The sequence below is a fragment of the Benincasa hispida genome, chromosome 6, assembly GCF_009727055.1.
Source record: "Benincasa hispida cultivar B227 chromosome 6, ASM972705v1, whole genome shotgun sequence".
Lineage (NCBI taxonomy): Eukaryota > Viridiplantae > Streptophyta > Magnoliopsida > Cucurbitales > Cucurbitaceae > Benincasa > Benincasa hispida.
In genome coordinates, this window is record NC_052354.1 from 7131349 (window position 1) to 7203437 (window position 72089).

General features: G+C 36.7%; 2 protein-coding genes across 4 annotated transcripts; one reads left to right on the forward strand and one right to left on the reverse strand.

Annotated features, from left to right (window-relative positions):
- Positions 1 to 19323: 19323 nt before the first annotated feature.
- LOC120079878 (auxin transport protein BIG) lies at positions 19324 to 45814 on the forward strand. 2 transcript variants are annotated; one of them, XM_039034324.1, is made up of 14 exons: positions 19324 to 19715; positions 20158 to 20264; positions 22304 to 22472; positions 22564 to 28661; positions 33625 to 34242; positions 34325 to 34505; positions 36143 to 36377; positions 36461 to 41017; positions 41093 to 41315; positions 41566 to 41958; positions 42149 to 42292; positions 42655 to 43680; positions 44171 to 44671; positions 44792 to 45814. In XM_039034324.1, the coding sequence occupies exons 1-14, from the start codon at positions 19427 to 19429 to the stop codon at positions 45629 to 45631; spliced, it is 15381 nt and encodes a 5126-aa protein (XP_038890252.1). In that variant the 5' UTR covers positions 19324 to 19426; the 3' UTR covers positions 45632 to 45814. The 2 variants fall into 2 exon arrangements, with proteins under 2 accessions (XP_038890252.1, XP_038890253.1); XM_039034325.1 differs by lacking the exon at positions 20158 to 20264 and having other exon boundaries at positions 19584 to 19715.
- Positions 45815 to 46058: 244 nt separating this feature from the next.
- Positions 46059 to 51039, reverse strand: LOC120079879 (calcium/calmodulin-regulated receptor-like kinase 2). Of its 2 annotated transcripts, none has more exons than XM_039034327.1 (8): positions 50723 to 51039; positions 49740 to 50140; positions 49487 to 49640; positions 48577 to 48703; positions 48321 to 48406; positions 48171 to 48242; positions 46781 to 46841; positions 46059 to 46569 (listed from the first exon to the last, which is right to left on the reverse strand). In XM_039034327.1, the coding sequence occupies exons 2-8, from the start codon at positions 50063 to 50065 to the stop codon at positions 46271 to 46273; spliced, it is 1125 nt and encodes a 374-aa protein (XP_038890255.1). In that variant the 5' UTR covers positions 50066 to 50140; positions 50723 to 51039; the 3' UTR covers positions 46059 to 46270. The 2 variants fall into 2 exon arrangements, with proteins under 2 accessions (XP_038890255.1, XP_038890254.1); XM_039034326.1 differs by having other exon boundaries at positions 46066 to 46558; positions 46638 to 46841; positions 50723 to 51028.
- Between the last annotated feature and the right edge of the window lie 21050 nt (positions 51040 to 72089).

The window sequence follows — 72089 nt, forward strand, 5'->3', positions numbered from 1 at the left end:
ACTAGGGGAACAAAACTTGAATATACCAGAAGTTAGAACAGGACGAGGTCATTTGATCTCTAAAAAACAAGCTCGTATTTTATCTTTGTTACCTTTTCTTAATAATGAGAAACAATTTGAAAGAAGCGAGTTGACCGCTAGAACTATTGGTCTTAGAACTAGGAATAAATAGGCTTACTCTTTAATTGAATTAAAATTCTAATCCAAACTCAACCGCAGATTGATGCTTTGTTCGAAAAATCCGAAAATCTAGATTTGATTGTCGTGTCGTAAGAAAAAAAAAAAGAATAGTGGAAGAAGAATAAATCGTTTTTTTATTGAACATATTTGCTCATTTTGACAACTTTATCATATTATCATATTTTATCATATTAATTTCTACACTACCTTGTCGGAGTTCATTCTCTAGAGAACTCCATTTTAAGTCCACAACGGCAAAAAAGGGAAGGACTTTTCCCTCTGAGGGTAGGAAAATCATGATGAGGATAGCGGACCCAAAGCTATGGAACTTGGGAGTGTGTCTTTTGTCGAAATAGAATGGCCTTATCTTTTGATTTTTTCTTTTTCATTAATAGGTTGAAGGCGAGGGTTCTGTTATAAATTAAATATAGTATATCCAATCCAAATCAACATATCTTTTTGTTTTACGCCCCATAATTTCATGTCTTTTTGTTATACATGTATTTACTAAATAATAGATTGAATTATGGGATTCTTTGAGATTTCATTTAATAATAATAATAATAAAAAAGAAATCGAAGATTAGTCTTGTTCCTATACAATTCTAATGTATGTGAATACGAATCCATTTTCCTTTTCCTACGTAATCAATCTTCTCATATACGATTAACTTCTAATAGGGACCGTTTTGAGCGAATATATTTCTATGGATAAATAGAACATCTTGTCAAAATGCTTGCTAATTATTTTTCGGCTATCTTACAGGTCTTCAAGGATCATTTCATGCATTATGTTCGTAGTAGTGGGACATATATAGTAAAAGTTAAGTGTGAAATTTGAATGAGATAGAATATTTCAAATTAGTAATTGAATTTACTAATTGAGGTTACAAAAAATCGAAGCCAGAACGGATATATTTTGCTTTAAGACGAAAAATTAGATCAAAGTTGACTATGTAAAATTGATTTTGTATCATCCAAATTCCCTTTGTGTATATGCTTCCCAGAAACGTATAGTACTCTGTTTCATTAGAAAAATCGGGCGTAATCATCTAAACCCAGTACGGTATTCTTTTGAATCCTAACTATGATGCTACCAATACTTGTGGTAATTCACATATGGCACATATGTCTTTCTCCCATCAATTAGTACTTGTTGAAGAAATAAAAGTTCCCATATTCTTTTTGGTGAAAATGTGAAAAAAAAATAAGAGAGATTCCGTTTGGAATAAAATTAAGTTATATTATTTGTTCTCTCTTTCATAGGCTTGCGAAGTGAATACCAAAAAGAGGCACTTACAACTCTTGCAAGAGGATGGAAAGCCTGAAGAATATATTAAGCACGGATGTATATGTATATGCCTAATGCGATCCCTGCTCCCAAAGCATATAATATAAAAGCTCTAAGCTCCACAATATACTTAATAGGATGGTGGTGCCGCACGCTGTGTTAGGTTAAGAGCAGGTGCGTGACAGGCCTTAAAATGCATCCGTCAGACATTGTAGTTAGTTGGACTTGCTTTCCCTAAGCTATTTTTGGAATCGTTTTCTTATCGCTAACGATCGACATTCTTTTCTTCCTCATTCAGTTAGATTGATTATTCAGTAAGAGAGGGGTTTGAAAATGCTTGACTGGTTGGTTATATAATACACTCGACCATATTCTATATTCATGACTTGCTCAAACAAGAGAAAAAAACAAACATAAAATTCTTTAGAGATATTACAATATGTTCCCTATGGTAACTGGGTTCATGAATTGTGGTCAATAAATAGTACGAGCTGCAAGGTATATTGGTCAGGGTTTCATGATTACTTTATCCCATGCAACTCGTTTGCCTATAACTATTCAATATCCTTACGAAAAATTAATCGCATCGGAGCATTTCCACGGTCGAATCCATTTTGAATTTGATAAATGCATTGCTTGTGAAGTATGTGTTCGTGTATGTCCTATAGATCTCCCCGTTGTTGATTGGAAATTGGAAACAAATATTCAAAAGAAACAATTTCTTAATTACAATATTAATTTCGGGATCTGTATATTTTTTGGTAACTACGTTGAATATTGTCCAACAAATTGTTTATCAATGACCGAAGAATATAGATGTCCAGTCAACTGTTGCGCCTCAACACATTTCAGGGAGAACCAGCTAGCTCTGGGTTTGAGTGGCATTTCACCCCTAACCACAACTCATCCGTTGATTCTTCAACACCAGTCAGTTCGGACCTTCACTTAGTTTCACCTAAGCTTCATCCTGGTCATGGATAGATCACCCAGGTTCGGGTCCATAAGCAGTGACAATTGCCCCACGAAGACTCACTTTTGCTACGACTCCGGTGGGTTCCCTTAACAAAGCCACTGCCTATGAGTCGCCGGCTCATTCTCAACAGGCACGCAATCAGAGTCCTAGGAGCCAGATTATCCCTTTCTTGCAATAGATCCTGTGCGAAAAGTGTTACTAAATTTATACCGTCAACTAGTTCATATATGATTACAAGTCGAACAAAATCAAAATACTTTTTCTTAATAGGTATGATCCACTGGACATAAATCCAATTTTTCAATTTTTTTATTTCTTAGAATTTTTTTTTACTCTTCCTATGAATTAATAAATTAGGCAATATACTTTTGTACAAAATAACAAAGAATGAGTGAATCTTCATAAATTTTTCATTGTAAATGGGAAATACTTATACAAATAAAAATAAAAAAAAAATGGAGGGGAGGGGAGGGAGGGAGATAAAAAAGATGCAGGGTCATTTGTCTTCTTGGCTAGTCAAACATGGACTGGTTCATAGATTTTTGGGTTTCGATTACCAAGAAATAGAGACTTTACAAATAAAGCCCGAGGAATGGCATTCCATTGCAGTCATTTTATATGTATATGGTTACAATTATCTACGTTCCCAATGTATTTATGATGTAGCACCAAGCGGACTATTAGCTAGTGTTTATCATTTTACGAAACCATCACAAGGGTTTATGTACAAAGAAAGGGAAAATCCTTATGGGTTGTATCCGAAGACATGGAAAGGGATGTTTTTATGTCAACAACAAAAGCCCAAGCTCATGGAATTATTGATATTGTAGCGATTGAATAAAAAATAGCAGGGATTTCACGCAAAAATCCGAAATTTGAGATTTTATCTTTCTTTTTACTGGGGGTTAATATAATATTTTCTATCACTCTATCACCTAGATCTCGTCAGACTTAGGCTCGGCATTCTCCTCATCCTCACAAACTAGCAAACCCGGAGTGACGTCCCCATCATCATTGGAGTAGTAGCACTCCGCAAGGAACTCGGCCTCTAAGGTACGGATGATGGGCTGGTCTGGTGTGCTTTCTAGTCTCTGTGAGGCATCAGTTAACTGGGCAACATGGGTGATCAATCCTTGCAGTCGGGCTTGAAGATCCTGTTGAGACTAAAGAGTACTATTAGCAAGTTCATAAATTGAAAACTTCAATGTCATACCTGAGCACGAATCTCTAGAAAGTGGTTCCTGCTCCTCCACCGTGTCAACACGGAATACCTCATGCCTCTGGGCCTTTGGAAAATCAAAGGAATGGTCTGAAAACGACTTGTCCAGCCTTCTAAATGAAGTTGCAAACTGAGCAACAAGGTCACTTAGGCCTTTCAAGTCAGTTCTAACCTCTACCTCGGGGCGAAGACTCTTCTGCTGGATGTGCTTGAACCTTTGCTGCCTACGGAGTTTGTCCTACTCAATCTTGAAAGATCTATCATCAAGCTCCATAACCAAATCCTCTAAAGACATATCTGACCCTGAAGACTGTGCATGAGTCGACTGGTGTGGTGTTGTGAAATCTTGGTCGCCAAAGCTCTATTGCCATCTTGAGTATCCATGGTCAAAGGACTCCCTCCATCAAGAATGGTGAGGCTCGTAGTCCCAAGGACCATAATACCCCTCCTTTGCAAATCCACATGGTGTTGGCATCCATTGCAACCTCGGGCATGCTTGCGTGGGATGCCCCTCAAGTAGGCAACTCCCGCACATCTCTACTTGCTGCGATCTCTTTTTCACCAAGTGGCCAACCAAGAAAGTCAACTCGGTAAGCTCGCGGCAAAGGCCACTTACCTTATCATCAAAATTTGCATCTTGACCTGTGGACGTCGAAGATTGATTCGGAAATCCTATCATGCTTAACTATTATAAAAAGAAAACAAATCAAAGCAAAAGAAACTTTAACTAAAAACTAACTAAGAAAAACTAATTGGCTTCCTTGGCAACTGCGCCAATTTGGTGGGCGTCGAGTTTATCGTCGCTTGTAAACCCGCACTTACGCAAATAATATTTATAAATCACTGAACTAACTACTTATACTAACTGGTAGTACAAACGATAAGTCCGAGGTCGAACCTCAGGAAAGCATGGAAGATTAGTTCATCAAAGCTCGTTTTCAGTTAAAGAGATAAATTGGGGAGTTTGGTGTGGATTGATAATTGAGATTGCATGAAAATAAAATGCGAGAAAAGTAAAGATAGAAGCGCAATGAATCAGGATGTCTTAGCTTAGAGGAATGGACTCACCCAATGTAATTTAGATTATTGAACTAATTTATGATTTAAACTTCTTGTTTATGCTTAGCCCAATTGATTGGAATCCCAACTAACGGTTCTAATTATCTACTTAATCAAAATACACAGAAAAAGAATTTGCTCCATACAAATTAACAAATCGCACTAAGTTCTAGGGATTACGTTAAAATGAGTGTTTAACTTCCATGCTCTAATTAAACAATCAATATGGTTTTTCTCTAGGTTGCTAGGAGCTGTCCGTTTTACCTAACTGATCTATTGCTTCCAATGGGATTAACTTTTAAATGTGTGTCAAATAATACAAGGTAATCATAAAGCATTTTAAGCACACAACAAAATTATTGGGCGTCAATCAACAATTAAAACCATGCAATTCATAAATATAAATTCAGATTAAAACCTAGAGACAAGTTTGGATACAACAATAAATTGAAATCTCACAAAATCACATCGAGTTCCTCTGAATCCCTAAGCTAAGAAACCAAAATCCCTTAGGTCGAACCTCTGTGGAACTTCTTAGAAGATGAAGCAACATTTGTTTCACCCTTCTGTTCCTTACTTTTCATCAAGGATTGGAAGGTCTGTAACTCATTGAGTAGAGTAGTCAGGTTGTAGTCAATCTTATTCAAAATAGCATTACTACGGAAATGAAGGAAACTTCCGAGCAAAGATTCCAAGATGAAGCTAACCTAACTGGCTTCATCGATGCTTGAACCATTCATCTCCGCCACGTTGAAGTGGACCATCATGTTGAGAACATGTTCTCAAACAGATGCCCCTTCTTGCGTACGGGCATTGAAGATGTGTTTCAGAGTGTCATGCCTGAGTTGTGCGGATGGTTGTCTGAACATTCCCCTTGGGAACTCCATGATCTCACGGGCTGTGAGCATGGGCTCATGCTTTTTGGCCAAGACTTCGTTAAGACTTGCCAAGATAAACGCTCATACCTTAAGAAGCTTGGGAACTTAGCTATAGAAGATGAAATTCACTCCTTCCCCGAAGTAGGGAGATAAATTGCTCCCTTAAGGGTTGATTCTGGGTCTTGAACAATGTGGCGCCACACTATCTCTTGGCCCGAGAGGGGTTTAGCCATAGTGGGACTATGATTTATTGTTCATTAGAGGGATCAGTGGTATTTAAGGAGTTAGATGTAATTATAGGGGCAAAACGGTAATTTGGCCTAGCTATACATACAAGCAATTTGTAAAGAGTTATCGTACTGTTGATTGGTTATATCCAATGGACACGAAAATATATCTGTAGTGAATAGTGTAGTTGTCGGTTTTTAGTGGAGTGTCTGACAGTTAACAGATAATGGATAATGTGACTAAAGAGTTTAATCAGTTATTCACATACCGTTTGAGCTTTAAGCTACAGGTCCATAAGGTCCCCTTGGTAGCCCAATGGATTTAAGTTGAGAATCAGTTTTTTGGATTAATTTGAAATGTTCAAATTAATAAGAGGGAATTTGATTATATATGATAATTAATTCAATTGTATATGATATAATTGATATAATGTATTTGATACATTATTGTTTGATTGGAGGAACTGATGTTTGAATATGATTCAAATATATTTTCTATGAATAAGATTCATAGTTATTAAATTTAATATAAATATGATTTATATTAAATGCCACAAAATAAAAAAAAAATAACTGTAGTATATATATTGTATATGATGCAATACTAATACTATAGGTTATAAATATAATATGATAAGTTAGTTATCATATTTTTTTATACTTATTAATTATTTGATAATTAAAATTCTTTTTCTCAATAACCACTCTTAGTAGTTAGTTATACGGTTTTATGGCAAATTGGGATAAATATAATTGTTTTAATCATTCCATAGATGTGTGAACATAAACAACTAACATGATAAGAAATCGAGTAAGAGAGTCTTACTATACGATCATTTGAGAGCCTAAACGATCGAGTAGGAAGTCTATGCAATAGACTATTTTTTTTACACGATAGTGTTGTTGCCCATACGATCATCTTCCTCCTAAACTCTAATCCTTCCCTCTAACCAAAATAATCTAGAGCCCACCACTCCTGGATTCTCACACCGAGAATACCAAGGTAATCTAGTGGTAGTGTTCGGTTAGTTCAAGGATCGATTTACTACTTGTTCGAGAGAGATCGAGTTGTTCACTGTGTTCGTAAGCGAGTTTGATCGAGGGATATACTTGAAGAAAGGTTCTTCAAAGGTAATTTTTTATCCTTAGTTTTTTATTTTCAAAGCATGTTGTACTTTAAGTTTTGTGCATAATGTGTTATGCATGACTGTAAATGTATGAGTTCATTCACAATGGGATTTGGACGATCTGCTTATGTTCAATGGTCCTCTATAATTAGAGTTCCTTCAAGGGAGACACCCACGATGCCATGAGGCGATGCATGTAACTTTATTTAACCTAATGAGAGAGATTGAGGGATGTGTTATCACACGTCCCATTTCCACTTACTATAAATACTCTCTCCATTCACCTTATTATTGACATATCCAAATGTCACCCTTAGGGGGACACCCATGATGCCTCGAGACCGAGTGTATATCTCATGGTGTGAATTTACAGGGAGAAAGGAGTAGAGGATAAAATAAAGTATCATATACCACATTTTCCTCCCACTAAGTGTTTTACCTAGGGTTAATTAAATTAAGAAAAACTCGGCTACTGATTTTAACTAAGTGAACGTTTAATTTGCTCAAAAACAACTATTGTCTTTGATGATTAAACAATTTTGATTGAAGTCTCATTAAACTATTTAATAGACTTTAATCAAACTTGCATGCATGTAACAAATCTATCTAATTCACCTTTCCAGGTAGGTTCCCAAGTAGGGGTGCGACATTTCTGTCAACTTAAGTACCCCAGACTAGACAGAACTCGCCTTAGACAAAAGGTCCCTTATAGATACATTTACATATTTAATCTTTTATTAAGAATCAATTTAATCCTATTAAACCAATTAAAAGATTAAACTAAGATTTCTAATCTCATTAGAAATGTGATCTTAGGTCTATCTCAATCATATTTAAAAAAAAAAATCAAACAATTAAAATGATTTTAATTCTAATTTCATTTAGTTATAACGATTATACATAAATGAAACAATTAAAACATCCATTGCATATTTGACATACTTCGGTTAATCATAATAATTATAAATTAACCTAAGGTAGTGCCATACTTCATGCAATCTCTATTCATTACTGACATATATAACAATTATATAATAAAGTAATGAATCAAACTATAACATACATCCATACATTCATTCAACCATATATTATAACAATCATAATATAAATGATGCATGGATATGCTATAAATGCTTATACATATACTATATGATGCATGAGTATGCTATATAATTTAAATCATACATATACATATATTATTACAATAATAATATAAAATGATGCATGAATATAAATGCATTACCTATGGTGGGTTTTTAAACTATATGACATATAAGAAAAAACATACATCATATGTATACTTAAAAACTAATTGTTAATAGACCGGGATAGGACATCTAAAAGGAACTTAAAAGCTAATTATTACAAGAATAAAAGTCATCCGATTCGAAACAAGTGAACCAGACCTTGAACCGCTCGAATCGAACCGCCCATCATAGAACTCTCTGCAGTGATCGTGTAGCTAACATTATAGTAAAAGTTGAACTAATTCGCTACACGATCTTGTAGCAAAGGCTACACAATCTGATAGAGATGCTTTCTTCCTCACCGATGCAGTGCTTTGAAAAACCTCTTTGAAGCTTACCGAGAACAACACAAGCGACTCAAAACTTTAAATACATACTCTATTGCATAAATATGCCCAAAACAGAGGCCTTTACAAACCAAATTTGTAAAAGAATAAAACCTTAAAACTAAGTATCCTATTCCGAAACATCCATCAATAAAAGCACATTCATCACAAAACCATTCATCGTAGAATGCCAAATATTAAAACCCACCATTATTGTAAAAATTAATTCAATAAGAAAAATGGAATTTGGGATCAGTAAACCAACAACCTATATCTGGTACCAATTGAAGGATCTCATTAAAGAGAACCTTGAGCAGAAGCGAGATTGTTCCCATTTTCATTTTTCATAAAATGTAATTTTTACAAAAAAAGAAAGAACAAATGTATACATTTATTTAAATTACAGCATGCTTAATTTAAAAAAAAAAAAAAAATTAAAGGTTTCAGAAACCCTTACCTTTGAAAACCTTATTTAAGATTCCCTCGAACTGACAACGAGCACTACCACAATGGTGTCCTTGGTGTTCTCTATTCTCAGGTAGAGAACCCAAGAGTGGTGGGCTTTGACTATTTTGGAAGAGTGAGGGAATGATTTTAGAGAAGAGAGTAGCGAAAGGAATTTTTCATAAACTTACATGTTCTCTATTCAATAACGTATATCTTTCTCATTTCCTTTCAACCCATGATCTAGGAGACTCTCTCCTATAAAAAATCCATAAAACTTCAACTACCCACTTACTTAGGTGGAGAGAAAAAAAGGGAGGAGTTGTAACTCCCTCCTTAATTCAAATAAATTAATTTTAATATATAAATAATAAAATTAATTTATATAAAATAAATATTTAATATATATAAACATTATAACTAACTTATCATAATATATATATTAAACTACATGTTATATCAAATATAACTTATAAGCTATAGTTTAAATATTGTATTATATACAATATAACCTATAGTTTCGTTTATCTCTCATATGACATTTAATATAAATCACATTTATATTAAATTTAACAACCATGAATCCAATTCATATAATTAATATTTGAATCTCATTCGAATATTTATTTTCTCTTTCAAATGCTAAATGTATCAAATACAATATAATAATTATGTCATATATAATTAAAATAACTTAATTATACCATATATATAATTAAATCCCTCTAATAATTTGAACAGTTCAAATTAATCCCAAAACTGATTCTCATTTAATCCTACTGAGCTACCAAGTGGACCTCATGTACTTGTAGCTTGAAGCTCCAATGATACATGAATAATTAATCAAACTCTTTAATTAAATTATTCACTATTTGTTAATTGTCGAGCACTCCACTAAATACCGCCAACTGCAGTCTTCGCACCATAGATATATTTCTGTGTCCATTAGATATAACCAAACAACAGTACGATAACCCTTCACAAATTGCTCGTAAGTACAGCTGGGTCAAAATTACTGTTTTGCCCCTATAGTTACATCTAACTCCTTAAGTACCACTGATCCCTTTAATGAACAATAGATCATAGTCCAACTATGACTAAACCCCTCTCAGGCCAGGAGAGGGTGTAGCACCACATCGTTCAAGCCTTGGAATCAACCTTTAAAGGAGTAATTTATCTACTTACCTCGACCTCGGGGAAGGAGTGAATTCTTTTTCGTGTAGTTGTGTTCCCAGCTCCCCAATCAGACGAATCCCAAAATGGTAGACTTATTGAGTTGGCAATCTGACCACTCCCACCCATACAAATCAAATTATCGCCCTCATAGGCAGGAGTTTACAATTCACTCAGGATTAAGGTCATGTTACCTATGGTCATCCTGGTGAAATGTAATTCTCTATTATGAACGGCGTTATATAATGAGACTAAACATTTCGTGGTCCGGTCTTATACAAACTCCTTTATATAGAATATCTCCGCTCACATGTCTATACATGAATGATTAGGATCGGATCATTTGTAGCACTTTACAACAATTATAACACCTACAAAGCGGGTCATACTAGTAGTGTCACCAGGATAAGGTACCCAACCTTATCCATCTACTACAGACCATTTAGGTTATCAGTTAAACATGATCCACCTGTATGTCTCTACATATATGTTTAAACCACAAGATAACCATGGGTGTTAGTTTATTGGTTTGTGGTTAATGTAATTAAAATATGGAATAAAAAATCATATGTTTAATTAAATAAACAATGAGTTTATTCAAAACATTTACAAACTATAAGACCCTATGAGATTTAGGGCATCAACCCCAACAACTCTTATTTTACAACACTATTTACTATTTTAGATGAACTATTTTGGTTAGATGACCTAGGTAACTCAATTTTAATCCTCAGTTAACTATGAACTCACGTTTATTCGGGATTATCCTTAAATTTGCATAGGTAAGGGTTGACTCAATAGCGCCAACTTAATGAGCCTCCCATTTCAGGGGTAAGATGGCTAGATAGTTGGGGACATAAAATGCAAGATGAAATTCACGCCTACCTGATTAAGGGATAGGAGAAAGGTCGTTCTCTTAAGTGATGAATCCAGGTCTTGAACAAGGGGCCCACCCTCTCATTGGCCCGAGAGGGATCCGATCTAATGATTGGATCACAAACCAATTGTTCATTAGAGGATCAGTGGAACTTGAGGAGTAAGATATAATTTCGGGGCTAAAAATAGCATATTGACCTAACTGTTATTACGAACAACCTGTGAAGGGCTGACTTACTGATTATAGTTAAATCAAGTGGACACAAATATATCTACAGTGAGAAGAGTGCAATTATTGAGCTATAGTGGTGTGACTCGGTAGTTAACGAATATTGATTAATTCAGTCTAAAAAGTTTTAGCCAATTAATCTTAAATTATTGGAGCTCATGATTTATAGGTCCATAAGGTCCCTCTACTAGCTTGTAAAATAAACACCTTGAATTAATAAATTGAGTGAATTTGAAACGGTTATAATTTGAAGTGTTTGAATTAACTTTTAATTTGAAATGTTCAAATTAAATTAAGGTTTGAATTTGAATTATTCAATTTCAAATTAGGGTCTGTATAATTATATTCGATATAATTAACGTTTAGTTTATCGAAATTAAACGAAATTGGAGAGTTTATAATATTGAAATATTGATTTAAATATTAATTACATGAATAATATTCATGCTTTAAATAAATTAGAGTTTGTATAATTATGTTCGATATAATTAACGTTTAATTTATCGAAATTAAATGAAATTGGAGAGTTTATAATACTGAAATATTGATTTAAATATTAATTACATGAATAAAATCCATGTTTTAAATTAGGTGTTTTATTAATTTAATATTTGATATTAAATTATTATTTGATTAATTAATTTAATTTTCAATTTTTATTCAATAAGAAATTGAATTTTGAATTTTGGTTATTTCTTGAATTGATGAACACTTCATCATTTTCGAAAGAAACTTTATAATTTTGTTCTAGCAAACAAGAGATATATATTAGATTCCTTTTCATATAAGGAATATAATAAACCTTTTTAAAATAAATATATCTATCTCCTACTAATAACTTTATATCTCCCACTGCTTTAATTGAAACAACCTCCCCGGTTCCTACCTTAAAGATTGTTTCGCCTTGTCAGCTGTTTCTAGGAACTTGTTTCCTGAGAGAAAGTACAAACATGATTAGCAGCACCTGAATCAATTATTCCGGTTTTATCGTTTTCCACTAAACATGCTTTGATAACAAATAAATCATATTCATCTTGTTTTTCGAATTTTGCATTATCATATATATAGTTCAAAACTTTAGAAGAATTGGGAGATCGAGGACAATCATCTGTTAAAACCCTTTTAGAACCATTAACCGCTAGTAATTTATATGTTGATTTGATTTTACTGTTAACTAATTCGGAAGTGAGTATTAGATTTCGACATGCTGAAAATTTTAAACAAATTCTAATTAGCAAGTTGCAACTAAATCCAAAATCAAGTTTTAGCAAAACAAGTAATAATGTACCAATAGCCATTATTATTTGCAAGGATATTATAGTGAGTCAGAATATGTGCTACCGAGGGGCAGTCAGATACTCCTTCACCAAAGCAAACAATTTTGACCAAATACTATCTCAAGAATAACTCTTATTCCTACAGTCGTTTAGTTACCATTTTCAGTCAGAAATTACTAATACTTTAGTAATTCTGTAAGTGTAACCCTTCATTTTCAGACGTCAGAGGTCGACCCCAACTATGCTACTGAAATGAAGAGTCAAGGTTGGGAATGGACTTAAGAAATCCTATCCATTTATAGAGTTTGAGTTGTTCCGAATCCTATGTTACAACCCTCCAATGGGACAGCTGTCGTTAAATGATTACTAAAGCAAACCAGTAAGTGCAACATAGGAATCTCACGGTCCAAACTATCGAAAGAGACCGCATGATACGTTGACATATATCCTTCACCCATTTACTATGAACTGCTTCCCCTGTTCACCTTATTATTGTCTCATACAAATACTTTTTGAATGGAGGTCACTCCCAAGATGACACAAAGCGTCATATGAATCTCATGGTGCGAATTATGTGGAGACGTGGAAGTTAAAACCTATGTATCATATATTTGATTTATGTTTGAACGACTTCTCCTTATTCACCAGAATCTAGATTTATGCTAATACTTTCCGAATGGAGGTCACTCCCAGGGTGACACGAAATACCACTTAAATCTCGATTGTGAACTCTTAAGGACGTGAGAGCTAATAATAACGTATCATATATGTTATTAATTTCCCACTGAAGTGTTCTAATAACTTTATCATATATAAGTTATTAAACTCCCACTGAAGTGTTATATTATTTAGGTACAATTATACTTAGGTTCTTTTCGGCTAATTAAAACAATCCTAAGTCTATGTGGTTTATCCAAGTATAACGTTTATAATTGGATTTTAACCTACAATGTCTAAGTGATAAACTTTTTATTACCTCACACCACTCACGTACGCTTATAAAACTAGTTAACAACACTTAATTATTCGGCCATAATCCCCAAGTATGAAGTGTTACGTAAACCGTCAACTTAAGTACCCCCGGCTTTAGACAGGATTATATATCGGTTGAGTTTGTAACCGTGATTTATAAGATAATGACTTATTTTAACTATTAAAACAAGTGTTTAACCTACGTGAGCATGAAATTTATCTTTGTTATAGATTTTAATGTCTAATTCAATTTTATAAAAATTTATAAAATTTAGACATGCTTATACATCCACACCATGATCAAATGCATTCAATTTAATATAACAATTATATTAAACACAGAAACCCTAACCATGCATTCTATACATTATAATATTTTATAACATATACTCAATGCATGTAACATGATTCCTATAGTGGAATTTTATGACATACTATATGCACAAACATGTTTAAATTTAAATACAACATACATCACATGCATAATTATTTAACTAAACACTGATATGGTTCAACTTTGGCATCTTAAACAAGCATAATAACTAAATTATTACAAAAATAGGTAAAAAAACAGCTTCAATTTGGTGTAGAACCACTTGAACCAGACCCAAACCGATTTAATCGGACCTTCAAAGCATCAAAATGTGTTGAACCGATCCAAATAAGGTTGAATCAGATCGGAACCGAGCTGAACTGGTTGAACCATGAGTCTCTCGTGCGAACCAACTTGAACCGGGCGTTGCACAACTGGGATGAATAGTGTCGCAATGTTCATCCCAGCGTTGCAATGCTGCGGTCTTCACCAAGAACAACGTTGTAATGCTCGGACGCAGTGTTGCAACGCTGCCTGGGTAGAATGCAATCCTCTGGCTACTGCTTCATGACCTTGCTTGCTTCAATCTCCAAATTACACCCTAATTCGGACTCTAATGACTCCAAATAAATTACAAACTCTATAACACATATATAAGCTCATCAATCAAGAGCCAATTACAAATTTAACTTGGAAATCAAAGAGGAATCTAATGCCAAAGCTGAAAAAAAACATCCATATCAGTCCAAACATGTATCTTCAGAAATTCACCCATAAAAATGCAAATTAACACTAATTGAGTGCTTAAATTACGTTATGATACCAATTTATAGGATAAACAAGCATGCAACGGAAGTAAACAAAATCAATAAGCACTCTAATTATATTTAATTTGAGTTCTAAAGCATGTAAATACAAGTGGGTTTCATATTACATACTTTTCTTAATGAAATCTTCAATTCTAAGCTGCTCTTCACTCCAACTCGACTCTAAATCAATCGTGAACCACCAATAGATCTTCTCTACTATTCTCAGCCTTGAATTTGAGTGCATTTGGTAAGTGTTTTTTGTGGGATGAAGAAGATGAATGAAGCAGAAACTTTTTCCAGCTGATTAACCTCTTTCTTCTTCAATTTCAGAGTGTTTTATTACTTTCAAGCATGCAAACCATCTCAAGATACTCCAAAGCCAACAACTGCTTAACAATTGAAGGTGGAATTGTGTGTGTACTAGGGAGGGACACCTCCTACTAGCTTCAAAGATGGGATAAACCCACTTTGAAATTCAATTTTCAAATTTCTCTTTTATTTCAAAATTCTAATTTATTTTAATTAATTTTGAATTAATTTTGAATTAATTAAAAGTTGATTTAATGAAGTTATAATTTGATTAGATCAAAATCCAATTTCTCAAATTGAATTAAAATTGGAATTAATTCGAATTTATAATTAATTAATTGATTAATTAAATATAATTAATTAATTAATTATCAAATATCAAATTAATCACACACTAAATTTTCAACATGAATCTTATACATGTAATTGATACTTAAATCATCATTTAAATATTATACATTCTCCAATTTTGTTTAATTTCAACAAATTAAATATTAATTATATTAAATATAATTGTGCAAACCCTAATTTGAATTTGAACTAATTCAAATTCAAAACCCTATTTTCAATTTGAACATTTTCAAATTGAAATTCAATTTGAACAATTAAAATTAAGATTGTTATAAATTCACTCAATTTATTAATTCAAGGTGTTTATGTTTTACGAGCTAATAAAGAGACCTTATGGACCTACAGATCATGAGCTTCAACGATTAAGATTAATTGGCTGAACTCTTTGGATCGAGATAATCATTAACTATCGAGTCACACCATTATAGCTCGATAGTTGCACTCTCCTCACTTTAGATATATTTGTGTCCACATAATTTAACCATAACTAGTAAGTCGACCCTTCACAGGTTGTTCGTAACCATAACAAGTAAGTCGACCATTCACAAGTTGTTTGTAATACCGACTAGGTCAATGTGCTGTTTTATCTTCGATATTATGTCTTGTTCCTTAAGTTCCAACTGATCATTTAATAAACAATTGGTTTATGATTCAATCACTAAACTGGATCCCTCTCGAGAAAATGAGAGGATGGGGCCCCTTGTTCAAAACCTTAATTCAGTACTTAAGAGAACAACCTTTCTCCTATCCCTAAATCGGGTAGGAAAATTCCGTCTTGCACCCTATATTCCCAGCTATCTACCCGATCTTACCCCTGAAATGGGAGGCTTATTGAGTTGGCGCTGTTGAGCCAATCCTCACTTATGCATATCTAAGGATAATCCCGAATAAACAGGAGTTCATAGTTAGCTCAGGATTAAGATCGAGTTACCTAGGTCATCTAAGCAAAATAGTCAGTCTTAAACAATAAACAACTTTATAAAGTAAGAATGACTTATTTCTTGGTCCGATCTTATGTAAAATCGTCGCATAGGACACCTCCATTCCTCATGTCAATACATGAACGAATTTGGATCACTTCGTTTGTAGAAACTTTACAATAACTTGTAACAGCTACAGAGTAGGCCACATCCAATAGTGTTACAAGATTAAGGTACTTAATCTTAATCATGTACTATAGACCGTTTTGGCTTTTTACTCGAACTTGATCCATCTTTATGTCTCTACATAAAGTTCAAGTATTCATGTAATAGCCATGGATTTTAGTTTATTGGATTTAGACTTTATGAATGCAATTAATAGATTCAATACATTCATTGAAGAAACGTTGAATAACATATTTTATTGATAATAGAATATGTTTAATCTTACAAATTGCGAGTTTTAGGACATACAACCCAACAGAACTGACGGACCCAAAGCCATGAAGACGTACTTGAAGTACCTATCATCCTAAAGCTTCAATTTGTAAACAGTGTTGGGGTTTGTTATCTTCAAAGCTTCTCTATAAGCATGTAACTGGCCGAAAGACTCCTACTTCTCTTCTCTAGACTGCCAAGCTTTCGTATAACTAATATTGACACCATATCCCTTCCTGCATCTTGCTCGACCTATACATCCTACTAACATTCGTGAACTTGGACTTAATCAAATGACCAATTAACTTGCTTCTAGCTTGACGATGGTCGTGAGCCATTAATTGCCGTGAGCATGTATGGACGTCTTGATATCTTGTTATTTTGAACAACTCCGATCCTTAAGCTTTCAAGCCTAAATCCTCCAATGACATGAATTATGTCTACACTTACAACTAGTAGTGATTTCGTAGATTTGTTAACCCTATGTTCAAAATTTCGGTGTATAGCGAAGAGGGATTTGTTAACACTTACAACCAGTAGTGATTTCCTTTGAGAGATATATTTGCCCTACCTTAATATCAATGTCCTTGCTCTCAAACATCCGACCTGACACAATCATTTCCATTTCAGGACATGAACTCGGAAGTTTTGCATGAGTATTTCCCGCGTATAGGTTGGTATCTTCCCATTGACAGTTAATACACTCACCCTCTATTCAAACGTCCTTGTCATCCTCTTCAGTCAGATTATCAGACTTATAAGACTAATTAGACTTATCATCCAATTCCTCTGGTAATTCCCTAATTCTCATTTGTAGTCTGAATCGTCTTTAACCATGTTCTCCTCTTGGTTCACATTATCCTCTTACACACCATGCTAAAAAACCCCTTCAACACGTACTTCTTCATCTTCTATCTCATTCTCCTCACTTACATTATGCCCAAACCCCCCATCTACACAAACACTATCCTTCTTATTGTACATTGAGGATGATGGATCATTATCCTCGGGATTGTATGGATATACGGAGAAATTGTCATCAGATAGGTTATACGGGACCACATTAATATCTAAGGGGTTAGTGATGTAGCATAACTTGATGAATAATTTTATTCGACAGAAGGTTGTGTAGGATAATAAGGGGATGGATATTTTTGGGCTAAATTGTATGGAAAGCTTGGTTATTATGAGCAACTAGGGTTTTTTAAGTCATTGTCTCCATATATAGGTTTTGACTTTGTTGATAAATAGATAGATGGCCTACATGCGTCCTCACCATTTAAAAAGAACCTAAGTTTTTTTTATCATTTCATATCAAATACGTAGAAATCCTGGATCCAAAATTGTATAAACATTTTAGGGCGAGATCATGGTTGTTTGGTTCAATCCCACTTAGATTATACAACTCCAACAAGAATTCCTAAAAGCAAATATCACCTCTTACGTCCAAACCCCCTAGATTACCGCCAACGTATTCTCGTTCATCCTCATTCCAAATACCATCGTAGCAAACAAACACGTGAGACATTAATGAAGATAAAACTTACTGGCCGAAATAAAATGTATTAATAAATATAAAAAAAAAAACTAGGAGAAAGTTGACTTAAGTTGACCAAGTCAACTTTACGAGAAAGTTGACTTGGTCAACTTTGTGAGAAAGATCACTTAGTCAACTTAAAGTTGACTTGTTCAACTTTACGAGACAACTTGATTGGTTCAACTTCATGAGACAAAAGTCGAACAAAGGAGCTATCTCATAAAGTCGAACAAATTCAACTTTCGCGTAAAGTTGGACAAAGTCATCTTTCGAGAAAGACAACTTCACGAGACATTTGCTTTGAACTTCATGAGACAAATCACAGAACACCAACAATAAATTTCTCATGTTCAATCATGTTCCAGTACTTTTCATTTTTCAATTTTTTCCTCCTAAAACGTAAAATTTTTCCTTTATAATGTAAATAAGTGAAAAAGAAGTAAGAATTTCGTTGGTTACTGAAAACTTTCTTTAAAAAGTAATTTTTTAATTCCATCTTGCTGATTTTCTAAAAAAAATAAAAGACTACTTTCCTACATACAAAATTGTTCCTCTTTTGGAACTCTAGAAAAAGGAAATAAATTGTTCATTTGAGCATGGGACCCTCTCAAAATGATGATTCCTCTGAAGTTAAGACCCTCACGTAAAACATTTATATCTTGAAAACAAAATGTGAAACTCAAAATTGAAGTTTCTAATTCACGATATGTCAGTTAGGTAAGTTGAGTGATTTCACATTCAAGACAATTGAATAATAATTTATTAAGGGACAAAATGATATTTTTATGGAGTGGATCCCGAAGGGATCCCTCAACTTATTTTTTTATAAACTATTTCATAAGATTTGTTGAAAAAAATATTTAGTAGTCAAAAGTTTTAATGGATACATAGATAATTTTAGAATTCCTAATTATTTAGACTAATTGAAAAAGTGAATGCAAAATTTTTTTTTTTGTTTTTTTTTTTAAATGATTACAATACAAATTTACAATGCAAAAACACGTCGATAGAGAATATTTTGTTCACTTTTCAATCCACCGCCTCAGCACATCTTTTTCTTACACTTCTTTTTTGTTTTGGACATTTTGTTACAAACCCCTCACCTTTTTTTATTTACACTCACAAAACCCCTCTTGTTTATTCCTATTTATAGGTAAAACACAACACTCCTTTTTCTTTTTTCTTCCTTCTTCTTCTTCTTCTCCTCCAAGTTTTCAGTTCTGATCGTTCTTTCCTTTGGACGCCACTGCTCATGGCGGAGCAGAGTTTCGTCAAACTCTTAGACACTATCTTCCTTGACGATTCCACCAGCACCGCCAATACCAAGAAACCTTTCTCTTCCTCCGATCTCCTCCACCTTCTTCGCTCCGATGATGATTCTTCGATCAAACTCGGCCTTCGTCAATTCTATTCCATTCTCAACGCCGGTCTTCGGGACCTCGGTGACGGAAACCTTGCTTTTCAGTCATGGACCGATCCTCAGATCCAAGCTGTGTGTTCAATTGCTCATGCAATTGCTTCTGCTTCTCGATCCCTGACTGGTACGTTTTGCTTCACTCCTGAGCTTTTCTTGACTGAGAAATGTATTTTTTCGTATTTATTCTTTTTTCTTGATTTCTCATTTTTGAAAAATTTTTATGTGCTTTTGGATTACTCGGGGAATGTTATTAAACGTAATGTCTTGAATATTTTGATCATTTGAGGACTGGAAACTAAGTTGGAATGAAATTTTAGTGTTTCTAACTGGAAACATTTTTTTTAAGAAATGAAATTACGAATGTGTAAATTGTGTAAGCGCTTTGCTTCTATATGAGCTTTAAATTTATTAAAATTAAATTTCGGCTTTGCTTCTTGATTCTTGGACTTTCTTCTTCTTCTTCTTCTTCTTCAATATTTCTTTGTTTTCTCGGGAAATGGATTTCGGTTGGTGATATGGTGGTATTCAATTGATGCATGTTGTCTTTGGTGCATTTGCCTCGACAGTGGATCAAGCTGAAGCTATAGTTGTTGCGGTTATTAAAAAATCACTCGAGTTGGTTCTCTGTTACTTGGAGAAATCAGAGTTTAAGTGCGATGACTTTAGTATTCAGGTTTGTTGCTTCTTGGTAGTTTCTAAATTATGTGGGAGGGAGGGTTCATCATTGGTTTCTTTTACTCACCTCATAAAAGTTTTGTAGGAGACTTCTGTTTCCTTCTATTAAAGCAAATCTTGAGCCATGGTTTGTTTGTGCTTTTAGATGTATTCTCAAATCGTATTTGCTGTGTATTTTTTAGCTTTCTCTATTCTATGGAAGTTATTTACTTTATCACACTTCATTTCATTTTCCTTTACTACATTTCTTGCGTGTCAAATTTTCATTTCATATCCTATTGATAGATTTTGTTATGTATTCTCGCGTTGGATTGAGTCAGGATATTAGAATGTTCCTCTCAGTGTCGTATTTCTTAGTCTTGATGAATTTATTATTATTAGGTTCAATTATAAGCTCTTTTTTGGTTACTGTGTCTACGTAGTCTTGAACTTCATAAAGTACATACTGAGATTTAAGTTATGCTTATTTTTAGTCCCTACCAGTAACACTGGATGACGAAATGTTTGTGTTACTCCATTAGATAAAATTTGGAGAAGGTGTTTTGATATGACATCCAGTTGAATGCATTACAAACAAATGGTTAGATACAAGAATTGGTTGTGAGGTTTGACGACTGGGTTGGACGTGTTAAAAATTAAGACTAAATGTAGTTGCATCAAACTCACTGCCAGTTTACTACCTCATGAAAATTTTATCTAATTTGATTTACCTTAGCGTTTGGTCAACTGGTGTTGACAACAAAGACTAGAAAGGAGGACTATACTTCAAAATTTAGAGATATACTTTAAGCTTTTTATGTTTCAGGCGTCTCTCTGTTTTTAGTTGTTGAAATGATAGGCACAATGTTCATAGTACAATAGCAAAATTGATTATTTGTTACCATCACCATCACCATCACCATCATTATTGCTTTTGTTCTTTTCTTACCATTTTTTTTAAATATATGTGTACAAGCTCCCTAACCTTGTGTGCACAAGAAACTTGAAAAGCAAGATTTTGTACCTGAAATTATCTAAAGATTCCTTTTTACTGAAAGGTAGAAAGTAATATTTTTATCATAGAATCCGTAATTGTATTAGCAAAACTTTCTGTTATTGGTAGAATGTGCTTTATTTTATCTTATTCAGGTGACCTTTCCAGGGGGTATGGGAGGAAAAAACCATATGTATTTGGATTTAAAACAAAGCTTCTTCTTTCTTTCTTTCTTTCTTATTTATTTATTTTACATTTTATCAGTCCTAGGATTTCTAAACAATGTTGATAGAGATCTCAATGGAAATGTGGAGGTTGGTGTTTATTTTGAGTAAAAGCATTTAAACGGTGGAAGTTGGTACAAATGATTTGATTTAATTAATGGAACTGTTAAAAGCTGCTTTATATAGCTATAAAATGTTATTTTAACACTAAATGCTTCCATGAATGTGAAATTATATCAATTTGAAATTACAAAATTAGAAAAATGAATTTTACAAAAGAATGAGAGAAAGAGGGGAAAATCAAAATAGAGAGAGAGAGAGAGAGAGAGAGAGAGAGAGAGAATATAGATATAAAGAGAAAGGGAACAAATGAGAGGGAAAAGTATTATATTAGAAAAATGTACTTTAATGCCAATTCCTGAGGTTTAAATATGAGCTAGTCATACTTTCAAAATGTTGGTTAATGTACATTGGCAACGTGCTTGTGACTTGAGAACTCAGAATAGACAAATGGTATCAAGTTTGGGATGATGTAGTAATAATCGAACTTTATTGTTTCTTTTCTTTTATATTTTTTCCTAATATCAATTTCTTGCCCATCACAATCAACATTTTGTTGATCTTTTCATGACATTGTACACATATATTAACCATCTTGATTTATGGAAGTTTACTTCATATTCATTATGTGCATGAATTTTAAGATTAATGTTACCAATCAGCAAATTTCTCCTTTTCAGTGTTCGTTTTTGATGTTTTCATTATTTTTCTCGATACTTCAACTTACATGTAAATTTATATTTTTGTATAATATCAAGTACCCTTTGGCATCTTCTGCAGAGTAATATGTTAATGATTCTGGAGACAATTTTGGTTGATGGTATGGATAAAGTAACGGACTGTGCACAGCTTTGTGCCAAGAAAGCTCTTATAGACTTGTTAAAATCTACTGGTGGCGACTGTGATGCTACTATTGAGTTCGAGAATGCCATTGAATGTGGTTTTGCAGGTACCTTAATTTAAATGACAGTTTGAACTATATGCATTAATATTAATTTTTCCTCAATAAAGTTGTGTTTGTTTTTTCTTGTATTCTTTAGGAGTTTGTTGCTCCAGAGAAGAAAAACAGGTAGGTAGGCTTTTAATGACAGTAGCTGCTGAATGTGTGCAAGCTGATCAGCTGACCTCTGAATCTGGATTCAGTGAGCCGACATTCCTTGAAGATATGAACAAACTGATTTTCCTTTTCCAACATTGGGCAGTCACGCATTTGGCATGCATTCAACGTTTGATTTTGATCTGCAAAGAATTGGTGGTACTCCCAGATGCACTTGATGAGAAGACAGGAAGTACAAGTTTTCGGAAAAGACTGTCATGTAGCTTGAGGATATTAAAGCTTCTTACCGATCTCTCAAAGAAATTTCCATATATTGAATATGATGCTAAACTGATGCAGGCATTTGCATTGTTTGCCAACTCATTGCCTTGCTTGTTTGGACTATGTTTTGAGTTTGCAAATAGTCATGCTATTGTCGAGGGTAGTCTGGAGAACACCATTTTGTTACTCCTGGAAGAATTTTTGGAGCTAGTTCAGGTTGTGTTCCGCAACAGCTATGTTTGTGTGAACATCCAAACATGTATAGTGGCTTCCATATTGGATAATTTGAGTTCTTCAGTTTGGCGGTATGATGCATCTGCTGCAAACCTGAAGCCTCCCCTGGTTTACTTTCCTCGAAGTGTTATGGTTATAATTAAACTCATTCAAGATCTTAAGGGGCATAAATATCATGCTTTCAGTTTTAAAGATCTCGAAATGCATCACACAAGCACTCTTGCTGATTTATCAGTGGACATACCTAAATGCTATGCTCGTTCAGAGATTGTTCCTTTGCATAAGAATTATACAGTAGATGAAATTTTGAGAATGATATTTCCTCTGTCAAAACAATGGATGGATGATTTGATGCATCTCCTCTTCTTTCTTTATTCTGAGGGAGTGAGATTAAGACCAAAAATAGAGCGATCATTATCCAGTATGAAGAGCAGTAGTACGGTTGAACAAGAAACTGCTGTCTGTCATGAAGATGAAGCACTATTCGGGGACCTCTTCTCTGAGAGTGGCCGCTCTGTTGGATCTGTAGATGGATATGATTTGCAGCATCTTGCTGTCAACTCTACCTCTAGCCTTTGCAATCTGCTTCTCCAAGCTACTAAAGAACTATTGAGCTTTATCAAGCTATGTATCTTCTCTCCTGAATGGAATGCATCTGTTTTTGATGATGGTTGCAACAAACTTAATCAGAACCATGTTGATATATTACTTTCCTTACTAAACTGTGAGGGATGCTGTTCTGATGACAAGTCTTCTTCTAGTTGTCTACCTGCACACGATGAGAGGAAATCTGGGCACATCCATGAAATTTGTTACAGGTTGTTGCATGGTCTTCTCACAAGCCATGCATTGCCAGATTCGCTTGAAGAGTACCTTGTGAAGAAAATTTTGAATGCTGAAAATGGAAACTTTGTTTACAATGATCAGACTCTAAGCTTACTGGCGCACACCCTTTTCCGTAGAACTGGTGTTGCTGGGACACAGTTGAGGACCCAAATATACAGGCAATTTGTGGAATTTATCATTGTGAAGTCCAAAACTATTTCCTTAAAATATTCCAGCCTCCAGGAATTTATGGGGACTCTTCCCTCTGTCTTTCATATTGAAATTCTTCTGGTGGCATTTCACTTATCTTCTGAAGGAGAAAAGAGAGAAATTTCATGCTTAATTTTTTCTTCCATTAGGGCGATTGATGCTCCATCCTCGTTTTCTAAATGTACAGAGTTGTCAATGTGGGGTTTACTGGTTTCAAGGTTGATTATAGTACTTCGACACATTATTTTTCACCCTCATACATGTTCCTCTTCGTTGCTTTTTGATTTTCGATCTAAGTTGAGGGATGCACCTGCTTTTTCTTCTAGTTTGCCTTACACAGTGAATGATCATTTATCATCTTGGGGAGCAAGTATTGCTAAGAATATAATTGGTTCATCCGTGGAATCCCAGCCCTTCTTTAATAGCTTGATCAACCAGTTGATTGATATTTCTTCATTTCCTGCTTCACTACGCCAGCATGATTCGACAATAGAATGTCCGTGGTTCAATCCCAGTGATATTTTTTCGACATTCTCATGGATTTTGGGGTTCTGGAATGGTAAACAAGCTGTTGCGGTTGAAGACCTCATCATTGAAAGATATATTTTTGTTCTCTGCTGGGATTTTCCTTCCATGAATGTTTTATCACATGGAGGCACATTATGGAGCGATCTGGACACACTGGACATTTCTGATACAACATGCTTCTTTTACTTCAGTTATTTACTTCTAGATCATGGTGATGTTATTGGCGAGCGCATGAAGTTTCCTCAAGTTGTGATTGATTTGCTTCGGCGTTTGCATGGTGGGAGTACCCTAGAGGACTTCAAAGCTTTGGGTTGGAATTTTTTAAGAAATGGAGCATGGCTATCTCTGGTTCTTTCCTTCCTCAGTGTTGGAATATGGAGATACTGCAATAAGAATACGATTCCTACAGTGGGTTCTCTCTGGACAGATACCACAGTTACAGATAATGAGCTGGCCAATTTTGCTGAAAGCTTAATTTCCTCAGTGATTACCAATAGCCAAGTTTCAATTTTAATCGGGGAGTTGTCATTTGTATTGAGCATGTATTTACAAGTTTATCAGAAAGCTTTTGTTGCTACTCTTAGCAGTAGCAATGATCATGCGACTGAGTTTTCCCCTCTCTTGCTCTTTAAACATTCTGAATTTGATAGATGTATTCAGAACAAGACCCTTGAAAACTATGGGACAACATCTTGCTTATTGGAATCTGTTTTTAACCTCATGTCTAGGTTGGATGAAATAGTAGACAAAAAAACACTTGGGTTCTTATCAAGGGTCTGTTGGGAATCGATGTTTCATGGCTTTCCCTCTCATTTGGAAACTTCCAGTGGAATTCTACTTTCTTGTGTCCTTAGCATAGGAAGGATCATTTCTGTTTTAGCTGGGCTGCTGAGGATAGTAGATGTTAAACCTAATATCATTTTGGAAACTGAGGTAACTCGTGGGATTCTTGATGCAGTAATGACTATAAAATTTGACAAGACCTTTGAAAGCGTTCATGGCCTATGTGAAGGTATATATCAGAGTTTGAATGCAGAATTGGATGGATGTTCTTATGGGGTTCTGTTTCTGTTGAAACAGCTCGAGGGGTACTTAAGACACATTAATACGAGGGGGGTGAGTGATAGCACTATTCATGAATTGGTAATTGTAAAGGCTACAGATATCATGGACAGCCTCCGGAAAGATGTTTCGAAGTCTTCTGTTTTCCAATTCTACCTTGGTGCTGAAGTTGTACCGGAGCAGGTTAGAGAGCTTTATGCATTTCAACATGGTAATTTGTTGGTTCTTCTAGACTCCTTAGACAATTGTTGCTCCGAAATAGTTAACTTGAAGGTTCTTGGTTTCTTTGGGGAACTCTTGTCTGGAGAGCCATGCTCTAAACTTAAACAGGAAGTACAGAATAAATTCCTTAGTATGGATTTGCTTAGCCTATCAAAATGGTTGGAGAAGAGGATTTTTGGCTTAGTGGCTGAAGATTCAAGCGGAGTCAATGTGAAAGGATCTTCTACTTCTCTGAGAGAATCATCCATGAATTTTGTATTTTGTCTCATATCATCACCCACAGAACCACTGGCACTTCAATTGCAGAGTCACATTTTTGAGGCTGCACTAGTATCACTTGACATGGCATTTTTGCGATTTGATATCAGTGTTTCCAAGTCCTATTTCCATTTTGTTGTTCAGCTATTGAAAGGGGAGAAATCAATGAAATTACTTTTGGAGAGGATTCTCATATTGATGGAGAAATTGGTTAGTGATGAGCGCCTGCTTCCAGGGCTGAAGTACCTCTTCATTTTTCTCGAAATGATTTTGATTGAGAGTGGATCTGGTAAGAATGTTTTTGAGAGACCCACTGGCAAACCCCTATCGAGGTATGCACCTGAAGTTGGACCTCTTTCTTCTAAGTCGGTGGGGCCTAGGAAGAGTTCAGAGACATTGGTTTTTTCTTCCAGTCAAGAAGAGGGTCCTGCATCTTTTGAATGCGATGCAACTTCTGCTGAGGAAGATGAGGATGATGGAACTTCTGATGGTGAGGTAGCTAGTCTAGACAAGGATGAGGAGGAGGACACAAACAGTGAAAGGGCACTTGCTTCAAAAGTTTGTACATTTACATCCAGTGGCAGCAATTTCATGGAACAACATTGGTACTTTTGTTATACATGTGATCTGACTGTCTCGAAGGGATGTTGTTCTGTGTGTGCAAAGGTCTGCCATCGTGGTCATCGTGTTGTTTATTCCCGGTCTAGTCGCTTCTTTTGTGACTGCGGTGCTGGGGGTGTTAGGGGCAGCAGTTGCCAATGTTTGAAGCCTCGCAAGTTTACTGGACATGGAAGTGCCCCTGTACGTGGTGCCAGTAACTTTCAGTGCTTTTTGCCTTTCTCTGAGGAGGGAGATCAACTTCCTGAAAGTGAATCTGATCTGGAAGACGATGTGTCAGTTACAGACACAGACAAGTGTCTCAGACCCTCTGTTCCTAGGGAGCTTCTAGATGGTATTTCTGTTTTACTTGAAGAACTGGATGTCGAAGGAAGTATGCTCGAGCTTTGTTCGCGTTTATTGCCTACTATAACTAACCAGAGGGACCCAGACCTTTCGAAAGACAAGAAAATTATTCTGGGTAAAGATAAGGTACTATCATATGGGCTTGATCTCTTGCAATTGAAAAAGGCATATAAAGGTGGGTCTTTGGACCTTAAGATTAAGGCAGAATATGCAAATGCCAAGGAGCTCAAATCACATCTAGCCAGTGGATCTCTTGTGAAATCTTTGCTCAGTGTCAGCATCAGAGGTCGTCTTGCTGTTGGTGAAGGTGATAAAGTGTCTATTTTTGATGTCAGGCAGTTAATAGAACAGGCCACAGTTGCACCCATGACGGCAGACAAGACTAATGTTAAGCCACTCTCAAAAAATGTTGTTCGTTTTGAAATTGTACATCTTGCTTTTAATCCCACAGTAGAGAACTATCTTGCTGTGGCAGGCTATGAAGATTGCCAAGTCTTGACTTTGAACCACCGTGGTGAAGTTGTTGACCGTCTTGCTATTGAACTAGCTCTGCAAGGTGCTCATATTAGAAGAATGGAATGGGTTCCAGGATCTCAAGTCCAATTAATGGTCGTTACAAACAAGTTTGTGAAAATATATGATCTATCCCTCGATAATATCAGTCCAATGCACTACTTCACGTTGCCAGATGACATGGTAGTTGATGCTACACTGTTCACAGCTTCACAGGGAAGGATGTTTCTAATTGTTCTTTCAGAAAATGGTAGGATATTCAGACTTGAGTTGTCAGTGCTGGGAAATGTTGGAGCTACACCCTTGAAGGAGATCATTCACATTCAGGGCAGAGAAATGAGTGCAAAGGGATTGTCATTGTACTTCTCTTCATGTTACAAATTATTATTTCTTGCATATGCTGATGGCACCACATTGGTTGGCCAGTTAAGCCCTGATGCAACAAAATTGACTGGGATATCGGTTATATATGAGGAGGAACAAGACAGAAAACTCCGGCCTGCTGGATTACACCGTTGGAAGGAGCTGTTTGCTGGCAGTGGCTTATTTGTTTGCTTTTCAAGTGTCAAATCGAATTCGGCTTTGGTTGTATCTATGGGGGCTCATGAGATATATGCTCAAAACTTGAAACATGCGGGGGGTTCATCTTTGCCATTAGTTGGCATAACTGCATATAAGCCTTTATCCAAAGATAAAATACATTGTTTTGTACTACATGATGATGGTAGCCTTCAAATATACACACACACTGCTGTTGGAGTGGATGCTAGCGCAAATGCTACTGCAGAAAAAATCAAGAAGTTGGGTTCTGGCATTCTCAATAACAAGGTTTATGCCAGTACAAATCCAGAATTCCCGCTTGATTTTTTTGAGAAGACTGTTTGCATCACTGCAGATGTGAGATTGGGAGGTGACGCCATTCGAAATGGTGATTCTGAAGGAGCCAAACAGAGTCTGGCATCCGAGGATGGTTTTCTTGAGAGTCCCAGTTCTTCAGGTTTCAAGGTATTTTTCACATTGCACATAATTATGCATTTCAATGCTTACTTGGTTATTTTAAATTTTAATAAACGTAACTTAGAATATGATGATGTGTTTTTTTCTGTTGCTGTGATATCATATTTTGTTATTATTATTATTATTATTATTTTTATAATAATTTGGGATGGCATTTTCTTCCAGATGAAATAATTACTTTCCTAGGAACATGAACAATACTTTCTCGAATGACCTACTTTTTAACTGTCATATGGCTTCTCGGAGTTGAAAATGTATCTTCCCAAGAGTTTGGATAGTTTCTCTCCTGGGAACATGTGTTTTTTCCCCCTCCTGGGAGGTTACCTCATCTGTTTGAAATGCTAGCTAGATTCCTTTGGCTCAACTTTATTTGATCTCTCCTTTGGAACTTGGGATTTATGGAAGGTTTTTTCTTGATGAAAATATCTGTTGTCGGATCAAATGACTTCTATTGCTGTTTCTTGGTTTAACTCTTCTTATGTAATTTACAGTACAACTTCTCTGAGTTGGTTCATGATGTTCCGGATTTTAATCAGGCTGTCCTAGGAACCTTAATGATTAAGAAGTAGAACCTTAATTCTTCAAACCTGTCATTGGCTGCATCACAGACACCAAGACAACCTGAGAAAATTTACAACATATTCATAATGCAGATGAGCAATGAGGCAAAGAAAGAACATGCTTTTTTTTTGTTGGGGGGGGGGGGGGGCGAATATGGAACAGACAGAATATTCATATTGAAACAAAGAATAGCCTAGGGGGGTTTTTTGGGACATGAAACAGACAGATATTGAAATAAGGAATAGCTTAGGAGCAAGGGGTCGAGAGAACCCCTTTTCAAAAGGGAAAACTATTACAAAAAGTCTTCCAATTTTCTAATAATCAAGACAAGACTATAAAAGCTCTTAAATTCTTTGTGACTTGGATTCCACCAAGAAGCCAAGCAGTCAGACCCGCCCCATGACACCAAGTACTATATATAGACAAAAAACTTCCAATCTGAGTCATTCTCAAAAATCTGGAAATAATTGAGAGAGGAAATACCCTAGTCACTTGCAGACAAATGAGGTGGCCCCTGAATTGATAAGCCTCTGCAAAAGTAGATGTTCGGGGTTATGCTACTGTAAACGAGACTGACTGCCATCTTAGATCCTTCTTACAATAGTTTATCCTGTGGTCCTTGGTCCTTTTAGCAACGCCAATTAGGATTTATGTAGATATGATGGACTAGATGTATTGCAATTTTGCAGCAGATAGTATCCGTTGGTCCCTTTTATGTGTACAGTACTTGCTAAACATACAGCACTTTTAATCTTTTTGGGACCATTGTGAAGTATTAGTTTGAAATGGAGGGCCTGAAATGCTTGGTTATGTTATAAAATCTACCTTAGGGTTAAATTGCTATTTAATTGATTAATTAATTATAATAACAATTGTTATACACTTGTCATTTATAATTAGGTGTATTTTTGGATTTGGATAGGTTGGATTGAAGGGGTTTCTTAAATCAACCGTGAGTATTCGGGTTATAAGCCGGTTGACTAAGCCACTTCAAATAACGTTGTTTATACCTCGGCTCAACCCAACCCAATCCAAGTATCCAACCTAATCTTAACGCATCTCAACTTATTAGTTTTGGTTACAATCTTTAAAAACTACGAAACTTTACTTTAAAAGCTAGTTTTCACCCTGGTTGTTGGAATTCAAGGAAGCATTGACATCTTATTTTGAATTTTACATTTGGGAGGCTTGAACTCTTCTGATAGATTGCAAATCAAATGTCTTACTGTGGTTTAGTCCATTGGTGCAAACATTAAGTTTATAATAGATGTGGTTATTCTTTTTCTGAATAAAGTATCTCTTCCTCATGTGAGAGAACACGTCAAGTTCACGAGAAATTGATTTGTATTTCTAGCTGCACAATAACACAACAGGAAGGAGTTTTGTAAATTAAGAATTCCTGTGGTAAATTAATAATGCCTGTCTCTGATTGAAGCCTTCACCCTTGACTTCCAACAACCAGGATGAAAACTAGCTCTTAAAGTAATGTTTTGTTGTTTTTACATATTGTAACCAAAACTAATAAGTTGACAAATGTGTAAGATTATGTTGGATTGGGTTGGGTTGTGTAATTAGGTACGAACATAGGTTAGTTGAAGTGGCTAAATAGTCAACTGACTTATAACCCAGATACTCACGGTTGATTTAAGAAACCCCTTCTTATTTCTGATTCTCAAGGGGCTTTTATTGCTGGGAGGCAGATTCTGGACCAAGTTCTTAATTCTTATTGCCAAGGAAGCTATTGAGGACTTATAGATCCAACAAAAAAGTATTGTTCAAGATCAACTTTGAAAAAGCGTAGGATCATGTTGATTGAGATTTTTTGGATAAAGTCTTGGAGATGAAAGGCTTTGGGTATAAGTGGAGGATGTGGATGTGGGGGTGCGTGAGGAACGGTAGTTACTCTTTTCTTGTTAATAGTAGTCCTAGAGGAAAAGTGGTGGCGTCAAGAGGGTTGAGGTAGGGTGATCCTCTCTCCCTTTTTGTTCCTTTTGGTTGTAGACGTTCTTAGTAGAATGGTGGATAAAAGTATGGGTGGCAAGATTATGGAACCTTTTCAAGTAAGGGCTAATAAAATCATTCTCTCTCACCTCAAATTCGCAAATGATACTCTTCTTCTATTCTGTCAAGGAGGATTCGTTCTTAATCTTGAATCACATCCTTGCCTTCCTTGAATAGATGTTGGGGCTAAGGATTAATAGAGGCAAGTGTAGCATTATGGACCTTAATTGTGACGTTGAGAAGCTAAACTGATGGGTGGCGTTGGTGGGGTGTGCTATGGGTTGTCTTCCTTCTTCCTATCCTGGTTTGCCCCTTGGCTGCTATAACCCTTTGATTATTGGTTTATGGGACACTTTGACTATTGGGTCATGGGACCCTGTGGTGGATAAAGTGAGGAGTGAGGAGTAGGTTAGCTTCCTGGAAGAAAGGATTCCTTTCAAAAGCGAGAGCTCTTACTTTGATTAGATTAGATCCGTGTTAAGTGATATCCCTACCTATTACTTTTCCCTCTTCAAAGCCCCTTGCAAGGTGTGTCACAGTTTGGAGAAATTAATGCGTGATTTTCTTTGGGAAGGGGTTGATGAAGGAAAAGGGAGAGGATTGCATTTGATTAGATGGGAGATTATCGAGAGGCCTGTGGATGTAGGAGGGTTAGAGATTGGGGTCTCGCAAGTCGCAACAAATCCTTGTTAGCCAAATGGATGTGGCATTTTACCTCTGAACCTAGATCCCTCTGGCATAAGGTTATTGTTAGTAAACACGGGCTCCACCCTTTTGAATGGCTGTCTAAAGGGGTTAAAGGGTGAATGGTCTTATCGGAACCTATGGAAGATTATTTCTAAGGAGCTCCTTTTTTTTTTTTTTTAATTCAATTTGTTAGTTGTGTGGTAGGGGAGGGGAGAGAAACTTATTATTTTTTTTTTTTGGGAAGGCCATTGGGTGGGGGAGAGACCTCTCTATTCCTTGTTCCCCCGTTTGTATCACTTGTCGGATTTAAAAACCATTTGGTTGCCGACTTGCTTGTGTGGTTAGGGAGCTTCTTTTCCTTTTCTCTCGGGTTCCATCACGCTTTTCTATTAGGAAAACGATGGAGGTGCCCGATCTTCTTTCCTTGCTTGAGGGTCACCCTTTTAGGCGTGGGAGAAGTGATGTGAGGTTTCGGAGTCCTGACCCATTGGAAGGATTCACATGTAAGTCTTTTTTTCGTCAGTTGGTTCCTTCTCCCTTAGGTTTCTTGGTGTTATGGACGATTTGGATACCTAGGAAAGTGGGGTTCTTTAACTGGCAAGTCTTACACGGCCAAGCTAACACTTTGGATCGTCTTAAGAGAAAGTTGCCCATGCTTGTGGGTCCTTTTTGTTGCATTCTCTGTCAAAAGGTTGAGGAAGACTTATGAAAAGCAGCAAGCCCATAGCATAGGAAGTTGTAGCTCAGTCTATCTTTCTACCTGGAATGAATGCCCAACGGAACCTGCTAAGTCCGCCTTTCTTACCTGGTATGATTCAATCTTTCAGCTCAAACTTTCCTATCGTCCTTGGGAAAAGGTAGTCGTACTCTTACCTTTTCCTTTTGTTGCCTGAGCCAAGGGGTCAAGAAAAGGCAATATACTATGCTTGCTTGTAGAATTCTCAAAGACCATATTCTTGGGCACCGTGAGTTCTCAACTTTGGTTTGGGATTCTTTGTTTCAGATGTTTGGTGTTCTAGGAGCCCACCATAGAGATGTGGGTGTGTTGCTTGAGGAATCTCTCCTCAACCTGCTGCGGGGGGAGAAGGCTCGCTTTCTTTGTCTTGCAGGGGTGTGTGCTGTATTGTGGGTTGTGTGGGGTGAGCGGAACAATAGAGCATTAGAGAGTGGAGAGGGACCCTTGTGAGATTTGTGTTATCATGTTTCTCTTTGTGCTTCTAATTTGAAGGCCTTTTGTAACTATTCTATAGGTGTTATTTTGCTTAGTTGGACTACCTTCTTATAGAGGGTCCTTTTTTGTGAGCTAGTTTTTGTTGCTCTTGTATTCTTCATTTTTCTCAATGAAAGTGGTATTTTCAATTATAAAAAAATAGAAATCCCTTCAATCTGACCTAGCCACAAGCTGCACAATAACAAAAGCGTCTCTTCAATGAAGAAGGAAGCACTTTTGAAAGATTCTTTGAACGTTATCTTTCTTGCTATGACTTGATGTAAATGTACATCTTTCTATAGCTCATATAGTCTATCCTCTCTTTTGACCAATTAGAGAAGTTTTCTGTAACTCCTTTGGTTTGGGCTAATTGCCCTTCTTTTGTAAATTAGATACATCAATGGAGTTTGTTTCTTATTAAAAAAATGTAAATTAATAATTCCTCTCTGATCGAAGCCTGCTCTAACTATAAACTGTTCTTTCACTGCTCAGATCACCGTCTCTAACTCCAACCCTGATATTGTTATGGTTGGATTCCGCATCCATGTTGGTAATACGTCTGCGAACCATATACCTTCAGAGATAACTATTTTCCAGAGAGTCATAAAATTAGATGAGGGCATGCGATCATGGTACGATATACCATTTACTGTTGCTGAATCTCTTCTTGCTGATGAAGAATTCTCTGTAACTGTTGGGCCAGCATTCAATGGTACTGCACTTCCTAGGATAGACTCTCTTGAAGTGTATGGTCGAGCAAAAGATGAATTTGGTTGGAAAGAAAAATTGGATGCTGTTCTGGACATGGAGGCACGTGCACTTGGTTCCAATTCCTTGCTTGCCAGATCTGGAAAAAAGAGGCGATCCATTCAATGTGCTCCTATTCAACAGCAGGTGTTAGCAGATGGTCTGAAGGTCTTGTCCAGTTATTATTTGCTCCGTAGATCACAAGGATGCCCAAAACTTGATGATGCGAATCAGGAGCTGACTAAACTGAAGTGCAAGCAGTTATTAGAAACAATATATGAAAGTGATCGAGAGCCTTTGTTGCAGTCTGCTGCGTGTCGCGTCCTGCAAGCTATCTTCCCTAAAAAAGAGACATACTACCAAGTAATCATTTAATTGGTGTGGTTTTACTTGTGTTGTGATAAATTCTTTTGAACTTACTCTTAAAATTTCCCCTTGTGATTAGGTGAAGGACACCATGCGTCTGACTGGTGTTGTGAAATCAACATCAGTGCTTTCCTCTAGGCTTGGAGTTGGAGGTGCTGCAGGAGGATGGATTATTGAAGAATTTACATCACAAATGCGTGCAGTTTCTAAGATTGCCCTGCATCGTAGATCTAATTTGGCTTGTTTTCTGGAAAGAAATGGTATTTGTACTTCTTTCTTGGTTCAAATCTTTTGATAATTGTTTTAAAGTTTTTGATAATCGTAAAAATTTGAGGTGTAGGAGTGTCTTTTTAACATTTCATCAGTCAGCCAAAATGGGTTGTGAAGTGTGATGGATTACGTTAGAGATTATTATTATCTGCTTAAAATCAAAGGAAACCATAAAACCTTGGGTGGGAGTGATCATTAGCTTGATCAAGAGCACCCTTTTCACGCATAATTGCTACTCTTTTTAATCATTATCTTTAACTCCATAGCGTGGCCATGTTTTCTGTTCATTTTATTATTTGTTTTTTTTAATAAGTAACAATTTCATTGGTGTATGAAATTTACAAAATAGATGGATAATCTATGGTGATTACAGAGGGTTTTAGAAGAAAGGGAAGTGTACTTATATAAAGCAAAGAGATAAGACAATTTACACCAAGAAGATGAATGATAAATAATAAGATCAAAGTGACATTGTATTTCTCTGTACCTTTGTTTCAAGTGACATTGTATTTTGAGCTTTTTGCTCTTTTCATTATATCAATGAAAAATTTCTTTAAATAACAACAACAACAAGAAGCTCTGGTTTAACGGATTTCAATCTCAATTGGAGAGCTTTTATCTCCCATCCCAACGGTGGATCTTAGCTTCGTCAGCTGTTTGTTTCTTCCTTGGCTATTCCAGTCTGTCTTGTTTTGAGTTTTCCCCCTTCTTCGGCCATTGTTTGGGCTTAGTAGTGCTGTTTGTTTTTATTCTCTTATTTTTAGTTTTAATTTTCTTTTCTGGGATGTGTTGAGGGTACTAAGGGGGTGTCAACCTAGTTGAGATGCCCGGGTGCGCTTGCTGATTCGTTTGGTCTTTGCTTTGCTCATTGTATAATCCTTTTGTACTTTGGGCTCTAGCTCACAATTTCCTTAATATAATGAATTGTTTCCTTTTCCAAAAAAAAAAAAAAAACAATAATAATAAAATAACAAGATAAAAGAACACTTCAAAGGTGTGCCCATTGTCAAAGAAAACCCTTTGATTTCTCTCTTTCCAAATAACCCGAAAGAAGGCCTTGTTGATGTGTACTTTTAGGTCACTTTGCTTTGTGATAAATGAGTGTAGAAGCTCTACTATTCTTATTGTTGTGTAAGAGCATGAAATACCATGGCAAGTAATCAATATCACTATCTGTATTATCCTCTTATTTTGCCTTCTCATCCTTCTTATGGTGAATCTATAGTTTCAATCTATAAACTGGTATTATCTATCAGAATGGCCTCTATTTTGTTCACATATTTTAATTAGTTTTACCTGTCGGGTTGAAATGATAGACGGCAGTTTAGCCTCAAATTTATGCCCTAGAAAGGGGTTAACGAATCAGTTGTACCATGATTTTGCAGTTGTTTGGTCCATGGTCCCGACCATGTTCAAACAGCACATCTATTTCCGGGCTTTAAATTATTGTTCTTTTTAAAGCATGGCACTTCCAATGGGTCTTCCTTTGAAAATATTGTGAAGTAGATGGATATGATATTTATGTGCGTTGTTAGATTGTTCTTCAGCCTGTTGATTAGAGAATCAAGTAGAATGCTTGTCATGTATATTTTTTATGCTTGCCTTATGGTTAGAATCACTAATGTAGGTTCTCAAGTGGTGGATGGACTCATGCAAATTTTATGGGGAATTTTGGACTTGGAGCAGCCCAACACTCAGATTTTGAACAACATTGTTATTTCCTCTGTTGAACTTATTTATTGCTATGCTGAGTGCCTGGCATTGCATGGCCCAGACACTGGCAGGCACTCTGTTGCACCTGCTGTTGTGTTATTTAAGAAACTTCTATTTTCCTCCAGTGAGGCTGTTCAGGCTTCAAGCAGGTTTTGTTTCGTCAATTTTATTCTTATTCTGAAATTTTATTCTAAGGTATTTCCTAAGATTCTAGCTTTCCTTTTCTTTTCAGTTTGGCTATATCTTCGAGGTTGCTTCAGGTTCCATTTCCAAAGCAAACAATGTTAGCTACTGATGATGGTGCTGATATTCCATTATCTGCACCTGTAACCACTGAAACAACCGGTACCAATCCCCAAGTTATGATTGAGGAAGACGCTGTCGCTTCTTCTGTTCAATATTGCTGTGATGGTTGCTCCAAAGTTCCTATACTGAGGCGGCGATGGCATTGTACGGTTTGCCCTGATTTTGATTTGTGCGAGTCGTGTTATGAGGTACTTGATGCCGATAGGCTTCCTTCCCCTCATTCTAGAGATCATCCTATGACTGCCATCCCAATTGAAGTGGAGTCGGTAGGAGATGGAAATGAATATCACTTTGCCACAGAAGATATCAATGATTCAAGCTTAACATCATCAGTAAGAGCAGATATTAGCGTGAAGAATCCTGTGTCATCAATTCATGTCTTGGAGCCAGCTGATTCCGGGGATTTTTCTGCCTCAGTGACTGATCCAGTTTCAATATCAGCTTCTAAACAAACTGTTAATTCCCTGCTTCTCTCTGAGCTCCTTGAACAGTTGAAAGGATGGATGGAGACAACTTCAGGTGTTCAGGCTGTTCCTGTTATGCAGCTTTTCTACAGATTATCGTCCACAATGGGCGGACCTTTTATGAACAGTTTGAAATCTGAAAACTTGAACTTGGAAAGACTAATTAAATGGTTTTTGGATGAAATTGATCTCAACAAACCCTTTGAAGCAAAAGCCCGTACATCGTTTGGGGAAATTGCAATCCTTGTTTTCATGTTCTTCACTTTGATGCTAAGAAACTGGCACCAACCTGGTAGTGATGGTCCAGGTGCCAAACCTAGTACTGCCGCAGATACGCATGACAAGAGTTCAACCCAGGTTGCACCATCTACTTCAGTGACTGCACAATCTTCCGTGGATGATCAAGGAAAAAATGACTTTACTTCACAACTACTTCGTGCTTGTAGCTCTATTAGGCAACAATCTTTTGTAAATTATCTTATGGACGTGCTGCAGCAGCTAGTGCATGTCTTCAAGTCATCCACAATTGATTATGACAGTGGACATGGTTTTAATAACGGTTCTGGATGTGGAGCTCTGCTAACAGTTCGTAAGGATCTCCCTGCTGGCAATTTCTCTCCATTTTTTTCAGATTCTTATGCAAAAGCACACAGGACAGATCTTTTTATAGACTATCACAGGCTCTTGTTAGAAAATGCTTTTCGTCTTGTATATACCTTGGTTCGACCAGAAAAATATGACAAGACATTGGAGAAGGAAAAGGTTTATAAGATTTATAGCAGCAAGGATTTGAAGTTGGATGCCTATCAAGATGTTCTTTGCAGTTATATTAACAATCCCAACACTAGCTTTGTTAGAAGATATTCGAGAAGGCTTTTCCTCCACATTTGTGGCAGCAAAAGTCACTATTACAGTATTCGAGACTCTTGGCAGTTTTCGACTGAAGTAAAGAAACTTTTCAAATACATAAACAAGGTTGGTGGCTTTCAAAATCCTATGTCATACGAGAGAAGTGTAAAGATAGTGAAATGCCTAACAACTTTGGCGGAAGTTGCTGCTTCAAGGCCTCGAAATTGGCAGAAATATTGTTTACGACATGGGGATGTACTGCCATTTTTGCTGAATGGAATTTTCTACATTGGAGAAGAGTCTGTTATTCAGACTCTCAAACTTTTGAATCTCGCCTTCTATACTGGAAAGGATACTGGCTATTCTATACAAAAGTCTGAAGCAGGAGATAGTGGGACAAGCACAAATAAATCTGGTACACAACCTGTGGATTCAAGAAAGAAAAGAAAAGGTGAAGATGGAAATGATTCTGCGTTGGAGAAGTCCTATTTGGATATGGAGACCATGGTGAATATCTTTATTGATAAGGGTAGTAACGTCTTGAGCCATTTCATTGACTGCTTTCTTCTTGAGTGGAATTCAAGCTCTGTCCGGGCAGAGGCCAAAGGTGTTGTCTATGGTATTTGGCATCATGGAAAGCAGACTTTTAAAGAAACTCTATTGATGGCTCTCTTGCAAAAGGTTAGAACTCTTCCTATGTATGGTCTGAACATTGCTGAATATACAGAACTGGTCACATGGTTGCTGGGAAAGGTTCCTGATGTTGGTTCTAAGCAGCAGAGCTCTGAACTTCTGGACCGATGCTTGACCTCTGATGTAATTCGATCAATTTATCAAACACTTCACTCACAAAATGAGCTGTTAGCTAATCATCCAAATTCACGCATATACAATACCTTAAGTGGTTTAGTTGAATTTGATGGTTACTATCTAGAGAGTGAACCTTGTGCGGCTTGCAGTTCTCCTGAGGTGCCTTACAGCAGGATGAAACTTGAGAGTCTTAAATCTGAAACAAAATTCACTGACAACCGCATCATTGTCAAATGTACAGGGAGTTACACAATTCAAACTGTTATAATGAATGTTCATGATGCTCGGAAGTCAAAATCTGTGAAAGTTTTAAACCTGTACTACAATAATCGGCCTGTGGCAGACTTATCGGAGTTGAAAAATAATTGGTCTTTGTGGAAGCGTGCTAAAAGTTGTCATCTTGCATTCAATCAGACTGAACTAAAAGTAGAGTTTCCCATTCCAATCACTGCATGTAATTTCATGATTGAGCTGGATTCCTTCTATGAAAATCTTCAAGCTTTGTCCCTCGAACCTTTGCAATGCCCTCGATGTAGTCGTCCAGTCACTGATAAACATGGAATATGCAGCAACTGCCATGAAAATGCATATCAATGTAGGCAATGCCGGAACATAAATTATGAGAACCTTGACTCATTTTTATGCAATGAGTGTGGATACAGCAAGTATGGAAGATTTGAATTTAATTTTATGGCAAAGCCAAGCTTTACGTTTGATAATATGGAGAATGACGAAGATATGAAGAGAGGTCTTGCTGCAATAGAATCTGAATCAGAAAATGCTCATAGGAGATATCAACAACTCTTAGGCTACAAGAAACCCCTGCTAAAAATTGTTTCAAGCATTGGTGAGAATGAAATGGACTCGCAACAAAAGGATTCTGTTCAGCAAATGATGGTCTCACTTCCAGGACCATCGTGCAAGATTAATCGTAAAATTGCTCTCCTTGGGGTTTTATATGGTGAAAAATGCAAAGCAGCCTTTGATTCTGTCAGTAAAAGTGTCCAGACGCTTCAAGGTCTTCGTCGGGTTTTAATGACGTATTTGCACCAGAAACATACTGATGATGGGTTTCCGGCTTCAAGATTTGTGATTTCTAGATCTCCTAATAACTGCTATGGTTGTGCGACTACATTTGTCACTCAATGTCTCGAGATATTGCAAGTGTTATCAAGGCATCAGAGTTCGAAGAAGCAACTTGTTAGCCTGGGTATATTATCTGAGCTGTTTGAGAATAACATTCATCAAGGGCCCAAAACCGCTCGAATACAAGCTAGGGCAGTTCTTTGTTCTTTCTCCGAGGGTGATGTACATGCAGTGAGTGGGCTGAACAATCTAATCCAAAAGAAAGTCATGTACTGCCTTGAACACCATCGTTCTATGGACATCGCATTGGCAACTCGAGAAGAGTTATCACTGCTTTCAGAAGTTTGTTCTTTGGCTGATGAGTTCTGGGAAGCTAGATTGCGAGTTGTTTTCCAGCTGTTATTTTCATCCATCAAGTCCGGTGCGAAACATCCAGCAATTGCTGAGCACATTATTCTTCCATGTCTGAGGATCATATCTCAAGCCTGTACTCCTCCTAAATCTGACACTGTAGACAAGGAGCAGAGGATGGGAAAATTGACGTCTGTTTCACAAAATAAGGATGAAAACGCTACAAATATTTCTGGATCTTTCAGTGGACCTGTTAGTGGGAATAAGTCTGCACCTGAATCACTTGAACATAATTGGGATTCTTCTCAGAGGACTCAGGATATCCAATTGCTGAGTTATGCAGAGTGGGAAAAGGGAGCATCATATCTTGACTTTGTTAGAAGGCAGTACAAGGTGTCTCAGGTGTTCAAAGGTACAGTTCAAAGATCTCGAACACATAAAGGCGATTATTTGTCCCTGAAGTATGCGCTTAAGTGGAAGCGGTTTGTATGTAGAAATGCTAAAAGTGATTTGTCAACTTTCGAGCTGGGGTCGTGGGTTACAGAACTTGTGCTATGTGCCTGTTCCCAGTCTATAAGATCGGAGATGTGTATGCTGATAAGTTTGCTTTGTGCTCAAAGTTCATCAAGACGATTTCGACTATTGGATTTACTGGTGTCTCTGTTGCCAGCAACTCTTTCTGCTGGCGAGAGTGCTGCTGAATATTTTGAATTACTTTTCAAGATGGTAGATTCAGAAGATGCGCGCTTGTTTTTGACTGTTAGAGGGTGTTTACGTACAATTTGCCAATTAATTTCCCAAGAAGTGGGCAATGTTGAGTCTCTGGAGAGAAGCCTCCATATTGATATTTCCCAGGGATTTATTCTTCACAAGCTCATAGAGCTCCTTGGGAAATTTCTAGAGATCCCTAACATTAGGTCAAGGTATAACTTCTTCCCTAAGCTTCTGTTTTTCAGACTACTTCTGTTTAAGCTTATATAATTTGATCTTATTGTTAGATTCATGCGGGATAATCTACTCTCAGAAGTTCTTGAAGCTCTCATTGTGATTCGTGGATTGGTAGTACAGAAGACAAAACTGATTAGCGATTGTAATCGGCTTTTGAAAGATCTCTTGGACAGTCTTCTGCTGGAAAGCAATGAGAACAAGAGGCAATTTATTCGAGCCTGCATTTGTGGCTTGCAAATCCATGGGGAGGAAAGGAAAGGGCGGACTTGTTTGGTACGATCAATCTTGAGAACTGGTCAATCAATTAAGGCCAACTTCCTACTGTTCTGCTCCTTGGGAAATTATTAATCTTACCGAAATAAAATGAAAATATCAGCATCTTCTACGATTTATGCCATATATACTATAATAGAATATTCAGATACCACTTTCTAAAATTATGCAGTTACACTTTTTAGTTCATCTATCTTTCTGTTTGACGTGGTACTTAGATTGGCAGCTTACTTTGAAATATTGTGTGCAGTTTATTCTAGAGCAGCTCTGCAATCTGATCTCTCCCTCAAAACCAGAGCCAGTGTACCTCTTGGTTCTAAACAAGGCACATACGCAAGAAGAATTTATTAGGGGATCCATGACAAAGAATCCTTACTCCAGTGCCGAAATTGGTCCATTAATGCGTGATGTCAAAAATAAAATTTGTCACCAATTGGATTTACTTAGTTTTCTCGAAGATGATTATGGCATGGAGTTGCTAGTTGCTGGAAATATAATTTCTCTTGATTTGAGCATAGCACTAGTCTATGAGCAAGTGTGGAAGAAGTCTAACCAATCTTCAAATGCCATATCTAATACTGCACTAATGTCTACTACCGCTGCAAGAGACTCTCCTCCTATGACAGTGACTTACCGGCTTCAGGTTTGTTTCAATAATCCATGTCCGGCCTTTTTGGATAATGTTTACCTCATGTTTCTTATTTCCTTGCTTATGGGAATCCCAAAATTTGAGTTTTATGTTGAAGAGTTCGCGAAATATGGGTTAGAGAAATTTGTAGGTGAGATCCTTAGTAATACCACTAATTTTCTTGGGGGTTGGATATTATATCCAGGGGCTGGATGGTGAAGCTACGGAACCTATGATTAAGGAATTGGAAGAGGACAGAGAGGAATCGCAAGATCCAGAACTGGAATTTGCTATAGCAGGTGCAGTTCGTGAGTATGGAGGATTGGAAATTTTGTTGGGCATGATCCAGGTGTGTAGACCAGACCTTTAATCATCGTTTTTATTTTGTTTTCCTAGGTTGTTTATTGATCTTGTAGTTTTACCAAAAAATGGTGGGTTGATGTTTGTTTAGAAAAACTGTAGTTCTGTACTTTCACTTTCTATTTAGTCTGTAAATCACATATAATATAATATTTCAGCTGCGTTAATTTTTCATAAATCATCTAATAGAGAGCTAGTCCAACCCTTATTATTATATTCAGTTGTGATCTCTCTATCTTATATCCATCCACATGTGGGATAATTGGAGTTAAGCTATCAGTCCTTTTTTGGATTTAAAGTTAATCAAACCATTTTTTCCTGGTCTTACTATAACTTCTTTATTTGAACCAGCGCATATGGGATAATTTCAAGTCAAACCAAGAGCAGTTGGTTGCAGTTCTCAATCTTCTTATGCACTGTTGCAAAATAAGAGAGAACAGGCGTGCTTTATTAAGGCTTGGAGCCCTCGGATTACTTCTAGAAACAGCAAGGCGTGCCTTCTCTGTGGATGCCATGGAGTCAGCTGAAGGCATTCTCTTGATTGTGGAGAGTCTAACAATTGAAGCAAATGAAAGTGAAAGTATCAGCATTGGACAAAGTGCTCTTACAGTCACCAGTGAACAAAGTGGTACCGGTGAACAGGCCAAAAAAATTGTCCTCATGTTTCTGGAGAGATTATCTCATCCTTTTGGTCTTAAAAAATCAAACAAACAGCAGAGGAACACTGAAATGGTTGCTAGAATCTTGCCTTACTTGACCTATGGTGAACCTGCTGCTATGGATGCACTCATCCAACATTTCACTCCATATCTGAATGCTTGGGATGAGTTTGACCGATTACAGAAACAGCATGAAGACAATCCAGAGGATAAGAGCATCTCTGAGCAAGCTGCCAAGCAGAGGTTTACTGTGGAAAATTTCGTTAGGGTCTCAGAGTCACTGAAGACAAGTTCCTGTGGGGAGAGACTGAAGGATATTATTTTGGAAAAGGGCATTACTGGCCTTGCAATTAAGCATCTGAGAGATAGTTTTGCTGTTGCAGGACAGACCGGTTTCAGATCCAGTGTGGAATGGGCATTTGCCTTGAAACGTCCTTCCATTCCGCTTATATTGTCTATGCTTAGGGGTTTGTCAATGGGGCATTTGGCTACCCAGAGATGTATTGATGAAGGAAGGATCTTACCTGTGCTTCATGCTCTGGAAAGAGTTCCGGGAGAAAATGAGATTGGTGCAAGGGCCGAAAACTTGTTAGATACCCTCTCTAACAAGGAGGGAAATGGAGATGGATTCTTGGAGGATAAAGTGCGAATGTTAAGACATGCCACAAGGGATGAAATGAGGCGACTTGCTTTGAAGAACAGAGAAGACATGCTACAGGTGCTGTCTCGTTGTATTTTCCAATGTTCTTGCTTATTCTTGTATTTTCACACAGTATTTGGTTAGCTTTAGGAATTTTTCTGCTAGACGTCATTATTCAAATCAATTTCGAAATGAGTTTTCTTTTTGCAATAGAATTTGAATTAGGGATCCATTTCCTTTCGCAATAGAATTTTCACTGGAATACCATAGGAAGCAAATTTTTTGAACACTTTCCTTGTCATAAAAATATCATGAACATTGAAAATATGAGTTGGTAACATGTTTGGGAATGAGAAGTCCGCAACATGAAATTTGCTAGCTTTTCATTGTTTGAAGTCTGGTTGGATAGGATAAGTGTATAATAAGAATAACTATTAAGGTCTTCCGATTTCATGATTTTGTTCTTTGTTTTGGTTCTTTTGCCGTTTTCATATGTATATTTATATATTCTGTGGTTTCTGATCCTAAAACTCTCAGTGGAGATAATTCATTTTTGGGGATAATGCAGGGACTTGGAATGCGGCAGGTAGCTTCAGATGGTGGCGAACGGATCATTGTCTCTAGACCAGCTCTTGAAGGTTTGGAAGATGTATTGGAAGAGGAAGATGGGCTGGCATGCATGGTGTGCAGAGAGGGCTATAGTTTGAGGCCTACTGACTTGCTGGGTGTCTACTCATACAGCAAGAGGGTTAACCTTGGTGTTGGGACTTCAGGAAGTACTCGTGGGGAGTGTGTTTATACAACCGTGAGTTATTTCAATATTATTCATTATCAGTGCCATCAAGAGGCCAAAAGAACAGATGCTGGTTTGAAAATCCCAAAGAAAGAATGGGAAGGAGCAACACTCAGGAACAACGAATCCCTTTGCAATTCCTTGTTCCCTGTGAGAGGTCCGTCTGTCCCATTAGCACAGTATATCCGATATGTTGACCAGCATTGGGACAATCTAAATGCTCTCGGTCGTGCTGATGGAAACCGACTTCGGCTCTTGACGTATGATATTGTTCTGGTATGGTTCTTGCCTGTTGTCAGTTTGTGAATTGTTTTTTTTCCTTTCCTGTATTAGTGTGTATCGACCTTCTAATGATTTACGGTATCTGTTTTTCTATTTTTTATTTTTTTCATGTAGATGTTGGCTCGATTTGCCACTGGAGCATCATTCAGCGCTGAAAGCAGGGGTGGTGGCAGAGAGAGCAATTCCCGGTTCCTTCCTTTTATGATTCAAATGGCTCGTCACCTCCTGGATCAAGGGAGCCCATCTCAACGTTCTACAATGGCTAAATCTGTTTCAACCTATTTGTCCTCATCCACTGTAGATTCACGACCGTTCTCTCCAGGGTTGCAACCTTCAGCCGCAACTGAGGAAACTGTTCAGTTTATGATGGTAAACTCGCTTCTTTCGGAGTCTTATGAATCCTGGTTGCTGCATCGCCGTGCATTCCTACAGCGTGGGATATTCCATGCATACATGCAGCACACTCATAGCAGGTCGACCAGTCGTTCATCATCAAGTTCAACTTCTAAAGTGGAATCAGGAAGTAATAGCCCGAACATGGAAGCAGAAGAAGCGAATGATTTATTGACTACCATTAGGCCAATGCTCGTCTACACTGGCCTGATTCAGCAACTGCAACATTTCTTCAAGGTAAAGAAATCGGCAAATATCGCATCTTACACAAAAGAAGGAACATCAACATCTGCCGCCACCACAACCGCAACTGCAACCGGAGAGGAAAGCGAGAGCCAAAATCTGGAAAGTTGGGAAGTGGTGATGAAAGAGCGACTTAATAACGTAAGGGAAATGGTGGGATTCTCAAAGGAGTTGCTAACATGGCTGGAGGAAATGAACTCTGCCACTGATCTGCAGGAGGCGTTCGATGTAATCGGAGTTTTGGCTGATGTATTGTCCGGCGGAATTAGCCGCTGTGAAGACTTTGTAAATGCTGCAATCAACAGTGGAAAAGGCTGACGATACCCGACCAACAAGGGGGTGCTCTGGAGCTGAGCTTGAGCTTTTTTGTTACATGACAGGGAATATGGTATTATTTTGATCTTTATAGCATTGTGGACTTTTCCTTTGAAATATGAATCTTCATATATACATTCAGCTCCCTGGTAATCAAATATATACCTATTTTTTTACCCCCAAATATTTCTGGTGTGTTATTTTGGCCAAATGTTGATATTAAATCTTTCTGTCCAGCCACATTTTCTTAATTGGGAGGGTCAACGTGTCAATTAAGGGCTGTCTTTTTCATGATTGATTGTGGTTTTACTATTGTGGAAGTATAATTTTACGGTTCTTCAGAGAGCATATGAGTAGTTACTTCATCAAATAAACTGTAGGCAATTCTAATTTATCCAAAATTTATTTATCAGTATTTACTAAAAGATGCTAGATGATTAAAAAGATTAAAAAAACTGCATCAATGGATACACTTTGATTCCACGTTAACGTATAATGTTTTATATAACAAAAAACTGTCATCACCCACCTAAGTTATTAAGCGAAGGGGGGTGCGAAAAGAGAGGCAGCGATACAACACGGTGATTTCTTCTTCTTCCACATTGGAGAAAGCCAAAAGGAAATCATTTAAAATCATTTGATTCACGCTAAGCTAGCAATCCTACTCAATTCCACCTGTTGTTCCTCGATTCTGTTCACTGCACTCGAAAGATCCATGCTTGCAAGAGACGTGTTACTAGCTTTCCCAAGTCGCCTCTGCTTTATCTTCAATATCGCCTGCGAAACTTCGCTAATTAAAGGACGTTTTCTCGGTACTTTATGCAAGCATCTATGACCGATATCAGCTAGCTTCCTTGCTTCCTCAAGACTGTATTCTCCAGCTAGTTGCTTATCAATTATTTCATCAATCCCATCAGGGCTCATTCCAGCCTGACAATGTACTTTGGAAAATCATGAAACTGTATACATTTCAAGGTCAACATTTGTGTACATGGAGGAAAAAACTCACGAGATTAATATAGTCCACTAAATTTTGGTGTGGATGAATGGCTGTGATTAGTTCAAAAATGATTATGCCGAAACTATAGATGTCGCTCTTCATCGTAAACTTATTTGTAGCCATGTATGTTGGGTCTATGTAGCCATATGTACCTTTCAGACCAGAATTCCGGCCATCAAAAACTTCTTCCTTTGACAGACCAAAATCAGCAACCTATAACAAGTGCATATAAATGATGAATGACAAATGGCGATGGATATTCAAGAATGATGACCAAAGTCGCAGATAATATAATTACGCATTATGTCACACTTGGAGGGACCAAAGTTATTCTTTAGTTTAGATACTGCATTGGTCTCTAAGTTTTCATGTCTCTAAGTTTTCATGTTATTGTGCGGTATCTTCTGTTTTTAACCCCCCACATAACATCCCTATGGTATAGTCTTGTTGAGGATCTCACATTGAAAAAATCAAGGAATCTCCTCTTTATAAGATAGATGAGATGGAATTTTCTACTTTTATTGTTAGGTCACTCTTTGCTCTTAGGTCAAAAATAGCAATTCCCCATTTTATTGTCAATCGCTTTTGAGATGGAAACTCATGTTATCTAATATGATATCGGAGTTCATAAAGCCCAAACCAAATGAATATTTAGTCTAATTAAAAAAATTTGGGATCTATTCCAAGAATGGTAGCCACCATCTTGAGGGGCATGTTGAGAATCGCACATTGGAAAAATCAAGGGACCCCACACTCTTTATAAATAAGATAGATAGGCTTAGGGCTACTAATCCACTCATTGCCAATTGATTCTAAGATGGAACCCATGTTATGTAATAAGTCTTTTGCTCATTTCATCTTTGGAGACTATTCAGTACACAGGACAGGACTCTTCAAGAATTCATATCCAAGTGGTACAACTAACAGCAACTGATATGCAGACAGACTTGAGGTTCCTATTTGCCTACCAAACAAAATCGTGTAGTTATTCTTTTTTCCTTTTTTTTTTTCTTAATTAAACAACTACTTTCATTCTGGAAAATAAAAAAAATACAAGGACAAACAAAAAACCAAGCCTGCAAAACCATTAGAGATGAGTTTTCAACTAATAAGATATTACCTAAGAAGTAATTACAAAAAGTCTTCGAAACCCAAGCTCAAAGAGAGACATGGAACTTCACCAAGGACCAAATCTCACAAGGACCTATCCCTATGGAACCTCACCAAGGCCTATCCCCACCTCTGTAGAAGTGATTCTTATTCAGCAGAGTGCTGAGGATGGTATGGTATCTAATCACTCTTTTTGGTCTAATGCTCATAAAATTTTCTCTCATTTTTGCAGGTGTGTGCATGTGTGTTCCTCCATGGAGGAAGAGATATTTAGTCTTTTTTCCTTTGTATTTCTTAATCAATGGAACTATGCTAAGAAAGGGATAGAGGTATTTAATCGACATACAACAAAATCATCTCCAGTTTTCTTTAAATTATTGGAATTACTTGAGTGGGATATCAAACCATAAGAAATGCTCTCTAGAAGCTTACCTTAGCTCTCATCGCATGATCTAACAATATATTGGCAGACTTCAAATCACGATGTATGACAGGAGGAACAGCCTGTTCCAGAAAATATAAATGAATTATTTTACAAGCACTTGTACCAATAAAACAGGAAAGATGAGAAACATAGAATACCCCTTCGTGAAGGTACTCGACTCCGTGAGAGATATCAAGAGCAATCTGAATCCTCTCATCCCAACTCAAGACACGATTTTCTGAATCTGAATGCACGTATAAATGCAAACAAGTAAATAAAATTTTTCAGTTTCATTCTATAAATGCTAACATGTGGTCCACATTCACCAGACGTATAGAAGATTGAACTTTCAGAAAATCTGCAAACAGTAATCATAAAGAGATATCTTCCAATTATCGATGGGCTTGAACTTACTGTAAAGAAGGTTGTCCAAACTTCCATTACTCATGAACTCATAAATTAGCATGTGGCTTCCTTTATCAATGCAGTACCCCAACAAATTCACCAGATTTCGATGATGCAATCTTCCTAGTAGACTTACCTGCAGCATACCAAACAATGGATATTATTATAAAGTGTTCCCTGATACCTAAATAAAAATCAATACAAAGAGTTCACATGGGTAATTTCATGACATAACTGGTGTACGGAAATAAACTCCTGAATTTCTCCTCCATTTGCTGAGAATTAATCCTAAAAAGATTTCCTTTACACAAGTATAGTATAGCGATATCCTAGAGATACCTACGTCCTTAATATCCATAGTGTCCAAACCAATTCATGTACATCTTGACTAACTTAAATTATTTAGGTTTAGGAACTCATTCTCCTATCGTTCTTACAAAAAAGTGATTCTTGCGTGCCTCATTAGAGAAGTTTCTCTAGCCCGTCCTTTGAGGGGGAAAAAGGTTATAAACAAGACACATCAGCGGACATAAACATAATCCATCCTATACTGAAACATTAGATCGGTAAGAAAAGAGTATAGAAGAAGGTCCCAAGGGTTCTTGTTTGCCAATTCAAATGGTGTGTGACTTGGGTTTAGAACACTGTGTTCGTTTCCTATCTTCCGTCGGCGTTCAAGAGAGAACTGCAAGGAGCCAACCCTAGTACAAAAGGACTGGGTTGGGCCAACCATGGTGTACGAGTTGTTATGCCAATAGCACCACTGAGTAGCTAGGTTGATATGGAAGAACCGCTGCACCGCAGGAAATCCTTTACACAAGTTCTTGGATGAGGTTTTTGAACAAATCTTCGATAGGCGAGCAGTGTAAGAATAACTACCACAAGAAGACTGAGATGGAAATGTGGCTAAAATCCTCACCTCCGTCTGAAACTCTTTTTCACCCTGTTTGGAATCTGAAGCAAGCACCTTAACAGCTACAACTGCTGCATTGGGCATCTTTGCTTTATATACTGGACCATATGACCCTTGTCCCAAAAGAGTAGTGAAGTTCTCTGTAGCCTTCTGAATATCCCTAAAAAGTAAGGGTAAACAAATAATTTCAGTATAAAACAACTTAAACAACCTCCATATTACATAAACTTATTTTCGAGAGATTAGATATTGTGCATACTTATAAGGGTACTTCAGAACACCGGATGCAGAAGCAACTATGTCTTTGTGGTGATGATTCCTCCAAGGGGACCAAGAATCTTTATGGAGCTTTTCAGATCCCCGAAAAGCAATGGAACCAGAAAGAGATGCACTAAATTCAGTACTTGCATCTAATCCATTTGTTCGAATCTGAATAGTTCCTAGACTATGCTCATTTGTACTTCGCCGAAGATACGCATTCTTTCTATACCATCTTATGACATAAAATACCAGGATAGCAATCAAAATACCAAGTGCCAAACCAACAGAGATGCCAATGATAACTAGATCAGCTCGTTGACTCATCCTTTAACCTCTTATTATATTCAATCAGAGAAAACATCTTGCACAATGATAACTAAAGTTTAACTGATCAGCAACCTGCAAAATGTGTATGTAAAAGACCAATGACAAATGAAACATCCAAGTTCAACACTTAAAAACGATGATAAACTTCACAGACAATAACACGAGCAAGCTTTTCATCCCACACATTGCCCGAAATTCTAGCCCAATTCTCTGCTTCATTAAATCCGCATAAGATCAACCATTTGATTTCATATTATGTTGGCTATGTAAATCATAAAACGTCTTTCTTTCATTGAATGTCAACGACTTTCACCGGAAGAAGTTGATACTCGTTATTTTATTACACCACAAAGAAATTTCATAGAAGGATGAACATTTGGGGGATGAATTCAGAGAGTATCACAAAAGATCAGTTAACTTTTTACTTATCCATTTATTCGCACGAATGGGTACTCCTAAAAACTCCAAATGAATTACACAAAAAAGAAAAGAAAAGAACTGTTTGATTGAACACAAGAAGCATCTAAACCTAGAACCGTAAATAAAATAGCACTACAGCATAGTTCCAGCGAAGTTGATCGATCACCAATCTTAAAAACAAGGCAAAAGTCTAGAAATCACGTTAAAACCAAATTCCCATTAACCAGAACTTACAGAACTCTAGAAAAGGGGCGAAAACGAACGAAGTAGATGAAATTAAGCAAAACCCAGGAAAGATACGAACTCCTCTGGCCTGCCCTGATGAAAAACAACGATCGACGACGGATTTTCTTGCTTGTGATGGTTGATTTCCAAATGGGTCAAGACTAAATAAGACAAAAAAGAGGACCCAGTCTAGAGAATGTAACTGCAAGCGATGCAAGTTGCAAAAAGAAGACGGGATGTTAGAGAATTCGTATTTGGTGGGAAGGGAACCAAATCCCATTGGTCCAAATATTATTTGGTCACAATGTTCTTTGATTAGCCGTCATTACTCTCGTCTTCTTCTTAACACTGCTTCTCCCTATTTGCCTTCCCTTTCCTATTCTCATCATTCAATAAATCAAATCACTTTGGAACTTTCCATGAAACTCCATGTATAAATTTTCATTTTAGTTCCTTTGATTCCCATTTATGATTTAAAAAGTTCATTTCTTTTTCCTAATTCACCCCACTAAACATAGTTCTAAGTAATAAAAAAAAATTGAAGGTTCAAATCTTCAACCTTATATATGTATCACAACAATTGGTGTCTCGTTCTAGGAGAACTTCATTACTTTGAGAGTTGAGTTTTTCCTTTTATTTTACTGTAGTGGACATGAGTAGACTACGTGGCCCCCTAATTTTGACTTAATTATTTAATTATTTTTAGTAATTAAATTTAATTTTTAATATTAACTTGATTATAGTTGATTTACAAAACAATATATTACATATAATAGTTTTCATATATAATTACACTAATTTGTTATTTTACACTTAACTATTTAATTAATTAAATAAAATTTTCACGAACAAAAGTTGTTAAACAAATACGAAATTCATTTTTTGATATCAATTATCATGCATGAGTGTATATACTTAATATCTCATATTTAAATCTTAAATATTCAAACTCCTAAATATTTAATTTTCACACCCATTAAACAACACTCATGACTCGTAGTATAAATGCTAAGCCAAAGAAAGGATATATCTCATATTTAAATCTTAGATATTCAACTCTACCTATTTAATCCTACACATTAAATAAAACTGATGATCCAAAGAGTGATAGAAAAGTGATTTTTGCTAAGTAAGAAATGAGAGGTGGATCATAATTTTCAAATTGATTTGGGGTCAATTTTGTGAGTTCTTTTTTACATTATTTTCCAAACTGCCCCACTTGGGGTTTTTTTTTTTTTTTTTTTTTGAATTATTTGTCTAACGGGATAGTTGTGTGTTTGATAGGTCGAGTTGCAAATTTACTCATATAGGTTTCAAAAATTAATTTCAGAGTTTAAGTTAGAAGATTATTTGTTGTCACTCTTTTAGATATACGAACTTGGCAAGTAAGTTTTAAAATCTTCTTAGACTTTAAGTTTTTGTGCTTTTAAACCTATATAATAGAATGTAATATTCTTCTTATTAATAATTTTGTGGAGTTAATTCAAAATTAGTATGGAGAGATATTATAAAAGAAAAACAATAATAGAGACAATAGAGATATCATCTTCAAAGAAGAAAAGTATTTTAAGTTTTGATCGACCTTATACAGATTCAATCTAGAAGAACTACCCACACATCCTGATCTAAGAATCAAAATTTATGATTATAATTATAATATTCGAGATGAAGTTCGTAGAATATATTTACTAAAAGGTCCTTGTCAGCCTCGAAATCGTACTTTTCCACTTAAGAAATTTGGTACAAAGTCAAGACGATTTAACCCAGCTAGGTTTAGTGAATATTCTAATTGGTTAGAATATAGCATTTCAAAGGATGTCACATTTTGTTTATGTTCTTATCTATTCAAACCAAAAGTAAGTGAAGAGTTAGGAGATGACTGTTTTGTTAGTGAAGGATTTTCTAAATGGAAGAAAAAAAAGGAGAAATTACATATTCATGTTGGTGGTCCTAATAGTGTCACAATAAGATTTTGGGTAAATGTGAGGCTCTTTTGAAATAAAAACAACATATTGAGACTTCTTTAAATAAGATGTCTGACCAAGCACGAGTTGAATATCGAACTCGATTACGAGGTAAAGGATATAATGGAGCAAGTAATATGCAAGGTCAGTTTAATGGACTTAAAACACTTATTTTGAAAGAAAATGAATGTGTTTTTTTTTATATTCATTGTTTTTCTCATCGGCTTCAATTAGCCCTTATATCTGCTGCTAAAAATCATGTGAAAATTGTTGGTTTGTTTGTTTTTTTTTATTGTTATAAATGTGGTGAATGTAATTGGGGCGTTAGCAAAACGTCGAGATATTTTACGAGAAAAACATAAAATGAAAAATTTTGAAGCTTTAAATTATGATGAAATATTAAGTGGTCGAGGATTAAGTCAGGAGACAATGATTAAACGACTAGGAGATACTCGATGAAAGATCACATTACTACACTTTAACAAGTTTTATTACAATGTTTTCTTTAGTAGTTGATGTACTTGAGACAATTATGCAAGGTAGATCAATTTCAGAACAAAAATATGAAGCAAAAACTCTAATAAGTTCAATTCTATCTTTTGATTTTGTGTTTCATATATATTTTATGAAAATTATCTTGGGAATCACAAATGACTTATCTCAAGCATTACAAAGAAAAAATCAAGATATTGTGAATGCAATGAATTTAGTCAAAATTTGTAAAGAAAGACTGCAGAAAACAAGAGACTCTGATTGAGATTCGTTGTTGAGTATGGTTTATAATTTTTGTCATAGTCATGATATTGTAGTTATTAAAATGGATGACATATTTCTAATTCGAGGACGACAAAGGCGAAAGTCTCAACCAATTACAAAATGACATCATTATCGTGTTGAAGTTTTCTATGTCGTCATTGATATGCAACTTTTAGAACTAAATAATCGTTTTATTGAAACAACTATTGAATTTCTTTTCTGTGTAGCATGTCTAAGTCCGAGTAATTCCTTTGTTTCTTTTGATAGAAAAAAGCTAGTCAACTTGCTCAATTTTACCCAAGAGACTTTTCAGCTATTGAACTCTTTATGTTTGAAAGTCAACTTCAAAATTACATTATTGATATGTGTTCAAATATTGAGTTTATTGAGCTAAAAAGCTTATGTGTTATTGTAGTAAAAATGGTCCTAACAAATAAAGACAAGCTCTATCCATTAGTCTACAGATTATTCATCTTGGCGTTGATTTTACCTATCGCCGTAGCTATTATAGAGAGAATATTTTCTGCTATGCATATTGTGAAGACTCAATTGCATAATCGAATGAGAGATCAATGGATGAATGGTTGTCTTATAGCCTATATTGAAAATTATGTATTTGATAAGTTAGATATTGAAGTTATCATGGATAGATTTCAAAACATGAAAGCTCGTAAAGGGCAAGTTAATTTATGAAGTTATGAATACTTTTTTACATTCATTTATACATTTTTTTTTTGCATATAGTGCCCCTATATAAATTTTTTGGCTCCGCCACTGGTCATTGCTATTGTTGTTGCTGCTCTTATTGTCTCAACTAATAGTTTAGCCATCACCGACTATTGGAGTTGTCACACCCTTTCTCAAATTACCCTCCTAATCCGAGAAGAAGTGTGAAGATAACAATTTTTCAAACCTCTTATGACAACTACTGCCAACATACTTCCATGAACCTGTACTCTTAGCACCTGATAAGCAGTTATATCTCACAACAGATTATTACCAAATGGTAAATACGGTTTAAACATACAGGTTCCTAAATTGTAGTACATTTTATTTACTAACACATAGTTATGAAGCCCAAGTAAGTCTATTTACAATAACCACTTAGACTTTTACCCTGATTCCCCACAACATGAACTTAAGACTCAAGTTTAATAACAACATGATGAGCCACCTAAGCTTCGAGTTTCCTGAGTTTCTTGAGAGGTGACCAATTGGTAGAACTGCTAGGCCTTGAGATGTCGATCGTTACTTGGGGAGGGAAACCATTTTAAAGAGTGAACTTAAAATGCCCAGTGAGTGACTATTTTAAAAGAAACATATTTTCTTACAAACATTTACATTCTCACTTCAGGATTTGAGAGAAAAACGGTAAACATAGAATCATAGCATATAAAAACCCCGAGTTTAAATTTATCATTATTTTCTATGAAGCACTCAACTCCTTTTTCGAATATGAAGGAGAGCCCTTTTTCTCGATCCCTAATAACCTTAATTGAGAGAGAGTCCTTTTGTTCGATCTCATCAACGTCGACAATATAGATCTTATGTGCATTTAGAACGGAATAGGATCCTGCCTACCTTACCATATCTTCGATAGCAAGGATCTCCATATAGTTGGGTACCTTACCATACCTTCGATACCAATGCTCAGGAGTAGGTTTTACATACTAGCATAAAGCATTTTAACTTTACATAAATTCTTATCATAAAACAATATACTCATGCTAAAGAAAATCCTTGAATAACTTAGTCAAATACTAAAACATTGGCATACAACTTAATTGGAACGCATAAAGGTTATATATAAATTCTGTCTTTAAACTATCAATCATGCGTTCAACATCAATTTCTAATACTTCAAACATGAGTTGAGAGAATCAAGTAAAAATCAACCATGCATTAGAAGCTCACTAGAAAAACATTTAGCAAATATTGAAAACTAGTCACTCACTGCCTTTGGGTTACTTCCTTAAAGGATTGCAGTTTCTCCTATAAGCATTGTCCTGTAATAATAATAAGAGCCTTTGGTTAATGCCTTGAGCCCCTCTTGAGCTTAACTTCACTAACTAATTTTAACATACGCAAAATCCAAGTCTAGTTCAATGCATCATCTTATCCCTTTTTACTCAATGCATCCCTAGCACATAGGTAAGTTTAATGCATTACCACACAACCTAAACTTTACCTTGTAATTAGTTATGTAGGTGGCAGCACGCACACGGTACTTCTTGATGTCAGAGGTGCCTGCATCGCTTATGCGATAGGTACTTGTGGCTGCAACCTTTCGTGCCTACTTTTGTGGTTTGCAACCTCTCGCGCGCTTCGCATGTGCACTTCGACCAACGCCTGCTAACTCTATCGCACACCCTTGCCTATTCGCGCATTCGTCCACACTTAGCCTCAATCATCAGCTGCTTGCTTATGCATAGGTTGCAGATGCCTGCTTGTTCATCCAACCAAAATTCTAGATTTAACTTTCAACTTGAATAACTTAATTTCCAGACTTAATCTCATAAAGTTTCCTTCTAAAGACTTCCTAAACATCTTAGCTAGCTTACTTTAAAGTTCTCGCTTCTGATACCTTTCCACGAGCTTGAAATTTACCAATCTTTACAACTTGTCGGGGTAGCCTAAGATTCTCGAACACTTGAGGAATTCTTCAACCTTCAACTCAATTCCATGGGAATTTTCATCTGGCAGCCTTGAATTAGTTCCTTCACTGTTCTAGATTCAAGTTGACAGCAACTTTCCTTTTCTTAGCATGTATGAAATGCCCAAATTGAGCTCTTCAACTCAAACTTCTTTTATATTATGGTTGCATGACCAACTAACTTTCTTAGGATGACAATTGGCGCACTAACGCTACTTAAGGTCTCTAACCATGCCACTTAGCCCACTAGTTGGGTGATTAAGCTAGGTGGTTAAGTCTTTCACTAATGCCTAGGTTACATCCAAACTAGCCTTCCTTCTCGGCCAACGCATACCTTAGCTAACGCTGCACACCCTTGCTCAATGCATCACTAGCCAATGCATACACTGACTTTGACTTAGACATTCATGCTTAAGCCTGCTACTCCTCAACGCCCCCCTTAACCTCTAATATGCCTCAGCTCTACCATGCATTCACCTAGGAAAACTCAACTGCCTGCATATTAGTCATCTTAGACCTTTGTTAACTTCCAAGTAGCCGTGAATGCATGCCTCCTATTAGACTTAGCCAATTTCCTCCCTTGGACTCTTGAACCGGTAGGAAATCATGCGTTTCTTACTTCTGAGTTTTATATTGTGTTAGCTCCCTTATCTCACCCGAGAGCATAACTTCTAGCACTTAGAAAAATTCCTACTTCCCTTTAACTTGGCTTCACGCATACCTCCCTTTGCCTTAACCTCCCAAAATTTCTCTACTTTCACACACATACCCATATAGTATTTCATATAATTTCAACTACTACAACCATTACAGCTACATACTTGCAAAAATTAAAACACATAATTAGGATAATTAAAGACATAATCAAGAGAGAACTTAAACATAATTAACTGATAAAATAAGTTTAGGGGATTTACATGAGTTACCCAGGCTAATGCTTTTTTTAGTCACCTTGGCGGCCTTGAACAATGTCTCTGAACTTCCCCTGACATCCCTACAGTCTATGCTCCCGACCTATTCATCATACCCAAATGTCAATCCTATGGGTCATTATGTTCCCGCAACCAACCCTAATAACCACGACAATATCGATCCCTGTTTTCAAACTTTATATCAACATTTTTGTGAATCATATGGCCAACGTGCATACTTTTGTGCAAACTCTAGTGATAAATGTAATTGTGTTAAAAAAAACAAAAAAAAAGTAACTATGATTGTGGCTGTAAACAATGGTTTTTTTATGTAAAAATAGAGATCAATTTAAAAAGATATTTGGATTTAGGAGAAAAATAATGAAATTGCAAAAGATAGAATTGTAGTATATTGAAATAATTATAAGTAATCAATATTAAAATTATTTACCTTTGATGGGGAATCTCATCTTGGAAGAATAAAACAAAATATCATCATAAATATAGAGTCTAAAGGGGCAATTCAGGTGCATAGTAGGTTATTATAGTCTGTGGGTTATAATAGACTGTATGTTATTATAGTCTGTGTTTGGAGTGCAGACTACTATAATCTGATTTATAATAGTCTGTATTTGGAGCACAAATATTTTAGTATGTGTTATAATAGTCTGTGTTTGGAGTGCAAGTTATTATAATCTGAGTTATAATTGTATCCGAATTTTGAATATAGATTATTTTAGACTGTGTGTAATTTTTTTCCACTATTATTTTTTATAAAACAAAAAATTATGCATATGAAATATCATATTTTGAAAACATATACGTTCCACCAATTTATACAAAAGTAATTAGATTTTAATTTATTTAAAAAACTAACCATTTTTTGTCATTTTAGGAGGTACCTTGGTTAACATGGAAAAAAAAAAGTAGATTACATTAGGATGCAATTCATGTGTTTCATATGTAGAGCTCTCTTTGTTGGAGATACAAAAAAATGTAAAACTAAATAACTAACTCATAATTGCATGATTAAAATATTGACCAACAAGATTACTTACCAAATCTACTACAAATTTAAATGCATAATTGAAAAAGCAATCATTGTTCATTATCGCAAAGCAATCCAAAACACAGGTTGATCAAACATTCTCTTCAAGGAGGAGGTTGCAACATTCGAACTTCAGGGTTGTGGGAACGGATAAGAAACTTTCTGTATCTTGCACTGCAGAATATGATTTGCATAAGCTTCACCCTCTGTCAGTTATGCAATTTAGGAATATCTTCGAGTTGGCTCGCGACTTTCATACGCAGTTCAATCTCTGTTGCACACTTCTCTTTTGACCATTCTACAATTGCCTTCAACTGGTCATTTACAAAGTCCATCACATTCCTAACAGTTTCTGCAGTTTCAAATTGATATCCACTTTGCTTCCTCTTACTTCCTCTGGAAGAATTTCCTCATTCAGTGCTTCGACCAATATGTGTTCCATGCATCTCCCATTCCCTGATTAGACATCATGGGGATGTTCGGATCCCATGATTCACCAATGTGGACACCATTCATATGGTTTGGCACATTAGACCCGACATCCGGATAAGTCTCTAACTGTGCTCCCATAGCTTTATCCTTGAAGAAGACGTACACCAGATCATCATAGTATGAGAACGACTTATGTAAAAGCCTCTTTGCTGCAGGATGACTCTGCAAGAACAATAAAATGGATGTTATGTTTAGGTTACCAATATTCGTAAAACAATTTAGACAAAATTGCACCTTCACCCCGAAGGAACTCTTAAATCAGAATACCTATGAACGGAAGCGGATCTTTCCAATTTCATTGTGACAGAATTTCCACACATATATTCTAGCATACAAATATGCATTGAAAACACTAATTACTGGCATGCTTTAAAAGATAAAAACAAAAGATCAAGAGAACATACCGATTGAAAACTTTTTTCATGAAACTCGGTCTCACCGTGAATGAAATCCTCTCCCTCTTTCTCATCCAACAAGCAATCACCCAGCAACGCCACGACCGTCTACACAAACAGCAGTGCATGAACAACAGCGAACGGGGACGACACCACCACTTGAAGCCCTCAGTATTCTCGGAGTGAGAATCCAAAGGGTGGACTTTGATGGAATTGGTAGAGGGGAGGAGGAAAGGCTATCGTGTACTACGAATAAGCAAGTGGGAGAAAGGGAAAACTATCGTATAGTCGGGTGCTTGATTGTTTAGGTCAGGGAACACGATCGTGTAGTAATTGCTAAGTGATCGTCTATGAAAAGGTAAGCGATTGTTTAGTTACGCTCAGACGCTAAGCAATCGTCTAGTAAAGGTAAGCGATCATTTAACAAATCGCGGGAGATCATTTAGGAATGTGCGGGTGTGTGATCGTTTAGTAGGCGAGTGCTATCATATAGGCTCTCAACATTAAGTGATACAAGACCTTCGCACCGTGAGCGATTATGCATGTCTCATGCAAAATGAAAACAATATTCATTTTATTCTTCAGTTACTAGAACTGAATTCAACTTCCTACTAACGCACTAATTCGAAGAAAACTTCGGCCAATTATCTCATAACCGCCCAATTAATAAAATAATTAAAATAATCATATTATATTCTTAACCTATAGTTTGATATCATATATTAACTATAGTGTTCTCTCCTCTACTTGATATAAATCATATTTATATCCAATTTCATCTAAAATAATGTATCTCATATATTTAGTCAATCATATCATATATAATTAACTAGTTCAATTATATCATATATAATCGAACTCCCTCTTGTCAATTTGAACATTTCAAACTGATCCAAAAACTGATTCTCAACTTGTATCCAAGCTACCAAGGGGACCTTATGAACCTATGGCTCGAAGCTCCAACGGTAGGTGAATAGCTGACTAAACTCTTTAGCCACGAGATCCACCATCCGTTAGCTGCCAAGAATTCCACTAAAGACCGGTAGCTGAACTCTTCTTACCACAGATATATTTCTATGTCCATCGGATATAACCAATCATGAGTACATTAATCCTTCACAGATGCTCGTAAGTACAGCTGGGTCAATTTACCGTTTTGCCTCTGTAGTTACATCTCAGTCCTTAAGTACCACTAATCTCTTTAATGAACAATACAACATAGTCTAACTATGTGTGAACACCTCTCGGGCCATGAGAAGGTGTGTGGCGCCACATCGTTCAAGCCTTGGAATCAGCCTTTAAGGGAACTATCTATCTACTTGCCCCTACTTCAAGGAAGGAGTGAATTCCATCTTGTGTAGCTGAGTTCCCAACTCCCAAATAAGTCGAATCCCCAAAGTGGTAGATTTGAGTTGGTGTCCTGGCCACTCACACCCATGCAAATCAAAGGACCGTCCTCAATGGCAGAAGTTTCCAACTCACTCAGGATTGAGGTCATGTTACCTATGGTCATCCTAGTGAAGTAAAGTCTCTATCATGAATGGTGTTATATAATGAAATGTTAACACTTCGTGGTCAGGTCTTATACAAACTCTTTGTTCAGGACGCCCCCGCTCCCATTTCCCTTACACGAATGATCAGGATCAGACCATCCGTGACAAGTCACAACACTTATAACTCTTCCACAAAGCAGGCCGCATCCGTAGCGTTACTAGGATAAGGTTTCTCTCCTATATCCATATATTATAGACCATTTTGGTTATCACTTAAGACATGATCCACTTATATGTCACCACATACATGCTTAAGTTACATAAAGACAACCAGGGATTTTAGTTTATTGGTTTGTGGTAAAGCAAATAAAACATCCATATGAGCAAAATCAAGAAGGGAAGCAAATATCATATATTATACATCACAAGCGTTCGTACAAACTGTTTACAAACTACAGGACACGAGACTTTAGGGCATCAACCCCAACAATCTGGTCCTAAAGCGAAGTGGGGTGTACAAAAACAAGTACAAAACAATGAACTAGGGCATAAAAGCCCAGTACAAGAAAATCTCCCACTTGCCCTAGTCAAGCCGCGGGCGGTCCTCTAGACCCATGCTTTAAAGGTGACTTTCAAACACTGTAGCCGTGAGAGCCTTCGTAAATGGGTCCGTAACATTGTGCTCCGAAGCGATCTTCGTGACGATCACATCTCCTCAATGCACTATCTCGCGGATCAGATGATACTTTCGCTCTATGTGTTTGCCGCGCCTATGACTCCTAGGCTCCTTGGAGTTTGCCACTACCCCACTATTGTCACAATAGAGGGTGATTGGCCTAGACATATCTGGAATAATTTCCAGTTCTATCAAGAACTTTATGAGCCAGATGGCTTCCTTAGCAGCTTCGCAAGTTGCTACGTACTTCGCCTCCATAGTGGAGTCGGTGATGCGCCCCTACTTAGTGCTTTACCACACTACAACTCCTCCATTAAGAGTAAAGACTGATCCCAAAGTGGACTGGTGAGAGTCCTTATAAGTCTAAAAGTCATTATCCGTGTATCCAGTAAGGATCAAATCCCTAGATCCATACACGAGCATGTAGTCCCTCTTTCTCCAAAGATACTTGAGGATATTCTTTACTGCTGTCCAGTGACCTTGGCCTGGGTTAGACTGATACCTACTGACTATGCCCACAACGTAGCAGATGTTTGGTTTAGTACAGAGCATCGCGTACATCAAACTGCCAATGGCAGATGCATATGAGACCCGTCTCATTTCCTCAACTTCTTGAGGCATCTTAGGACACATGTTCTTAGACAAAGTGACTCCATGCCTGAACGACAGTAGGCCCCTCTTGGAGTTCTGCATCGAGTACTTGAGCAACATCTTATCAATGCATGATGCTTGAGACAGTGCTAAGACTTTGTTCTTACGATCTCGAAAGATCTGTATACCAAGAAAAAACTGAGCCTCTCCCAAATCTTTCATTTAGTATTGGGTCGCTAGCCAGTTCTTAACTGCAGTCAGTAGACCTACATCATTCCCAATGAGTAGTATATCGTCTACATACAACACTAAGAAAACTACTGAAGCGTTGATGATCTTCTTATAGACATAAGGTTCATCAACATTTTGGTCAAAGTCATACGACTTGATCATAGTATCAAACCGTATGTTCCAAGATCTAGACGCCTGTTTTAGCCCATAAATGGACTGATTCAGTTTGCAAATATTTTTGTCTTAACTTTGGACAATGAATCCCTCGGGTTGTACCATGTAAATGGTCTCCTCAAGATTGCCATTCAGAAAGGCCGTCTTGATGTCCATTTGCCAGATCTCATAATTATAATAAGCTGCAATAAATAGAAAGATGTGGATCGACTTTAACATGGCAACAGGCGAAAAAGTCTCCTCATAGTTGACTCACTCTACCTGGGTATATCCCTTTTCCACGAGTCAATCCTGAAGGTTTGCACCTTCCCATCAGCACCTCTTTTGCGCTTGTAGATCCATTTACAACCTATAGGACTTACCCCATCAGGCTGATCTACAAGATCCCATACTGAGTTGAAGTACATCGACTCCATCTCAAGATCCATGGCTTTGACCCATTCATCCCAGTCTACATCCTTCATTGCCTTTTGATAAGACAACGGATCCTCAACGTCGCCATCTGCCATCATAGCAAGGATTTCTGTGAAACCTAAATAGCAGATGACAATAGAGGTTCCCTCAACTCTTGAGGTAGAACCGATCTACTAGATGAACGGTGTCTAGGTTTCCTAAACTCTTGAGGTGGAACCAATCTACTAGATGTACTATCATCAATAACTCTTGCTGATGAAACGACCCTTCAACAACTCTTGTTGAAGTTTTAGTAGTTTCGTTGGAAAGCTCACGTAACACGACTTTACTACATGGACTGTGCTTCCTAATATGATCCTCCTCCAGGAAAGTAGTATTCATGGAAACAAACACCCTATTTTCTGATGGATCATAAAAATAACCCCCTCGTGTACCTTTGGGGTAGCCTACAAAGAGGCATAACCTCGACCGTGGTTCCAACTTCTTGGGATTCGCCTCAAGCACATATGCAAGGCAACCCCAAATGTGGAAGTGACGTAAACTAGCTTTACGCCCATTCCACAACTCCAGAGGTATTCTCACAACACTCTTGGAAGGAACACAGTTGATTATATATACCGCAGTCTCCATTGCAAAACCTCAAAATGAGTTCGGTAAGGAAGCGTAACTCATCATCAAGCGAACCATGTCCAACAAAGTTTTATTTCTCCTCTCTGCTACACCATTCTGCTGAGGTGTACCCGACACTGAGAGTTGGGAAACGATTCCATGTTCTATCAAATAGTCCTAAAATGCAGAGTCCAAAAACTCTCCACCTCGATCCGATCGAAGTGTTTTAATTCGTCTATCCAATGCGTTTTCAACTTCAGTCTTGAACTCTTTGAACTTTTCAAAGGATTTAGACTTCCGTTGCATCAGATAAACATACCCATACCTAGAGTAATCATTAGTAAAGCTGATAAAATACTCATACCCACCTTGGGCTCGCACATTCATGGGACCACAAAGGTCAGAATGTACTAACTCAAGAGACTCTTTGGTCGATAACCTTTTCCAGTAAAAGGTCTTTTAGTCATCTTACCCTCAAGGCAAGATTCACACACTGGTAAAGAATTTTCTTCTAACTCACTTAGAAGGCCATTCTTCACCAATCTCTCAATCCTATTGAGATTGATGTGTCTTATTCGAAGGTGCCAAAGTTGGGCATTTTCTTTTGGAGAAATTCTTTGACGTTTAGATTGAGTTATGATAGATTTAAACAACTCTATGTTATGGAGGGAACTTAAGGCTAACGGTCTTAACACATACAAGTTACTTTCCAGATAAGTTGTACAAATTTCAACATCATCTTTATGAATAAACACTTTATCCACATTAAAAGAAAGCGTACATTTACATTGTAATAGACACTTTACAGAAATAAGGTTCCTTTTTAGTTTAGAAACTACATACATATCTTTTAAAACTAAAAAACCTATTCTACAAAGATAACTGGATGCCTCCCATTGCCACAGCTGAGACGACGTGCCCGGTGCCTACTTGTATCGTTATCTCACCAGCCTCCAGTTGTAGCCAAGATCTAATCTCATGAAAAGAAAAACAAACGTGATTAATGGCGTCCGAATCAATTATCCAGGCTGAATCACCATTCTCCACTAAACATGTTTCTAGTATAAGTAAATCATATTTACCTTTATCTGCTTTGGCTTTAGCCTTGGCAGCCTTCCTTTCCTTCAGCCAGCGAGGATAATTCCTCTTCCAATGTCCATCCTAGTTTCAGTGGAAACGTTTTCCTTTTTCAACCAACGGCGGACGCCTTCTTGAGGCGACAGGTGGCAGGTTCACGCTTTCTCGTTCCCCTTACCACCTTTCTTCTTCTTCCCCTCTGCAGTTAGAAGTAGAAGGTGCAGACTTTGTTCCTGAGGTCAAAGCTCGATAGAATATCCTTGAGGATGAAGCAACCATTTTGCCTCAACCTTTTTTCTCCCTTACTTTTCAGTAAAGATTGGTATGTTGCAACCGAGTTGTTAAGGTATATTTCACTTTTTAATAATCACATTGCTACAAAGTGGAGGAGGCTCTCCAGCCAAAAATGCACGGATTATGCTAACCTGACTACCCTTCATAGATAGTAGCTCATTCATTCTCCGCCACATTGAAGTGGAACACATATTAAAGCACCTGTTCACGAATGAGGTTTCTTTCCTTCATTTTGAAGTTGAAGATGTATTTAAGAGCCTTGCTGCTTAAGCTTGTTCAGACGGTTGTCCAAACATCTCTCCCAGGATCCATTGATCTCACGCGCCTGAGACCCATAGGCTCATGCTTCAATTGGCCAACATAGTCGATTAGACTGGCCAAGATATAGGCTTGGTCCTTCTCATGTGCCCGTGTCATTCGCCTCGTACGCCTCGCTGTGTTCGACACTTTCAAGCAGAGTTGAGAGCTAAATAGGAGGCAGAACCTCCGTAAGGGCAAATATGACATCCTCGCATGATGTAGTATCGTTTCCGTGATCATGTGTTTTCCATGTGTCGAAAATTTGTCGCCAGTAAGTTTGTCGTGCCCGAAACAAAGTTATATGGTTGTAGCCATTTTAAAAACTTGTTCTAAAAAACGAACAAACTTTTATAAGATTTTGCTAAACCACATTTTAACCAATTAATTTTAGCAAAAAGTTTCCAAGTACCCTAAGTGTTTAAGACTTCTATTTTGCAATGATGCCCCAGCGAGATAGGACAAACGTCACTGGTGAGGTGATTAGATGCCCCTTCACTGGGATAAGACATTCTCAACCATCAGGCAGAACCAACTCTTGAAACTGAACCTAACAACCACCATTTATTTGGTCCAGAACTGTTAACTCTTAACAATTTTGCATAAGTGTGACCCCTTGCTTTCGGTGCCAGAGTTCTGCCCTAATGAGCCCACCGTAGGGAAGAAATAGATTAGGACAAGAGACTAATTAACTTTATCCTCTTACAGGAGATCAAATAAAGAAACGCGCAAAACTGTCATTCTATAGAAGGACACTCCCAGGGTGCCTTGAGGCAATGCGCAGAAACTTTATTCAATCCAATGAGGGAGACCATGGGATATGCTATCGCACTTCCTGCTCCCACTTACTATGAACATTCTCTCCATCCACCTTGATATTGACCTACCCAAACACCATCCTTTAGGGGGACACTCCCAAGGTGCTATGAGGCCGAGGGTAGATCTCACGTTGTAGACTATATGGGAAAAATGAGAAAAGTTTAAATGAAGCATCATATGCCCCAAGTACCTCCCACTGAATGTTCTACCTAGGGGTTCATTAACCTAGTCAATCCGGCTACTGATTTTAGTTTAAGTCATCTTTTAAGTCCACTCATAAACAACTTTTGTCTATGAAATAAAAACAAGTTCAAGTAGTCACATTTAAATACTTTAATGGATTGTCCTTAACTTGCATGCATGCATCAAATCTATCTAATTCACCTTTCCAGGTAGGTTCCCAGATAGGGGTGTTACATTTCCGTCAACTTAAATACCACAACCTAAACAGAACCCGCCTTAGACAAAAGGTCCCTTATAGATAAATTTGTTACACTTTAACCTTTTATTGGTCAATTTAATCTTATTAAACTGATTAAAAGATTAAAGCCTAAGGATTACTAATCATATTAGAACCGTAATCTTAGGTCTATGTCATCCAAGTTTTAAACATTTTAAAACCATGAATTAAACCTAAGTGAGCATGCATATCTTTCTTATTAATTTTAATTCTAATTTCTCTTTAACCTGTAAAAAGAAACAACTAAAACACATTACACATAACAAGGTATTTATAACACTTATAAAGTAACTTATATGTCATGCTTCATGCAATGTCCGGTCATTACTATACACAACTTTTATATACACGTAATAACCAAGCAAACATGCTTTCTATACACCCTTATACTATAACAATTATAATATAAAAATGATGCATGTCAATGCTTTTTATGAATGCATAAATATAACTTTTATATTATATAATGCATGAGCATGCTCTTACGTAATTTAAATCATGCTTCTCTAAAATCATAACATTTATAATAAAGAGATGATGCATGACCAATGCATAACCTAAGGTGGAATTTTCCATATGTGCATACCATATGACATAATAAATATACATCTCATGTGTTAAAACCACAGATTAATGGACCGGGATGAACCAACACAAAACCGGAATGAAAAATTCTATCTATTACATTTTTCCATCGAGTAAAATGGTTAACAGGTGAATCGGGTCTTAAACCAACGGGCGAAGCTCCATCGTTTAGTAAACGCCTGCAGGTAAACGATTGTGTAGCGCACATTAGACGATAGCGCGAAAAGCTAAACGATCGCTTGGACAACAACGAGCTTTCAGACTGTTCGAACCGCTCCAAAACGAACTTAAGTAGCTTGAAATGGACCAGCCAAAAACCATTTGAGACTGAATCGGACCGAACCACAAGAGAATCGGTCGAACCGATAGTTCTCGCTCCATGCTCAACATTTCGCTAAATCTCATCGTTTAGCAATGAAGACCATCTTCATGCATTTTTCCTGATCGTTTAGTGTTTACATGATCATTTAGAAACTATCGCATAACTTCTAATCAAGGTATACAATCGTGTAGTGTTTGCCTTTTATCGCATAGTGTCCTCGTCTAGTGTCGGAGGAAGTTACACGATCGCTTAGTGTCCAACACCATCATATAGCTCCATCGTTTAGCATGGACAATTTACTACACGATCGCTTAGTGCCATCGTCTAACGCCTGAAGTTGATCGCTTAGCGCGCGCACAAGGTAAGCGATTGCTTAGTGCTATCGCATAGCTCTCGACACATCGCCCAGCTGCCGCACATAGGTAAACGATCGTGTAGTGCTATCGCTTATCAACTCAACGCATCACTTAGCTACCGCATAGAGGTAAACGATCACGTAGTGCTATCACTTAGCATCTTCACCGCATCGCTTAGCTCCATGCCCGAAGCTACACGATCGTGTAGTGCCATTGTATAGCAATACAACATATCGCTTAGCTCCCGCAGGTACACGATCGTCTAGCGCACAACACCTCAACGATCAATGCCCAAAGCTATACGATCGTTTAGCTTTTCTTCACATCGTCTAACACATGAAGCTAAACGATTGTTTAGCTACTGAAGCTCAACGACGATATGAACGAAGGTTGATTTTCTGGAATCTGCAACTTGGCCTTTTTACTTGTTTCTTCGATTTACAACTTAATTTCAATCTAATGTCTCCAAAAAAAATTTTCAGGCTCTTGGGAACACATATAAGCTCATCAAGCAAGAGCCAATTACAAATTTAATTGAGAAATTAAAAGCCAAAACTCAAAAAATCATATCAGTACAACAGTTTCATATAACTCATATAAAACACCCACAAGACCAAAATTAAACCGAATTGAATGCTTATATAATGCTTTGATACCAGTAGTTGGAAGTTCCATCGTGCAGCGGAAGTGAGCAAGATCCATAAGCACTCTAATTCATTAGTTTTGGCAGAAATGAAAACATGCTTCAACAGAAATAAATGGGTTTCATGACATATCTTTGTAGAACTTCCTCAAATCTTGAATCCAACTGAAAATCTCCTCTGAATATTGTTGTAGACCATTCCAAGATCTTCCCTATTATCCTCTTAGTGCTCTAAATTGAGTAGTGAGATTCAGAATAAGCCTAAATTAAGGGAATAAGAGACAAACTCACTGCACCAACCCAAATGAAGAACATCTTTCTTCTTACGAAATTTTCAGAAAAAATTGATCGGTTGCGTTATTCAAAATCACTCCAATCTCTTCAATATATTGCAAACACTCATGCAAAGAGATTTGCTACATGAGATGCAGCTCATGCTTGGAGTAAATGAAGCTTGAGGAAGTGGATTGTTAGTGAGCTACTTGATGAAGACAATGGAAAAAGTCATTTTTCTATTTTGTGTTTTTCCTTTTTTTCAATTTATCAAATATTGATTTCATAAATAAATTCTTTTAATAAAATTGAAAATATTATTAATTTTACAAAATTAATTTCATAAATTATTTTTCTTAATAAAATTAATAAATAATTATTTAAACAATTTAAATAATTCTAATTAATTTAATATCAAATATTAAATTAATTTTTACACAATTCCTATCTTCAAATATTTAAATCATATTTAAATATTATTTCTCTAATTTCGTTTAATTCTAATTTGAATGTTTCAAATTAACTTATCACGCTACTCTAGAGCTAATCCATTTACGAGCTAGTAAGGGGACCTTGTGGACCTACAGATCATGGGCTCTAACGATCCGAGATTAATCGGCTAAACTCATTAGATCGATCTAACCCTCATTCGTTAACTAATGGGTGATTCCACTAAAGTCCATAGTTGAACTTCCCTCATTGTTGATATATTATGTTCACTCAATATAACCATGATTAGTAAGTTAACCCTTCACAGGTTGCTCGTAATAACGGTTGGATCAAATCTCTGTTTTACCCCCAAAATTACCTCTTGTTCCTTAAGTCCCACTGATCCCCTAATGAAGAATTTATTTGTGATCCAATTAACTTATTGAATCCCTCTCAGGCCAATGAGAGGGTGAGGTCTCTTGTTCAAGACCCAGAATCAGCACTTGAAGGGAACAACCTCCTACTAACCCTAATCAGGTAGGAGTGAATTTCGTCTTGCACCTTATGTCCCCAGTTATTCATTCGATCTTATCGCCAAAATGGGAGGCTTATTGAGCAAAGACAGTTGGTTTACTCTCATCGTTTGCAGATTAAAGGATAATCTCGAACAAATAGGAGTTCATAGTTAGCTCAGGATTAAGGTCAAGTTACCTAGGTCATCACTTTGAAATAGTCAGTCTTAAACAGTAAACAACGTTATAAAGTAATAGTGTCTGGTTTCGTGGTCCGATCTTACACAAAACTCATTTGCATAGGATGGCTCCACTTCTCATGTCCCAACATGAACGAATTAGGATCACTTCGTTTGTAGCACTTTACAACTCTTTGTAAACAACTACAGAGTAGGCCACATTCAATAGTGTTACCAGAATAAGACACCTAACCTTATTCATATACTAGATCATTTTGACTATTTACTCGAACCTGATCCACTTGTATGTCTTCACATAAAATTTAAGTACTCATATAATAGTCAAGGGACTTAAGTTTATTGGATTTCGAAAAATAATATATTCAATAACAACTTATTGAATTTTCAGAATAAGGTCTACTGTTTACAAACCACGAGTTTTAGGACATAAAACCCAACACGGGTATGCAATCGTTTAGTAGGCAGGCACTATCGTATAGGCTCTCAACACTAAGCGTTACAAGACTTTCACACTGTGAGCAATTATGCGTGTCTCATGCAAAATGAAAACAATATTCATTTTATTCTTCAGTTACTAGAGCTGAATTCAATTTCCCACTAACGCACTAATTCGGAGAAAACTTCAGCCAATTATCTCATAACCGCCCAATTAATAAAATAATGAATATAATCATATTATATTCTTAACCTATAGTTTGATATAATATATCAACTATAGCGTTTTTTCCTCTACTTGATATAAATCATATTTATATTCAATTTCCTTCAAAATAATGTATCTCACACATTTAGTCAATCATATCATATATAATTAACCAGTTCGATTATATCATATATAATCAAACTCTCTCTTGTCAATTTGAACATTTCAAACTGACCCAAAAACTTATTCTCAACTTGTATCCAAGCTACCAAGGGAACCTTATGAACCTATGGTTCGAAGTTCCAACGGTACATGAATAGCTGACTAAACTCTTTAGCCATGAGATCCACCATCCGTTAACTATCAGACATTCCATTAAAGACCGACAGCTTAACTCTTCTTACCATAAATATATTTCTGTGTCCATCGGTTATAACCAATCATCAGTACGATGACCCTTCACAGATGCTCGTAAGTATAGCTGGACCAATTTACCGTTTTGCCCCTGTAGTTACACCTCATTCCTTAAGTACCACAGATCCCTCTAATGAACAATACAACATAATTTAACTATGTGTGAACACCTCTCGGTCATAAGAAGGTGTGGCGTCACATCGTTCAAGCCCTTAAGAGAGCTATCTATCTATTTGCCCCTGCTTTGGGGAAGGAGTGAATTCCATCTTGTATAGCTGAGTTCCCAGCTCCCAAATCAGACGAATCCCCAAAGTGGAGGTTTGAGTCAGCGACCTAGCCACTTGAACCCATGCAAATCAAAAGATCGCCCTCAATGGCAGGAGTTCTCAACTCGCTCAGGATTGAGATCTTGTTACCTATGGTCATCCTAGTGAAGTGAAATCTCTGTCATGAACGGTGTTATATAATGAGATGTTAACACTTCATGGTCAGGTCTTATACAAACTTTTTGTATAGGATGCCCCCGCTCGCATGTCCCCTACACGAATGATTAAGATCAGATCATCTATGACAAGTCATAACAGTTGTAACTCTTCTACAAAGTGGGTTGCATCCATAGCGTTACTAGGATAAGGTTTCCCTCTTATACCATATACTACAGACCATTTTGGTTATCACTTAAGACATGATCCACTTGTATGTCGCTACATACATTCTTAAGTTACATAAAGACAACTAGGGATTTTAGTTTATTGGTTTGTGGTAAAGCAAATAAAACATCTATATGAGGAAAATCAAGAAGTGAAGTAAATATCATATATTATACATCACAAGCGTTCGTACAAACTGTTTACAAATTACAGAACACGACACTTTAGGGCATCAACCCCAACAATTCACCCATCCATCAAATGTCTCCCACTCTGTTGTGATGCATGGCAATTCTTCATTCCAGTCGAATCCACTGCAGTTGATCCTCTCATTTCTGCGATCGTTTGGTGTCTTTTTCAGGGATTTGAACGGACAATCTATAGTCACGATCTTTGGTTACAGTCAGGCAACTTCCCCACCATCATACGTTGCAGTTGTGTCAAATACCCAGGTTGAAACATCCCATTATCCAACCTCCATCTACTAGATGCGACCAAGCCCACTAAGTACTTGACAAGCTTTGCTTTTTCCTCTTTAGTCCAAGTGTGCTTTGGGTTTCTAGAGGAACTTGACATTCTAGTGCAAACATGTATACATTTTAATACAATTTAACTATAAACCATTACAAATTATAAATAATTAATGAAGTGAAGTGCAAAAATATAGTAAACATAATGACAGTAAGAGAAATCCAAATCAAGTCATTTTCATAACACACGACAAATAAAAATAAGCGTCTAATTGATTGAAGAAGCACAAAGGCACGAATCATTACGTAATTTCCATTCAGAAAACATCGGCAATTCATCCCTCCACTGGGTCTATTCATTTGAACTCTCAATGTAATTGATCTATCGCTCCAGTTGTAGCAAAGTTGGAGTCAACCTCATCCAAATCCTCGACCAGTTCATTGTTATTCATGTCCCTATTGACAAGATTGTGCAAAAGGTAATACGCCATGATGGTTCGACATTGGATTTTCACTGGGTAGTAT

Bases quoted from the DNA above. Each gene is read 5' to 3' on its own strand.
- LOC120079878 (XM_039034324.1), top strand. From the start codon at position 19,427: ATGGCGGAGCAGAGTTTCGTCAAACTCTTAGACACTATCTTCCTTGAC. The intron at 22,473-22,563 runs GTACCTTAATTT...TGTATTCTTTAG, and splicing joins CATTGAATGTGGTTTTGCAG to GAGTTTGTTGCTCCAGAGAA. The intron at 41,959-42,148 runs GTTTGTTTCAAT...TATTATATCCAG, and splicing joins CAGTGACTTACCGGCTTCAG to GGGCTGGATGGTGAAGCTAC.
- LOC120079879 (XM_039034326.1), bottom strand. From the start codon at position 50,065: ATGAGTCAACGAGCTGATCTAGTTATCATTGGCATCTCTGTTGGTTTG. The intron at 48,407-48,576 runs GTAAGTTCAAGC...ACGTGCATTCAG, and splicing joins TTTGGACAACCTTCTTTACA to ATTCAGAAAATCGTGTCTTG. The intron at 48,243-48,320 runs GTATTCTATGTT...TTTCTGGAACAG, and splicing joins TCGAGTACCTTCACGAAGGG to GCTGTTCCTCCTGTCATACA.